A 72,089-nucleotide genomic window follows, 5' to 3' on the forward strand; every position below is an offset into this window, starting at 1 on the left:
CTCAAAACAAACAAGCAAACAATAAACAAATATATCATGCATTAAAAACACACATATACATATAGACATACATTAAGCCTACACATTATGCATTTAGGTTAAGGATGCAAGCTTAATTTTCGTTTTTTTTTTTTTTCTTTTCTTTTTCCTTCTTATTGGTACCAGGGATTGAACTCATGACTGCCTGCTTGCAAGGCAGGCACTTATACTGCTGAGCTAAATCCCCAGCCCCTAATTCTCCAGTTTTTTAAACCACTTTTTTGAGTGGACTGAAGGAAAATGGTGTCCTTAACCAAAGGAGGCACTCCCAAAATACCAACCTCCCATCCTAGTTCACATTATTAAGAATTATGAATTTTAATTCCCACCTTTTATGAATTAAGGTGGGAAAATACATTAGGCAGAATCCTAAAATGCTCAGAGACTTCCTATAATGATGGAGTTAGTCAGGACTGTTGAAATAGGATAAAGGCTGTTAAGACAAAATATCCTATTTTGGCTTTTCAAGTTGAGAAGAACATGTAGAAAGGACCTGAGAATGGCTTCCATAAAGAGAGAGTGCCCCTTGTCCAAGGTCAACAAACTGAAAAGTGACTCTAGGCGATGGAATCAGAAGTAAAAAGAATGTGAATGAAAAATTCTGAACCAGATTCTTCCTTAGCATTTTGATATTGGAGGTTCACGCAGTGCCTTCCTTGATTTGGATCTTTGAGAGACTAAGGAACCCCACCTAGCCAGACTCTGACCTACACCTTTGTGAAATAATGAGTGGATACTAATTAAACTTGCTAAATGTATGATGATTTGTTACAGAGAAACAGAAACACAATATGGGAATCTTCCTACATGCAGTGATTCTCAGATTTTCACATTTGTCAAAATCAACTATGCAGCTTTTAAAATACAGATAATTGAGCCCTATATTTCAAGCTTATGATTCAAAAGTTTGAGAGAGGACCTGAGCAATTGTCTTTATAATAATTTTCAAGTGACGTTGATTCTACTGGCTTGCTCTAAAGTGATACCCTGGCTTCTGTTCTCTTCCTAAGAGAAAATAATTAGCTTATTTGACTGGTGACGTGGGTTGAAGGAATAAAACTTTCTCAGTTTCTTGGAATTTCATGGTTGTGGCCAGCCTATAAGCAGAATTTTTGTTTTCTGTTTAACTTCAATTAAACTGTTTGTCTTTAAGAGATGTCCAGTGTTTAGCCAGGTCTGATAGTTTTTCAATGAGAAAGTCTATCTAATCCTAAGAGGTATTCAGAAATTTATTTTTGGTTCTTTGTCTTAATTACTCATTTGCTTCAATCTTGCTTTCCTGTGTAATAACATTGTTATTTTGACATATAGTTGATTATAATATCTATCAGTTGATTTGGGCTTTGGTAAGGAAATGTTTTACTTGTTGATTCTATGATATTTTAACATCTGATGAAAGACAGAAGAATTAGATTTCATTTTAGAAGTGTATCTGTCTCAAACTGGGAAGAATTATTCTTTCTCTAATCAGAAGAGAGATAACATTTCTGTCAGTAATCTGTTCATAATTGCTTTATCAAAGGATCTTAAAAGAAATGTATGGATATAGTTTTTGTGAATCTGACTGGGTAAATGTGTGGATTTTATCAAATGTCTTTAAATAACCCAAAATAATTCATAGTCTTGTGACATCCTAAAAATCAGTCCTACTAAGACGAAATCCAAACAAATCCTATATTCATAACATAAATATTTAAAGACATAAAGTTCTTCACTTATGAATCTGATGATCATCCAAAGACAAACTCATACACAGAATATAAATGTGAATATAAATTGTATTTCTTTTTTCTCAGTGTTTTCTACGTCTTATTCTCAAAGAGATAGAAACAAAAGGAAATCAATGTTTTGAATATCCACAATGTATAAGATTCCATGTTTATCTTATTTAATCTTCTAATAATAAAACATTTATTTTTAATTCTTTCAGTTTTATATACATCACCTCTTCTGAAGGAAATGACATAAGATTCAAATCTATGGTTGGTATGACACCAGAGAGAATATAATTTCTACCACGACATATGACAAAGGATGCCCAGTTAAACAATAGAAGTTAAGATAGATTAAAAGGGGTTCCCTAGCAATACTTTCTAAGCTATAACAAAAAGTTCCAAAAAAAGATTAATTTTATTTAACAAGAAAAGCATATATTTTTGTAAAAATACTTCAAATATAATAATACTGTGTATTTGTTAAAGATTTTATATGTTTTATGCAACAGTTATTCACAATTACAATGTTATATGTAGGAGACAGACATTATTCAAATGTAAGAGGGTGTGTTTTAAACAATGAATGCTTATTTATGGAAAACAAATTTCTTATAAGGTGCTGTATCTAAATCCTCACTGTTTTGTCTGGCATAATAAATGTTTGTGAGTAGTACACAAAACCAATGGAGTATTTTATATATGAAAAATGGATTGCAGATGTTTAAATTTTATTGTTTTTGAAAGGTGAGTTGGATGGCAGACTGAGTGGCTCCTGGGAATCCATCCCAGTTTGAGTCCCCTTGCCTAAGAATCACCTTTTTCTTCCTCTGAGACTGTTTACTTGTCACTGCTAATCTGCATGCAACAGTGACCTTTCTCACTCCATGCAGGCGAGCTACCATCTGGGGTTTCTGTTTCCATTCCTTAGCAAGCTTGTGACACAAAACCCATCCTGCTGTCTCAGAACAGGGATACCAATTTTGATGCTCCTTAGACCATACGGCTTGAGGCAAAACTGATATTTTTGTCCTCTGGGACCCACCCTGCACTCTTCTGTGACCCCAGTGAGGAGAATGGGTGTTGGGACTTTCTGTGTCACATTTTCAAAATAAGTGATGATTTCTTTTGTTAAGTGTGATCCAGGACAGCTTCCAGTTCCTTGAGAGAGAGCTAGAGCTCTTATGTCCTGAGTCGAAGTTGTTCCCTTAGCTCACTTATAATTTGGTCATGGGGGCCACTTCTTGTCCCCCAAAAAACACATCTCTGTGGTGCCTGGTCCATAACCTTGGTGCTCTTGGCCTTTACAAGGCTACAAAAAGCAAAAAGCTGACCTTTAATTTATGCTTTTGTCACAATGGTGGCAAGTTGCCAGAAACCCTTCTTCCTTAGGCCCTTTTCACTTTAAGAATGTATCTTTCTCTCCCTCTGTCTTCTATGATGGCCCAAATGCTCCTGGCTCACTCTGCGCCTCCAGGATCTCTCCCTCCCTCAGCCAGAGGGTTTTTTTTGCCCCCTGCACCATTCTCTCCCCATTTCTTACTCACAGCGGCCTTCCCCTAGTATCTCTCGCCAGTCTCCAACTTCTCAATTCCTCCCACCTGAGCCATCTGTTCTGTCTGAGGGTTCTTTGTCCCCTTCCACTGCATTGCCATTTTCTCTGCTTGTCTTGTGCGTTCCAGCCTTCTGGCAGGCCACATGGTTGTCAGCAACCATGTAGCTGCAGCTCACGTGGAGGACAGCTGCCATCTTGCCGCCCTCTGCCATATGGCAGGAAACTGCCATCTTGCGAAGGGTGTCAGGGTCAATGGCCGCCCCCTTGTGGCCTCTAATGGGATCAGCAGCAGCTATCTGACTGGGTCACATGGTGACCAGTCGCCATCTTGCACCACCTCACTGTGTTCTGGCTGCTGTGGGTCACCTGGTGACCTGCCAACATCCTGTGTTTCCTTTTTGCATGGTGATGAGTGGCCATTTTATAGCCAGTCATCCCATAATTGCCCACACATGCCTATCAGACAGTTGGCCGCCTGGTGGTCACAGCCTTCTCAGCCTCAGTCTCTGCTCCTGCTTCGGGAAAAGGCTGGCCCTGTTCCCATGACATTAACTAATATTTACATTCCTTTTTTTCCTTTCTGTGCTATCTCAGATTAGCCATAAATTAGTTTCCTGGTACTCTTATTTCAAGAGATCTCTATTAATTGGTCTACAAAAAGATTAACACTAGTCTATTTATTATAGTTCAAATTGGCCAAATATACTTGAGTGTACTCTGATTTTATGATTGTCAATCTATATATCTATATATCTGTTGTCTGTTTGTCCAGTCTGTTTATACTGTACAGATCATGTGTCTATGTTTGTCCATTTGCCTGTTCTGTAAACAGCTGTTTCTTTTTATTTGAGCTCAACAATTTTTCCTCCTCTTTTACATTTTCAGATCATTTAATCAAGGTTTATTTGGGTTATAGATTTTTTTTCCTCTCTTTATTACGACAAAATTTACATATTTTGGGTTTTATTGCTCCCATAGATCTTATTACTTTTTTTGTAAGAGAATAAAATCAAACATGATAAAACAAAGCTGTCAGTCAAAACCAACGATAGACATAGCACATGATGTAAAAACAGAGTACAAGGTTATCAACAATGGTTACCATAATGCCTCTTGCTTTCTTAAGAATTGTCTATTTCATTAGGTATTATAAAGTTGAACAAAACAGTAGAGAACAAGTCTAATAAAACCTAAACATTGTAAACCTTACAGAACTTCAAAAGAGGATAATAGTCAAACCAGAATGGGCATCAAAGTGAATCTTATTGCCTTCAAAGTAGTTGCCTATACTCTGACACTTAATACTATCATACAGAGTCTAATCAGTCAAAACAAGATAGTAGGAGTATTACAGGACTTCAAATCAAGTTAATAGGAAATCAAAAATGTTACTATAATATATCCTGTTAGTTTTTTTCCCATTATTTTAAAAAAGAAATAAAAAATTAAATAATTTATTAATGTATAAGGGAGAGGTTGAGATAAAAGAGGGCATAACAACATAACAATACAGGTCAAGCATGACAGTTTCAGCAACCTATTGCTTCACCACCAAATAACCCGACTTAATAGAAGTTACCATAGTGTCTTTTTCCTTGAAATATTTGAATATAACTTCATATGCTATAGCATCAAATATATCAAGACAGTGTAACACTATTCAAGTGGATGAAAGCATTGTAGAGTATTTAGAACCAGCTAACAGAAAAATGAACAATGGTTTCTATATTCTCTTTGCCTATAACAATTTTTGTTTATACTACCACATATGATAAAATCCAGCAAAATACAACATGATAAATCCAATGGAGACAGAAGAGCCATAGTTTGGTTGGGCTTTAAAACAAGATGGTATTAAATCAGCACTAGCTATTATGATGTCTTGTTTTCTTCAAAATAGCTGTTCATTGCATCACAGGCCATAATACCAAACAGCCCAGAATAAAGTCATTCCAATTAATGAGTGAAAGCTTTATAAGGCTTCAAGGCCACATAATGGGGAATCATGGTTACCACATACTTTTATATATTTGAGTCATTTCCTACACTAGGGAAACTATTCGGTGTTCACAGATGCAAATTTGATTTATTTCACTTATGAGTATGGTTTCAAGCTGTGCCCATTTATTGATAAATATCTCAATGTGATCCTTCTTCATAGCTGAGTAGTACTCCATTGTATAGAAATACAACAGCTTTTTTGTCCATTCCTCAATTGATGGACACTTGGGTTGTTTCCAAGATCTGGTGATTACACATTGTGCTGCTATAAAGATAGGTGTGCATATATCACTGTGGTATGATGCTTTCAGTTCTTCTGGGAATATGCCTAGAAGTGGAATAGCTGGAACAAATGGGACTTCCAATCCCAGTTTTTTGAGAAATCTCCAGACTGACCTCCACAAAGGCTGTACCAATCTACACTCCCACCAACAGTGTAGGAGAGTTCCTTTTTCCCCACAGCCTCTTCAGCACTTGTTGTTGTTGGTTTTCTTGATCCTAGCCATTCTTTCAGGAGTTATTTGGGTTATAGATTTAAAAAGCACGCTTCCACCGAGGTTGCCAGCTGATCAAAATGATGCTAAAATTGTTTAAACAAAATCCCTTGGGGTGAGGAGACATTGGACAGGACTCCAATTGATAAACAGGAAAGTGGCCAGGTGGTAACTTTAACCAGCTCTTGTTCATTAATTGGAGGCCCCAATAACCTCCATAGCCTTATGATGGGAGACACCTCAACTAAAATTCATATGACTAAGATAATTCATTGTTGCTGATCTGATGGTATATTCATGCCTTCAAATGTAACACTGAGATTGTTTATGATGACAAGTGTTTTCTTTGAGATCCAGGCATCTTGCTTTTTCTTGTGCTCCAGCCAGGAGATTCATGTCAGAGCAACATGAGGTCACCAGTCAAATGATAATTTTTAAACAAAAATTTATATAATGTGTATGTTATACTTACAGATGCTTAAGTAGTGAGCAGTCCAAACAATGTCACAAATTTCTTCAGTGCTCAAGTGTTAAAATACCCATGGTTAATAGAAAATAATAGTTCCATTTAATGTTCTATATTAAGCTTACTGCTTCTACTGCACTGTACTGTTATCAATCTTCTGGATGTTCAACAACTAAAATTAAGAGACAATTATAAATTCCTTTTGGATTCCTTTTGCTGAGATCTATCAGAACTTTTCCAAAAAAATATTATATGATGCATATTAGGGCTATAATTAACTCAACACTGTAGCTTATCTCTCTCCTAAATAAAAAGGTAAAATTAATAAAACAGACTATCCTCCAAAAATCAGATGGCATTATACATTCTAACAGTATAAGAGGTACTTATACAATTATAAAACTTAAATGTGCATATGACAAATGAATGACATGTCAGTTTGTAAAATTGCCTAGACCTTATCCTTATCTTCCTTATAGAAAGCCATTGCTAATTTATAATCATAAATACTCTGTTGATTCTATTATTTGACTCTTGCATATTTAATTGATTCTTTGCCTTTGTCTCCTTTAGACTTAAAGCTGTACACCTGCCCAAGATAAAAACCAGATGTCTTGTGACTGGAGGAGACAGATATCTTCCACTGTGACCAGATTCCAAGACAAAAGGCTAACCTTCACCCTCAAACTCCACAGGGAGACTCCTTTAATGGCTTTTCATGTTTTCAACAACAGAGATAAAAATCAAAAGGAAAAATAAAAATCTGATCTTTTAGCAGTGACATGTGGAGCTCTGATACAGCTAAACTGACACAAGGTGGAGCTGCCTGAGCCTCTCCCAGACCATGTTTCAAATACAACAAAGAAGGACATTGGGCAAGAGATTTCCCTAATCCCGACATTCTTCTGGGTCCTTGCCTCTATTGCAATCTCAAGGGCCTTGAAAGAGTGACTGTCCTAGCCACCAGAAGGTGGGTAAACCATCCTCTAACTCCTTGCCCTGATAGGAGATCTCATCACCACTGGATTCATCACTGACTGATCTACTCGGACTTGCTGCTGAAGACTGATCAGGTTTGGGGTCCACAGCCCTCCACTAATGTGTCCTTCTCAGAGCCCCAAGTCCTGCTGGAGGTCTCAGGTAAGACATTCTCTATACTTGTGAACATAGAGGTCATATATAGTGTTCTTCCTGAGTTTTTATGCCACTATATTAGCCCTCAGTCTTTATAGTGGGTGTCCATGGCCAACCTATGCAGCCTTTGCAGATAGGACATATTACATGCAGGTTTCAGACTGCCTTCTTCTCTGATCTGTTTGGGATACCTCTGATCCCACCTGCCCTATCCATGACATGATTATTTTAATTCATCTCAGGGATCCTTCAATTTTTCCTTGTGTTCCCCAATATCCCATTGCTCCCAAACATTTACAGGGACTTAAACCTAATAATTAAGCACCTTTTAGACAATGGTTTTCTTAAACCTACCCATTCACCCTATAATACTCCCATTCTCCCAGTATTCAAGCCTGATGGGTCTTATCACCTAGTGCAGGACCTTAAGGTAATCAATGGTGCTGTTACCCCAATCCATCCACTGGTGCCAAACTGTTATAGCTCTCTCATATCCCTCCCTCCACCAGTCACTTTACAATGGTAGATCTTAAAGATGCCTTTTTTTACCATCTCCCTACACCCTGATTGTCAGGATTTCTTTGTGTTTACATGGAGTGATCCAGACACTCTCAGGTCTCAATAACTTACTTGGACAGTGCTCCTCCAAGGATTCAGGGACAGTCCTGACTTATTTAGCCAAGCTCTTGCTGCTTACCTTGAGAACTTGATCTCAAACCTAGCACACTCCTTCAATACATAGATGACCTTCTCTTATGTTCTCCATTCCATACATTAGCCATACAGCATTCAGCTAGTCTCCTTAATTTTCTTGCCAGTTGTGGGTTCAGGGTCTTTCCTGCTAAAAGACCAAATAGCTTTCACAAAAGTAATATATCTAGGTTTACATCATCACTGATGTACATAACTGTTTCCCTATAGGATCACAGGCTCTATACAGACTCTTAGCCCCAGTAGTTACACATCATTCTCTAAAGGCTATTATTCTTCAGATTACTTACACCTGTCATTTCTGTGCTAGAACCTCTCCTCAGGGACATATAGCACCCCCTTCCTTTTCTACTCATCAATTTTGCAGACACATCCCTGGTCAGAACTGGCAGATATACTTTACACACTTGCCCCACCACAAAACTCTCAAATATCTTCTCACCTTTGTTTGTACTTTTTCAGAATGGATAAAAGCTTTTCCCACAACCAGGGAGGCCACTGATATAGTTACTAAAGTCCTGTTACAGGAAATCATCCCAAGATTTGCTCTAACTCAGAATATTTAGTCAAATAATGGTCCAGCCTTTATTTCTCAGATCACTTAACAGTACTACAATCAAGGTAGAACAGCCCCTACCTAGTCTTCTTTGCAACCCCAATGGGAGTCAAAGTTGCTGGACTGCCATCCTGGTTTCACATCACTCAAGCTAAGCAGTGCCCTCCCAAGCCAGAGTCTAACCATCCTGAGTGTTCATCTCATCTTCCATTGCTCAACTGCCTCTGTTTCACCAAGGCCTCACAGCTGCAACTCTCAGGCTAAATCATGTTTTGCTATCCAATTTGGTTCTTAATTCCTTCTACTCTATTAATTAATTATTTTTTATGGCAAGACTCTTGACGGTCTTTCCTAAAGTCTTCCACATCATGCATGAAATCGTCTTCATGTTGTTCTATGTGACGACTGTCTTAGTTCTCTCTACCCTCAGCTATTTAATCAAACATGAGGTTCCTAGTGAGCCTAAACTCTTATCTTCCTTATAGTGACACAGCCATGGCCCTCCCACCCCTGTTATTTTTTCTAGCTCAACTCCTGGACCAGAGACAAGCCCTACCTACCCACACTTTTAACTGTTACCCTCTCAGATAAAAAAATAATCACTTCTCATAACTTGACTCTCCTAACCCCACACTTACTTTTAAAAATTCTACCTCACCATGGTCCTGATGGAATGGCATATTTAAATCAAAGGCACATCCTTTTGCCTCACCTGTGTCCTTAAATATAATAGTAGCCTGCCTCCTCATAGCACCTTGTCTCTGTTTTACCAGTCCAAGTTGCCGGCATTCACCAAGGATAAAGTTGTTCTGGCTGAAACACCTGATACCAGCTTCTACATGGGCATCAACCATCATCCTGTCTACCTTCCAGAACCCCAATATGGCACTCCATTTCAGCAGCAAGTAGTAAGAGAGAGACTTTGCCCTTTTCTTAACAATAAAAAGATGGGAATGGAACGTTCTTGCCCTAGAAAAAATTATTGTATGGTTATGGCGGTGGTCTATCATGGCAGAAGGCCAAAGCAGGACTGCCTACCACTTCCTGCTTCTTCCTCAGCCTTAATTGCAACTCCCCATCCTGTTTGTGCACAAAGAAAACTGCAATCAGCTCCTTGAGCCTCAAAACTGCCTGCCTTAAGTGCACCCCCAGTGAGATGTTATGTGTAGATCCCATATCCCACATTCAGGCAGAGAAAGCCAGGCAGCCCGAGGTCAATGGAGTTCTCTCCACATTCTTGGAGTAAAGGATATTTTTAATTTATACTCTTTCTCTTTTGTTGTCAAAGACTATTTCCATTTTTATGTGGCTCTTTTTTGAAAACATTTATTTATGAGAAAATTGCAAATTTAAAAAAGCAATGATGAAAGTATGTTTTAAAAAAATTAGACTAATGAATATAAAGTGTCTTAAATGGCTTAAGTCCCTAATGAATGTCCCAATAATCCACTAAAACCCCAACTTCTCAGACCGTTTCCATCTGTTCCATAAACAATACAGAAAAGTCAAAGTGAAAGAGTGAGACAAGCATAAAAATTTAAAAAAAAGAAAGCAAACATGATATAAATAACTTTAGAAAACCCTAAAACCAATAGTGACAGATTCTGATTAACATTTTTTTTAAAAAATGGAAGCTGATGCTAACAAATTGAGACGTGTTACTAATGTAGTAATCAGCAAAACAGAATAACACAAGGGTTCAAAGGCAGTGAATTTTTACTTCCCACTTCTGGTCTAAAAATGGAATAGTAGGTCCATTTTTCAAATATGTGATGCTTGATAATTCTGTATATGGCTGTAAAAAAGTTCAGTTGTGACATTTATCAAGCATAAAATCAGAATATATCTTGAGAAAAGTCTTGAAAACTAAGTAAAGCGTTATGCATTCTTTTGAATAGTATGCATTCCTCCACACATGTTTATATATCAGACATATAGTGGCTTCTTTATGTTATGCAAACTTACAGATCCCTAAAACAATCCCCAGTCATGTGCCTTTTACAACTATAGTAAAGTATTCTTGATAGATTGAAAAGCAAAATTAAAGGATTATAATGTAAGAAAATGTATAGTGATTACAGAAATGCAAGTCACTTATAATGGCTAGGATACAGTATATGTGGGCAAGCCAAACCAAAAATAAATAAAGAAAGAAAGAAAAGAAAAAAAAATAAATAGCATTCATCTCACATAACCAGTCTATTCAGATTGTAAAATTATCCTTAAAAATACTAAATTATTGGGGATAATTAACTAAACAGTAGATATTAACCACATGTAGTTTATACATTGCATATCTTGTACATTAAATTAATTAAGTACTTAAAACTTTCCCATGGATATGAAAATTCAGAAAACCACTGATACCTATGCTGTGGCTTTCTAAATTACATCTTGGTAGTCTTTCATTTCTGAAATCAGTCAATGACAAACTGATTTTATTCAGTGCACAATGATTACATAATTGTCATGTGAGGTTTAGGGATTGAGTAACTTAATTTTTTTTTCTCTTGGTAATTTGCTCTATCGAAAATAATTAATAGTATTTAATGGCAATTTTCATGTGTTCAGCACTGTTAGGGACTTTATATACATGAATATGAATACTTACAGTTATATTTCAAATCATATACTATGAATGCTATTTTAGAAAGAAAAAAGCTGTCTTAAAGAAGATAAATAACAATCCTGGCATCAAAAAAACAGTAATACTGAGATATAAACTTTTTTGCATTAGTTTCAATTTCATACACGCATAAAATCCACACAGACACAGATAACATATACTCATCCATTCATATGCATACACATGCATGGCCTTGCATTTCTTTTATTCTACCAATCTAAATTTCACAGTAACTTAGAGAACTTATTTTACTTGAAATTTAGAGACTTTATAACATCTATTTTTCTCAAAATTCCCTTAACAGTTGAATATTTTTGGCTTTTCCAAACTATGCGTGAGATGATAAACCTTATAACTTCATCAGTAGCACCATAAGAAAAGGTAAATATTTTATTTCTCTCTGAGATTCTAGTTTAAGTATCAAACTGTATCTATAAAGAAGAAAATGTACATTTGTGCTTATTCTTACAGTTCTTAAGTAACTAGGTAATTCATTTGGAATGAACTTTAAAGTTATACAAAAATGTGCCTAGTTTGCAAATTGATTGTGCTTCAGAGCTCTTCTTTAACATACAATATATGGCTGATTTATTATTCAAAATGTTTGATGTCTTAAAATCACATTTAGAGTTTAGGATTTTACTGAATATTAGTTTTAGTCTCAAAGATAAAAAATTGATATAAAAGTAATATGATCACAATATACTCTTTGTTAACTCCTTTGTTCTTTCATGTCCTGTACGTGTCTTTCAAAACCAGATCAACCACTGTGCACATCAAAGCCATTCTCTTCCATGGCTGCTCCATATATATGTATGTAATCTTTGAAATATGCAAGTCTCTATATCACATCACGGCACATACAATATTCTTCATGGATGTAGTCCATATAAAAGGCTATTTTCTATAGATTTCATTTCACTCACTTTTTGTAATCTATATATCTGCCAGCCATCTAGGATATTTTTCTTTCCTTTTTTTTAGTATCAGGGATTGAACTCACAACCTTGTGCTTACCAGGCAAGTGCTTGAGCTGCTGAGCTAAGCCTTCTAGAATTATTGACAAATAGGCATCAATAAACCTTATGTAGTTTTCTCTTTTTCTTTATAATGTTTGTGCTCATGAAGATACTGGTTGCATTTTATCTTTGATAATCTCTTTGATTTTGTACGTGGCTATGTACAAGACGAAATGCTTATGGTAAATTTTTTATATTTTTCTGGGCTCTTGAAAATGAGAGAATTACATTCAAAATTAATTAAAAATATTTATATTTTGTGATGTAAACCTATGATAAGTTATATATTCTAGATACAAGAAGATACGTGCCTTTGAAGAGATTATACTTTGTAGGATCATTATACTCAGCTCCCAAGTGTATGTAAGGTTTATTTAATATATTATAAAACACTATGATATGAAACATATATTCCCTGCTTTTATATGACATAAAATATTACTTATAGAGAAATGATCAGATGCCCTCATATTTACATTGATACAGATTTAACTAATTTCCTATAGGGAAGTTAAATATAAACCTATTAAGGCAACTCAATTGTGTTAGTTATATATATTTAAAGTCAGCGAAGTGAAAAGAATGAGAAGATGAAGATGAAGTTGGAATAAACAATATCATCATTTAAGCCTGTTTTGAAATTTAGGAAGGACGCCACACTTACTATTCTAATCCTGTAGTTGACAGAAACTTATTAAGTTTCTAACTGTTACTTGAAATTAAAGACACTCTTAAAATCTTGCTCTCTAGAAATGCATCAATCATTTAAAAAAATACATAAACATTATAATAAATGGTAACCAGAGACACAAACATAATTATTAATGCTCTTTATATTTTATAAGTAATCAGGCTTTAAAGAAGACAATTCCTGAATCATTGCCACAGAGGAAAGAATATTGAATTAGGAGGGTAAACACCCCATTGCTTATTTGCTATAAATCTATAAATTTGTTTCACTTTATATTTAAAATTGATTCATTAACATGTATGATTTCGATACACATAGTATTTTTAAGATTAAATTCCTGCATATGAAAGCAATTTGAACATAAGAAGAACTGAAACCAAGCCTGAGCTGCCTTTATTACCATCATAGTGAAAATGCAGCCATCTCCATGGAAGAAGGTTGATGCATTACTTTATAAGAAACAATAAGTCTGATTTAAGAATAGTTAAATCTTTGTCTTACAAAGAATTGTTGAGTAGATGCCATAACTGAAGAAGTACACAGCTGGCCTTTACTATTACAAACAATTGGTTCACCTCACTATTTAACTGGTGGCTTTAACTAAGGACCAGTAAACCATGCCTGCTTACAGATTAGATAGACTTTATAACCAGTTTTTGTACATAAAGTTATTTTTAAACTTTAGTATCTTAGTACGTTTGTGTAGTAAATAATGTTCACATATTTCCTATGTTGATACATGTACATTGCATATTTTCATAGCTTCATTATCCTCTTTCCCTTCCTTCTCCACCAATCTCTTGATTTTCTTCCTTACTGTTTCTGGACATGTTTTCAGTGTATAATGTTTATACACATTGCTTATGATCCTTGTGTGGCAGTGGTACATGTATGTAATAAATTCCAGTTCTCTTATCTCTACCTTTCCTCCCTTCTCCTTTTGAGGATGATCTATTTCCTTACTTCCTATTATCTGTCTTTTACTTTATTTTTATTTTTACTCTGAGTTACTTATATAAGAGAAACTACGTGATATTTAAGCTTTCTGTCTAATTTATTTCACTTAACATTATGGCCTCGATGTCCATCCATTTCTCTATGAATGGCTCAAGCTTATCTTTCTTTATAAAGTTATTTTGAGTGCAGCCATATTTACTTATTCATGTATTGCCAGCAAAGCTTTTCTACACTTAAGTTGATGCCACACAGTCTACAGTTCAAAAACCCAAAATATTCATTATATAGGTCTTCATCAAACAGAGTAAGAAGTACAATTGGAAGACAATGGATGGGAATTTTTTTTGGTGTTTGTATGACATTTTGTGAAAATTAAACTAAGGTGCTCACTTTGGCAGTACATATACTAAAATTGGAATGACACAGAGAAGATTAGCATGGCCCATGCACGAGGATGACATGTAAATTTGTAAAGCGTTCCATAGTTAAAGTAAATAAATAAATTTAATTTAACTTAGTAAACAACACATTCACTGTGGACTGCATTGTGAAACCCTGCAATGATCAGGCTTCATTAAACTGCAGACATTAGACATTGACGTGTTGTTGGAGCATCATTTATACCCCGATCTTTACAGACCCTATGAATCCAGCTGGAGGAATGGGCCATGCTCATCTCCCAGTAGTGCTGGCCTGAGGTGAAAGCTGCAGTGCCCCATAGAAGAAAACTTCCTGTTCTTTGGGGAGCCACAGTCACACTGCTTGATGGTCAACTCCAAATATCATCCTCCTGTGTTACTCAAAATGGCTCCCACAGAGACTGTCACTAGCCCATTCTTAAGAAACACTGTTATTTGGGAGGTGTTAAGTGTGGCTTGCAGTCCAGTAATGCTCCATGAAACAAGGTGTGGTTTCTGATAGGATTATTTCCAAAAGATGAAAAATATTTCCAAAAGATGACAGGTATAAAACAAAAAGCAGCCTTTGTTTTGAGAACAGGGAGAGAGAGGGCCGGCACTCCCCACCACTGGCGTCCGGCGATCTCTCCGGCGGACACGTGGTGTGGGGGTATGTAAGTAGCCTCAGTTTGGGGTGGAACCTAAGGAGGGCATTAGGGATGCACAGGGGGCCCATTGGTCCTAGGTTTGGCGTCATAGGTAAATTTCCAGGGGCAGGAAGATGGCGTCACAGGTAAATTCCTAGGGGCGGGGGAGATACGGGCTTCCTGCTTCTGGTTGAGGCTTTCCTGGCTACAGTGTCCTGTCTGGGCCAAAGCCCTTTCATATCCCATCTTATGGTTATTAACATGAAAAGGGGCAAAGATTTCTCTCTTTAACTACTTCCTGCTGGCAGAGGGTACTGTACTGGAGCCTAGGGGAGTTGACGGGATGAAGGTTGATGCCCAGGTAGATGCTGGTGCCAGGTGTTTTAGCCAGGACAACTTCACTGGTGAATGTACATATGTTAGACTGGAAAAACAAAGAGACAAGATGTTATGAGGAGACATGGCACTGTCATATTTAAGGACACAGGGACACAGGTGAGGTAGAAGGGAAGGTGCCTTTGATTTAGACATGTCATTCTATCAGGATCATGTTGAGGTAGAAGCATTTCCATGGTAAGGCAGAATTCTGAAAATTAAATGTGGGATTAGGAGGAGTGAAGTTATGAGAGATGCTTACTCCCCCATCTGAAAGCATAAAAGTTAAAAGGTAGGTTGGTAAGGCTTGTCTCCGGTATGCATGACGTTGGAGTCTGTAGGCAATACTGTTGAAGAGTCCTGCTGTAAAAATGATCATTAATAGAATGTAAGGAATTAGGAACCAAAGTGGATAACAAAACATGACTTAGCCTATTAACTGTGGCTGTGAGTCCTTGGTAAGGCAGAGATGAGTAGGAAAAGGATGGTCAGATCTAGGGCTTGAGTGGCGTGAAACCAGAATGCCAGTCTAGCAACTTTGATTTGGGCATGAGTTGCTGTAACCTGGTTGTAGTCCTTGGAAAGATTTGCTGAAAAAGAACTTTAGCAAGTATATCAGCAGTTTCCCTGGTTGTGAGAAAGGCTTTTATGTATCCTTAAAAAGTATAAACAAAGTGAGAAGACAAAAATGTATCTGTCAGTCTTGACTAGGGTTACCTGAGAAATTGATGAATAAGAAAGGAAAGGGGTGGTCTTATATCATTAGGAGAGGTCCACCAGCAACAACAGGTGGAAGCTGCTGAGGCCTCAGTGAGTCTAAGTGAGCCTGCATAAACACAAGGGGTGAAAGCATTTTAAAATTTAGGACTGGGACCTGCACGAAATAGGCCCTGTTTGTAAATGGCATAGGTTGACCATCAGTACCCCATCATAGAGATTGAGGACTTAATCTAGCAGCCTGAAAACTCAGGAAGAGCTCTGTATATATGGCCTCTATGTCCATAAATATAGACAATTGTCTTATCTGAGACTTTAGTTGACTTGGACTCTGAGATGGACACCATAAAAGGGGGCTGTTGTTGCCCTGAACCCCCTCAGTCTTTCAGCAGCAATTTTTGTTGGCGATGAATCTGGCAGTGTCAATATTTCCTGTGAGGGCTAGAAGTTAGGATGGCTTACCCACTCTCTGGTGGCTAGGACAGTCTGGTAGCCCTGGAGTAAGGTCTCAAAGAATGCCAGGATGGGGCACTCTCTTGCCCAATGTCTTCTGCTGTATTTGAGTGTGGTCCATGGGTGGGGGGACAGGCAGCTTCACTTGTGTAGGTTTACCTGTCTCAGAACTCCAAGTGTCAAAAGTTAAAAATATGAAGAACCATATTAAGATCTCTCTAAGGTTTGAGGGACAAGTTTTGCCTTTTTATTTGGGATTTGGACTACAGTAGAATTAAGTAAATATGCAGGAATTTAATATTGGCATTTTAGATCAGAGAGCAGGCTTTATCTGGATGGCATATCGCTTTTAGGGTGTTGCATGGAATTAACAAAAAAAGGCTTTAGTCTGCCCAAAAAAGGCTTCAGCCTTCCCTCTCTCTTTTGGAGTATAATCTCATTTTAATGGAAACATTTAGCAGTAAAGGTTTACCAATCTTAAGAATACTTTTACCAAAACTGATCTAATATTGTCCAATTCTGAACACATTTAGACAATATTAAAACTTTTAACAAAACCCTTGTCTTGGAACAGAGCTAGTGGCTTCCAGCAAAAAGGAATTTATAACCTTAGTTGTTAAACAGGAGAATGGTGAAGGCTTTGACTGCTAAACAAGGCTGGTAAAATTATTAGGTGGCCAATAACCTAGATTAAATGGTTTGAGAATTGTAATAAAAAAATAGCATCTTTTGAGAGGAACCAAACTATCAAAATAGCATGCCTGAGCGGAGCCACTCAGTTGCTGTTTTGCAGCATGCCAGCAGAGCACGCCCAGGGTGGGGGTGGGGCAAGCATCAGGATGTAGTGCCTGGGGCGGGCTGGGACTGCCCCCAGAGATGTGTAAGGGGGCAGTGAGGATGACGGCGCATGGGGGAGGGAGGGGCTGGGAGGCGGCTCCATGCATCACTCGAAGCTGGAACTGCTCTCAAGGCGCAAGGATTAGAAAGCCAATTTAGGAACACAGCTGGGTTTTTATTAGCCTCCTGGACCTGTTTTAAAAGTTTGTTATAGTTAATATGTTTGTCCTGCTCTGGCACAGCTATAGGCCCAGGGTCATTATCAGCGGTGTTTACCTTATGTCTGTGATCAGCTTTTTTTTTGAGCTGCTTGCCACAGCTGATTTCGCTCTTGTTTTTTTTTTTTTTTTGTCTTGTCTTTTTCATTTTTATCAGTACCAGGGATCGAACTCACGACTGCCTGCTTGCAAGGCAGGTGCTTATGCCGCTGAGCTAAATCCCCAGCCCACTGATTTCGCTCTTGTGAGCTGAGAGTGGTAGTTAGAATCACATAAAGATCTTTAAAATGTAAATCATAAATATTAGTAATAAATTTAAATTGCCTGACATAATTCTGTGGGTCAACAGAGAAGATACCTAATTTATGGATAATCTGAGATAGATAAGAAAGGGGAAAAGGCACATGTATGTTAACAAGTCCCTTGGGGCCAGCTTGCTCCTGAAGTGGTAGCAGAGCCTGAGGAGAAGATTCCAGAGCAGAGGGCCATTGGGCAGCCATCCGTCCAGTAGACATGTGTGAGCAATCATCTGTAGAGAGGCTACAGAGCTGCTGCCGGTCAACCTGGGAAACACAGGCCGATGGTGTCTCACTGTGTGCTTTGCAGCGAGAAAATTGCTGTCGGCAGCACAATGAAGCGTCATGTGCACTGCAACAGGGCGGCTGTTGCAGTTCACAAGAGGAGCCATCAGGGGGCGCCTGTTGACAGTGAGGCCCATGTGAACATGGCAGCACCCGGCCATGTGGTGGCGAGTTGTAACATGGTGACCGTTCCCGGCACAAGCTGGAACAATCACATGGCCTGCTGAAAGGACATAGTGACCGAGACCTAGTATGGTGGGCGGGTGGTGTGAATGCTGTAGGGGATAGAGAATTCTCAGGAGAACAAGAAGTCAGAGACTTTGAGGAAGTGCTAACAGAGTGATTAGAGTTGCTGGGAGAGTTATGGGTCCTGGAAGGCAGAGAGTGAGATGATCGCACAGCGGGAGGTAACTGCGACGCATTGGGACTAGGACTGCTGAGAAAATCAGGCATAGGGGGAGGGGAGAGTGGTCTGGCAGGAGGTAACAGCAGGGAACGAGTTTGGGGGTAGGCAGGCAGTGGCCAGGAAAACACCGGAGGGCAGGACAGAAAAGTTTGTGATGCAGTAGAGTTAGCTAAAAGTATCTGAGCGGGAGCACAAGACTTAATGAGAGATGGGCATGTTCTTAGAATAAGGAAGGCCTGAATATAAGGGAGTTTTAATAACTTGTCACTGGCCTGACAGAAATCATATAAGTTTCTGAGAATGCTGGGGTCAAGTGTTTTTTCTTTGGGTCAACACTTGCGGGTATTTTGGTCAGACCTCCTGGCAGTAAAAAGTTAATTGTTTAGTTTTTATGGTACTTTTAATTTTTAGAGTACATAAATTGGAAATTAGGCATTGTAAAGGCATCTTTTGGGAGTTAGAAAATACATTTCCCATGACTGATTCAGGCAAGAAATAAGCCATGGTCCAGAACAAGCCCTCACTCGTTTGTGGCACCACATGGCAGCTAAGGTTCCAAAAACTCGTATATTCCAGTCATCACTGAGAGATTTATGAGTGGAGCCCACGTGTGGTCAGTAACGGTTTTGCCCATGAAAGCGCGAGGCTTTAAGGGAAGTGAGGGCCTTTCAGTGTGGGTGGTCCAAAAATCTCTGCTTTGGGCTATCTGAACCCAAAGAATGTGAGAGATTTTAGACTGTGGACACAGGTTTGCCCTGTCCTGGGCTGTCCTAAGGATGTGAAAATGCACAGACCCATATGAATGTGGAGAGCTGCCCAGTGCCAAGTGTTCCCCGGACAGTGCTCACCTGAAATCAATCTGGCTGATGGTGAGTGTAGGTAGCTGGCGACAAGGATGTCTCGGGAGAGGAAAAAGCTCAGAATTAATCCAGGATGTTATCTGGTTTGTGAATCGGCTGGGGACTCAACTGGGTGTGTCCCAGGAATCAATCGCCTGCTGATCCGAGTCATGGCACCAAATGATAGGATTAGTTCCAAAAGATGAAAAATATTTCCAAAAGATGAGAAGTATAAAACAAAAAGCGGCCTTTATTCTGAGAACATGGAGAGAGATGACTGGCACCCCCCCACCGCTGGCGTCCGGTGATCTCTCTGGCGGACACGTGGCACGGGGGTATATAAGTAGCCTCGGTTTTGGGTGGAACCTAAGGAGGGCATTAGGGATGCACAGGGGGCCCATTGGTCCTAGGTTTGGCATCATAGGTAAATTTTCAGGGGCAGGAAGATGGCGTCACAGGTAAATTCCTAGGGGCCAGGGAGATACGGGCTTCCAGCTTCTGGTTTAGGCTTTTCTGGCTACAGTGTCCTGTCTGGGCCAAAACCCTTTCAGTTTCATCAGCTGGGACTTCAGCATTTGTTCAGTTCAGTTCTTTAACATACATCTCCTACGTCCCAAGAGGCAGAGAATGTGAAGACCTTTTCTAAATTCTGAAAGATATCTGAATCATGTTTCTGGCATCAAAGACTGACATTATTGGAGATGCACTGAAAAATAAGGTAAACTTATTCCAAACTGATACTGAGGTAGTGTGCCCTTCAGCCAATGTAAGAAGCTTTCCTTGACAGGATGTGGTGGAATACATCTGTAATCCCAGCACTGGGGAGGTAGAGGCAGGAAAATCACTTTGAGTTTGAGGCCAATTTTAACTAAGGAATGAGTTTAAGGACAGCCTGAATTACATAGCAAGTTTCTGTCTCTTAAAAAAAATTCCTAAACTGGGTGTGGTAGCATAGAAGGGTAATGACTTCATTTTGGGAAAATGATCACAAATTCAAACCCAGACTGGGTAATTTATCAATTTAACAAGATTGTGTCAAAGTGAAAATAAATAAATAAATAAATAAGTTCCAGAGATTTGTAGCTCATGATGAAGACCTCAAATTTACTCTCTAGTAAAGGAAAAACAGATAAAAGGAAAAACCAGTTTTCCTAAACTGCTAATACTTCTGCAGGAAATATGCAGACATTAAAAGTACAAAGTTGTGAAAGTCATATGAATTTTTCGTGTTTACACTCCATAGTTGTTTTGTTTCTATTAATGGTGTTTTTAAACAAAATTAAGGTTGGTTGTGATGGTACAAGTGTGTAATCCCAGTGCCCGAGAGCCCAAAACAGGAGAATCCCTTTGATTTCAAGGCCAATCTGAACTACATAGTGAGTTCAAGATCAGCTTGAACTATTTATCAAGACCCTGACTCAAAAGAAAAAATAAAAGAATAAAGTAATTAGAGTAATGTAGTGTTTCAAATATTTACCAACCACCCATGGATTATAGATAACTGAATCAACTAAAACAAGACAATTTCCAATTGACAGAGAATAAAACAGTCAAGTGATTTAAAGAATAATCTGTTTTTTTATTTTAAAGATAATAAAACCAAGAAAAATAGAACAGAATAAAGCTAATCCAAACAAATCAGTCTGACACAGGACTTCAAAGCTATAAGAAATCAACAATGATTATCAGAATGCCTCTTGTTTTCAAAATAGCTGCTCATACCTTCAGACATAGCAAATATCAGATAAAACAGAATAGAATAGAACCAATAAAAAACACAACAATGAATGCAATAAAGGACTTTAAAACAAGACAGTAGTAAATCCAAAATGGCTACCATAATATATCTTGTTATTTTTGAAATAGCTATCCATGGCATCAGATATAACAAACAAAACAAAATCAAACAAAATAAAACAGAAGAAAAACCAACCCAACAAAACAATGAAAATGATACAGGACTTCAATACAAGATAATAGGGAATTAATAATGGTTACCACCTTCAGAAGGAGATGCCCCTAGATGCCACACTGCATACTGCTATCCTCTGAAAGGATGATTAGACCAACGGCCCCCAGACCTGCAAAGTCAGTGAAACACCAAACACCACCAGGATCAAATTTTTTTTCACAATAACTATCATCACAAACTGTGTTTCTTAAAAATAAGTACATAAATAAATAAATAAATACATAAATCTAAGCTGTTGCTTATGGGGGCAGGATGTGTGATGTGGTGTGTAGTGTTGGCTCTTATTTCCCATTCTGTATGACTTAAGGGGTTGGGGTCTGGGGTCTGGAGTTTGGCTGTCGTGCATTGGCAGTGACCTGTACACGGTGCTGATTCACAAAAGGGAAGAATGTTTTTCCAAAATTGGAATGAAGCAACCCTTACAGTGATTTCCTTCATAGAGCATAACCACATTTCTCTCCCAGTTTTTTTCCCTAATTTTAACTTATTTTTTTAAAAGGACATTCTCATGATTTTTTTTTTTTAGTTAAGAAAATTATTACCTGCCTTCCTAACTTAAATTAAACATGCTTTGTAGACTTCTGAGTTATCCAACTAAAAAAAAAAAGTGGAGGTCTCAAATATCAATGTTTTAGACACATGTCCCTTCAGCTGCCTTCCTTTTTTTCCTTTCTCCTCTTCCTCTTCCTTCATCCTCTTCCTATTTCTTATCTCAGTCTATTTTTCTTCCTTTTGTTTAACACAGGGTCTCACTCTATAGCTCAGACTGGGCAGCTCATAATCCTCTGGCTTCAGCCAGGACTTTAGACATGTGACATCCTGTCTAACTAAAGCAAAAAGGAAAATGACAATGGCAAATCTGAAAAATCACATCTTACATTTATTTATTTACTATCTTTAAGAAATAGTATTTAAAAAGATATAATTCATATTCCCATTCATCCAAAACTTGATGATTAAATCAAGGCACTTCCTTGGAACTGATATAGGGCCAATATGGGACCTCCAGAAAACCCACATAACATAAAGGAGATATAACTGTCAGTCTGCTAGGTATCTGATACACCAAGTTTGTGTTCCTTAAAATCAAAAAATGAATTCTAGGAACAATGGTAGTTAAAGGTAGGGAATATTTATTGAGAGATCAAAAGCTTTTATCTAAGAGCCACAGAAAGGGATCTCAGAGGGATGGTCCCTGAGTAGAATTTTTTATCTGTATGCATTACTCATTTATTGCTGTGAAAATACATTAAAACAAACATCAGTTTTAAACAGTACACATGTATATTCATACATTTTCTGTTGGCTACAAGTGTAGGTGCCACAGAGCCTAAGGGTTTTATAAAGCATCAGTACACATGTTGATTGGCAGCTGTCACATCTAATGTAAGACAGGGGAAGGATATACTTCCAGAATCATAGGATTGTCTGCAGAATCCTGTTTTTTGATGTTCTGAAACTGTGGGTCTATTTTATATTTCCTAGCAGGTGGCAAGAGTCCGCTAGCTGGAGTCTTTCCTCTGTTTCTTGGTCTCCCTAAAATGATTCTCGGCTTTAGCTGAGTCAACATATTAGACAGAGGAAGAGGATCAATAGGTTTAATGAAGTATGATTATGGGAATGGTTATCACATTGGCTTTAGTCTATTGGTTCAGAACAAGCTATATATGCTGTGAACAGGCTAGGATAGAAGATTAAAGCTGGAGAAAAATGCAGAGGTGAGTGAGTATTTAGTAACTAACTGCCTTCAAGTATATATGCTGTACTGATTCCTTTTCCTCTGAGATTTGATACCCTTAAATAACAGTTATCTGGACTGTATTATGGTTTATTTTCTGCATCCTCTGTTTTGTAAAAATGCTGCGATGTTATAATAAGATAATAAAATTTAAACTCCATTATTGAGCACTAAAATTATATTACATATGTGTTAAAAATTAAAAAGAAAACTGTGTAATCATCTTTATTCCTTGAACATGGCTTCTGCCTTACTCTGATCTGAAAATATTCTCATGGACAGTTATTGTGAATATGGAACTAACCTTCCTTTTATGGGTTTTTTTTTTTGTTATTTTTAGTAATGGATTTCTCAACCCTTAACTTTATATGGAACACTCAAATATCTTCAAGTTTTCTAATAGTTTTTCACTTTCATATTTACATTTAATTATATAGTTACTTTGATATAAGCTGTGGTGATTTCTTCCTTATATATATAATTATTCATTTTTGTTGCATAAATTACTAAAAGCCTTCTTCTTGTTGAACTTATAAAAGCAGAGATTTAATCTATATTATTATTCACTTCCTTATAATTTTCTAGCCTTGATTGGGAAAATGGTGGTAAAGGAAGACGGTAGACTGATAACAGGAAAATTCAAGTCAAAATAAATTTCCTTGGAACTTCAATATTACAAGGAAATGTTAGAATTCCACATTTTGTAAGTAATACAGCCAAAATGCACACTCTATTATTTGATCCACAAGCTATATCACATGTATCAAATCACATTAATTAATGAGGTGTTAATTGCTTTTTACATGGTCCCAGTTTTTAAAATGTACATATCATTTTTTGGCCTTTTTTAAAATCTCGGTTAAAAATGAAAACAATACACAGAAAAAAATCTTGATAACTATCCAAGTTCATGTAATATAATATAGTAACTTCTAAACACTGAAGGCTGGATGAGAAGATGAATATTGATTCAAATATAGTTTTTCATCTTTTGAGGTATAAACTTTTATCAATTTTTATGACATATACCAGCATGAAGCCTCAAAATGTTTGCAATCAGTTTTATGTATGCTACATTTTATATTGCTGTTATTGAATTAAAAAATCACAAAATCTGATTTAGTATCTGGACATATATATTTGTAAGGTCAGATCCAAGATACATGTTCTTCCAGAACTTAATCACATATTGTCAAGAAAGTGGATTACCAGACATAAATTGCATTCTTCACACCATAGTTTTTATTTAAGTGAGATAGTATGATTAAATCTTATCAAAAAAGATGATTTATATTGCCATTTTTGGGTCAATGTGGTTAAGGAATACATAATTTTTTCTTCTTTTTCATTTTAGCTACATTTTCTATTGTGGTAATTTTAAATAAATGAGGACTGTGGTTTTGGAAAGGATTTATTGAAGGTGTCAAAAATAGAAGGAGCCCTTGCTAATATCTCTGTTCATACAGAAGGTATTAAACAGACAGGATAATGATTTTAGACTCTATTGGACAAAAATAAATGTCTCTAATTGGACTCATTATGCACTTTTGAGCTTCTTTAGTATACAATGTGCTATTATCTTAATGAATATGTAATAAAAGACATTTCATTTTTATATAAATTGCACAATTGCATGCTTATAGCTTACTACTGTGAACATTCATTTTACTAAATGAATCAAATGCTGATCTACTTTTAGAAAAGTGAAATTCAGTTCTGTATTTTTATAGCCTAGAATAGCAAATTCCAAAATATTCTGCATGAAAATGGCCAGAGATTGTCCTCTTATTAGCAATTGTTTTAAAGAAACTAATTACTTAAAAACTTAGTTATCCAAGACCTAGTCAAGATCCCCAACCTCCCAAATGAGTGTATGGGTAAGGCTTAAATAAATGAGACAAGCAGTACGGTTTTAGGGCTCTAGAAGGGTCAAAACCTTTTAGCAGAGTTGGAGACTCTGGGGGCTGAGATAAAGAATGTCTCTGGCAGAACATATTTACTTAGTTTTTCAAACCAGGAAGGAGTTAGAGTGGAAAACAGGAAATTGAACAGGATCTTGGGAGTGGTTCAAGGACTTCCCCAAGTAACAGGTTATGAATTTAGGAGAACTATTTTATGTTAATTAAGGAGAAATCTTTTAGGGGAAAGTCACCAGACTGATTGTCACTGCAGAAGTGAAATACCTGCAGCTATAATCTCTACCTTGTTACTTGGGTTGGAGCCAGGTGTCCTCAGCTGTGGTCTCATCTTGCCCTTTGAGATGTCTCTTTGTTCTCAGGTCTGCCATGCCCCAGCCATGCTGCAGCTCTGCACGAGTGTTCAATTTCCAGCTTCAATAGCTCCCAACACTTACTAACTTAAAACAGTTATTAGTTAATAGTTTAGAGTGTCTGTAGATTTGGCATCTGGATTTGAATTATCCAGGTACCTATCATTCAGTCACTTTTATAGAATATAATATGATTTTCTACGAGGGCTACAAGTCTTTGAAAGTTTATACGGGAAATAATTTGTATGCAAGTTTGTTCAGGTGGCTGTTAACAGATTTCAAACTCTTTGAGTTTTGGCTGAAAAAAATCAGTTCCATGACATGTGTATGTTAAATAAATTCACTCCAAATCATCTTTCTGCATTGGCCCAAGTCTCTGCACTTTCTCACAGGAGTCTAGGACCATTAGTTAAAGGCACAGACGGCAAACTCAAATTCATTACATGCATAATTCTGTACAGATAACTGAAATAAATGTATTTTAGCTATTGAGAGCCTTTTTACCCCCAAACCATGAAATTTTTCTCAGCATGTGTTAGCCATAAATGAGATTATATAAGTTCCAAAACCATGGCTATCCTTTGGAGCTTCCTGACTCAGTCTTCCCTTTTTGCCACTGATCAACAACACTATTTATTTAATTCACCTCTTTTATGCTGTTCTTCTCCTGATATTTCTTTGCCTTTATGGATGGAGAATCTCAACCCTGACTTTGAAAGGCCTGCTGAGGTGAGGGACATCCTCTCCAAAGTTCCTGATGTAGCACTGACTAATAAAATTTACTGCACACCACTGAGATCTTATGGACTTGCTTTTTCTTAATCAGTATCCAAGTATTTTAATTTTATGTGTCTCGCTATAGTGGATCATAGCTGAAGCACCAACAAGTCAGAGTGGAGAGTATCCATGTCAGAAACCATGTGTCCATAGTCTCTCTCTGGGGAGCCGATGAGCATATATTCTCTATCTGTACTGTTGTAGTCGGGGGTTGAGCAGAGAACAATTAGAATCAGGACATGGAGTTTGTAATATTATTTTTATCATGGTCACTGGGAGTTAACATAAGAAAATGAAGGAAATCTATCCACAACACCAAAGACATACAATATTTAGCCAAGGGCCTGAATCTCACAGCAATGTCCCATATGAGTCCAGATGAAGACCCAGAGTTCATGAGAATGCCTCCCATGAGTCCAACTGGATGGAGGTCTAGAGCCAACAAGAAGGATTCATACCAGTCTCTTTTACGGATCTGTGCTGGAAAGGCCCAAAGTGAAAGAGTTTTGGCCCAGACAGGACACTGTAGCCGGTAAAGCCTCAGGTGGAACGAAGGAACTCCTATCTTCCCCACCCCTAGGAATTTATCTATGGTGCCAAAAGAATACCAATGGGCTACCTGTGCATCTCTAATGCCCCCTCAGGCTCCACCCCAAACCTAAGCTACATATATGCCTCCACTCCACATGTTCCATGGAGAGATCGCTGACCCCAGGGGGAGATGCCACATCCCGGGGTGTCTCTCCCCGCATTCTCAAAATAAAGATCATTTATATTTCATACTTCTTATCTTTTCAGCTGCCCTCCCCACGATTCTATCATATGGTTCCCTGACTGGGAACAGCAGGGACTCTCCCAGTTTGAGTCCCCTGCTGTTCAGGACCAGGACCAGACTACATCCTGCATTAATTCCTCACTTCCATACTTGAGAGCTGTAAACTTGTCACTGCTGGTTCACAAACAACACTGGCCCAATTTATCACAGGTGAGCAAACTCCGGAGAATTCTTTGGCACTGGGCTAGGCCCCAGGCAGGTTTTCTCCCCCTTTCCGTGGGTTTGTGTGACACTCTCATGTCCTTAGACAGCCCAAGGCAGAGTGTTTCTGGACCACCCTGGGTTCACACTGAAAGGCTTTCACATCCTTCAGAGCTTTAAGCTCTCACAGGCAGAGCTGTTACTAAAACTCACATGAAATCCACTTGTGGATCTCAGTGACGACTGAGAAATATGAGATTTGGAACCCTAACTGCCATTTGTCCCAAAAACAGGTGACGACCCACAGCCCGTATCTCATCTGAGATTTAGCCATAAAAAATATCTTTTCTACTTCTCAAAAGACCACACCTTTGCAATGCTTGATTTCCAATCTGAGTACTCTTAAATTTAAAATTAACCATACCTATTTATGGCTTATCACACTGATGACAAGTTTACAAAACTCTCTGTCTTTAAGCCCACAGTGCCTCAATACCTCAACACAATAGCTTCGCCTTTTCCACATCTCTATTTATGCTTGCAACTTTCCTCGGGTAGAACATCTACACTCAGTAGCATGGTGATTTAATTCTGCTGGTGTTAAGCTGATACCAGTTTTTAATCCATAAAACCTACCTAATACTTTTATGCCTCTTATTAATGCATTCTACAATTTTTCTGTAGTGTAAGTTGGTGATGCTACAAATTACTCCATGGATGGAGTGAATTGAGACCTCTATTTTCTCCTTGCTAGAGCTTCTGTGGAGCTTGTTAGGTAAAAAGGGTAGAGAAAGGATCATGCATTTTAAATACCTTGTTATTTTCTCATAATCTTATTAGTTCTACATTTCTGAAAGCTTGTGTTCTTCAAAGAAGAAAATCATGAAGAAAATATTTTTTATTATCACCTTTAGTGGTCATCAAAACAAACTGAAACTTGTTATAATGCTTTGATTTTTGAAAAACGTGTTATACACACAAAAACTCATTTGACCTTCACAGAATTTTTAGAAGTCACAATATTTTTCATTTTTCTCCATGTACTTTTGATTTAGAATCAAGTCAACCAAGAGTTAACTCACAAGTGAGAACTTTTCCATCTGAAAGGGCTCATTTTCTTCAGCACATAATATGACAAAATTGCCTTTTGCAAAATAACTTTGGACACTGTTAGAAATATACGTGGCACCATGCTGTGAATAATGATTTCTTCATGCTACTGAAGAATTTGACATTGTTGTATAAAGTCAAAACTATTTGCACATTACAATGTGGCTAAGTTATTGTTATTTAGCCTTAGTTAAATTTTTAAAGCAATACAGAATTGTATTTTCTTCAATATGTATGAGGCATAGTAGTCCCAAATAGAATATTTGCACCCAACTCAAAATTAAAATATATATAACTATATTATATATTAATAAATTAAATATATATTTATATAAAATCAATATGTTTAAATTATATAATATATATAAATTAAATATATTAAATGTATATTTTATAATAAATATGTAATATTATATATATATATAGTTACGTATTTTCTCCTTTTGATGAATAGAACATACATCTAAGAATAGTTAATAATCTTGATACTACTATCTTTCTTTTTTTCAGATATTGGGAGACATTCCCAATTAATATTCTTAGCTATATAGTTTAAAGTGATAGTTCTATAAAAATGCTGCCTTTTTTAAATCTTCAAAATATAAACTGTATGATTCAGGAGTTTTAGGAATTAGTGAAGTCTATTCTCTCATGTCTTCTACCATCACATTTCTATAAGCAAAAGAAAGCAAAGAAGCAAAAGAAAAAAATTATAGTTCATATTTTGATTAAATTTAGTTAAATACAATGTGGTTTGTTTGTTTTTCTTTTCTTTCTTTCTTTCTTTTTTTTTTTTTTTTGTTTTTTGTTTTTTGTTTTTTGTATGGGAGAGATACAGTATTTATTTCCTAACTTAGAAAATTTTAATATTTTGGTCTTTTTTAAACAGGATCTCACTCTGCAGTCCAGGCTAGCCTTGAGTTCATTTTGTAGTCAAGTCAGGTCTTGAACTTACAAAGATTCTCCTGCTTCAGCCTCCTGAAGTCTGGGATTACAGGAGTGTACCACCAGGCCCAGTTTATAAATTAGAAAATTTTAAAAGAAAGACATGTTTCATAATATGTTGGAGACCACTGTGAAGCGGCTCTGAGCAGGATTTAAAATTAACTAATTGGCTTTCTATGGTTATTTGTGAGTGTGTCCTAGGCCTTGGTCCCTTGCCTGGTGACTGGAGCTGATTCATAGTAAGTGAAGCTCTATGAATCACTAGTGCTGGCTGAGGCCTGTGGTGGCCTGTGGTGGCCTGTGAGGCCAGAGATACCTCAAAGGCAAGATAGGGCCACAGCCTAAGATACCTTGGTTCCAACACTAATTAAGTAAATAGAGATTGCAGCTAAAGGAATTACACTTCTGTAGTCGCAATCCTACCATAAATGTTATCCTGGAGATAAAATAGTTCTCTTAAATTGGCATCATTTACTACTTTGAGAAGTCTTTGAAATGACTCCCAAGGTCTGGCTCATTTCCTGTGCTTTCCTCAGTTTCTCTGTCTTTTTTTTTTTGTTGGCCCTAATGAAAGTGGGCTGGTCCAGACAAATCTTTGTCTTAGCCTTCAGAGTCTCGAGCTGAAGTAAAGGGTTTTGACTCTCCTGGAGCCTTAAAGTCATATCACTTGTCTCATTTTGTTTACACCTCTGTTGTACACTCATTTGGAAGATCAGGGATCTAGGTCAGGATGCAATAATGATAGAGCAAATAAAATAAAATGTCGAGCCATTAATTCTGTTTGTGTTTTTAAATTCAATTACTAAAATTTGCTGCTTTCTCTCATCCTTTTCTTTGTCTTCTTCCTTCTCTCCTCTTCCTCTTCTGCCTTTTTCTCCTTCTCCCTTCCACTCCATCTGCTTTTTATTATGGATATGAGAATTGAGCCCAGGGTCTTCTCTCTGAACTACATTGCCGACATTTTAACTTTTTCTTTTAATTTTGAGGCAGGATCCTACAAAAATGCTAATTACTTAAAATGAGCTTGGATTTGGGATCCATCAGCCCCAGACTTCCTAAGGGCAGGATAATAAGCATGGGTCCTATTAAGGCTTTTAAATCTTATGTGTTCATAAGTTTACTTACACTGTAGTTAAAAGTTTAACTTTGGAATAGTGATGTAAGTGGATACTTATGTGCTATAGCTAAATATTCATCACTTCACTTTGTTTAATTTACAATCATGATGTAACAGCTTATTCTAGGGCTAAACTGAAAAGCATGGGTTAAAATGAAAAGTAGAAATAAGAAGTAGAAAGAAGGGGATGTATTCATTTCTATTTATCTTAATATTATGACCAAATCTATTTAAACTTGAATTTCAATTTCTTTTAATTTCTTTAACCTTATTTTAAATCCAAAAGTACTAAATATATATTTTTACTAAAGTAACTCAATATAGGAGACTTTTAATTTTTAGTTCAAGTGTTTTAATAAAGTTCATAGAAGTTCCTGCAATTTACAATTGACTTGTGATCAAATTAGTTATTTAAGAAGAAAAATCCAACTTAATATCCTTTTTAAATATTGTCTTACTTAATTTTCCCTTTGATGAGACACAATACCAAACACACAAAGGTGACGGAGGAAAAGTTTATTTTGGCACACACTTTGTAGATGTTTCAGTCCAAAATTGGCTCCAAGGAAGCATGGAAGAGAGGCACCACAGAGGGGAAACAAGCCATGGCATGCAGGGCAGGCAGGAGGCAAAACCAGCAAAGTAGTGCAGCAGGAAGTTATGAAGCATATGCTTCTCTCCCACCTGCAACCAACCACCTCTGAAAAGCCCCATTCATGAGTGCATGAGGCTTTGGGTGGGCATCAAGACACAAGGCATAACAGCTATTGTTTCTTGTTACTAGTTTGGTTGAAATCCATTGAGAAGATTTTTTTACCTTAAATATCCAATAAACCACTTAAGAAATCAAGCTACCTTTTCCATTAAGAGATTTTCTATAAAAAATCACTTCTATTTTAAAAAGCAGTCTTAGGAATTAAGTAGTTCTCTTGTCTATTGTTTTTCTAAAACATCTTTCTATTTGCCATGACTACCAAATAAATAATTACCAGTTGTGGAAATGTATTTAAATCATTTAGTGAATGAATTTCCATTATTGAACTATGTTAAATTAAAAGGATATCTTCTTTGATAATTTAGGGCATGATTTTGATCTGGTTGCCTTGAAACATTTCTTTTTTTCATCTATGCATGTCATTTCTAATTTTATGTAATGATCTAGTTAAATTTATTTTGTATATTTCTTTCTGTATGAGAAATTTTCATGGTGTACAGATAAAAAGTAAATAAGTTATGAATAACTGTCACGTAAAATCTTCCATAGAATTAACATTTGAGGTTTGGATGCAGAAATTTAACCAAATCGAAAGCTCTTATTTTCTAGGTCTATTCTGTTAACTTTTAGATGTCATTGTAAATTAGCATAGTTTCTCCAAAAATAAAAAACTGCAGAGAATATTTGAGAAAGTTGTGCTTTGTTGAACAAAAGCCACACTACTTTGTCTTGGTGATAGCATCCAATGGAGCAGGTTTCCTAATTTCCAATTCTAAGGCAGGGCTTTCACTGTATGTTACATAGGAAAGACCATTACTATTCCAACCTTAGGAGTAGGAATTTCTGTCTTTCTGTTCACTTCATTTTGGGATATGGTTTTATCAGTTCTTAAGTCTGTTGAAAAGGAACACACTCATATACAAGCTTTATGAAACAAGCTTTTTACTTACAGATAGGCAGCAAGAAACAAAACAAGTCTTGGATCCACTTTTACCCATTTCCCAACATTTGAGAAAGCTATGTAGGAAAGAGAGAATCTCAGATTTATGTGCTTTGCTTTTGCACAGCTGGGGGGTATACGGAAAGGTTGCTCAACCTTGCACATATATCACAGGAACAACATGACTCACTGGGCAAAGCTTCTAAGGAGATCTAAATTCTAGAGGAGGTAAAGAAAGGCTGGCAGTTAGGAGATGTCTCCTTAGCTCCAAGATGCTCCATTCCCTAAGCTTGAGCCATTTCATGCAATTAATTTTTATCTCAAAGTATTATACTTCCAACACATTTCAATCTATTCTTAAAAACTGTAAGTAAGAAAGAGAAAACCTAGATTGATCCACAGACATCTGGAGACCTTTCCGATAGTTCATCTTCTAATTCAGATATCCCAGCCAGCAAAGCTGTTCCATTATACAGAATCCTAGAATCTCAGGCAGTTTTGTGTCATCAGAGTGACATCTTACCTTGACCAATATGATATTGATGTAACATCACAGAATCATAGCCAGAATATATTTTACCAGGCCCAGGAAACCTTCTACCACATGTTGGTCTGCTTGGAGCAGTGACCTAATATACAATCAAAGAAATCCATCTAAGAAGTTGCTAAGGAAGCCAAAGAAAAAGTCATTCAGATGGTCCATGTGTAAGCATGAGGGGGCCGGCTTCCAGTTCTCCTTCAAATGTGCCTGTATAATTCCCACGGTGGTGTTTAATCAGCTGTAGAGAAAGTGTTGTCAGTGTCAAATGTTTTTCTTAATTGGTGTGAAAGCAAGTGTAGAGTAGTTCTGTCCTCTAAAGTAATGGCAATTGAGAGATGTCTGCTGGGCTACCACAGCAGCAGTGATAGAAGATGCTCGAATGAACAATATTTGATTGTTTCAGTGCCACATGGCCTGTGTGCAGTGTATGCTGCAGTCAAGGAAGGTTTTATAATTTTATTTTATTGATAAGTTCTTATTTCTAAATATAGAATTACAGGCCTTATATAGGACATAAGGCTAGAGTCAATTATTACTCTGGAGTTTTTGAGCTTGTATATATAGCTTTAGCCTTTAGGCCTTTTGTACCTGTGACTTGCTGGATCAGTTTAAACAGATGAGGTAACACTGCATTGTGAGCCAGTCTGCCCGTGCTGCACTATTCCTTCCAGAAGAAGAAAACATCCTGCTTTTATCCCCCCTCCCTGTCCTGTTCCATCATCCACAATCGAACATAGCCAAGATACAATGCTTTCTTCTGGTTTTGTCGTGCACGATACCAGTCCAGGATCATAAATTTCTGTGTCTTGGAAGGAACTTACAGTATATTTCTTGAGTGCCACATGGTTGGGTGCTCCTGTAAAACGATAGGCCCCCTACACATGTTGGTTCCCTTGCACATGCATTAGACGCCTGCTAAGTACCTGTCTCCCCTAATATTCTAGTGCCTCAGGATCTCTCTCCAAGTGTCTATTTCCCAACTCTCTGCCAAGTAATGACTGATTGCAATGTGCCTGTTAGAAACCAGGAATTCATAATGAGTTTCATTTGCCTATTTTCACATTCCGTTTTCTTCCATGGTCATGGTAGTCAGCTCATCCTTGTCTCCTTGAGGGAGCAAATCATAGAGTCCTCTTATCCTTTTTTCTTTGCTATCACCCAGAAAACCTGGCCAGCTCTTGAATGTTCCACTCTTCCCACTTCACCAAACTATGGTTCCCCAGAGCCAAACCTAGTCATGGTACAGATCGATGCTACCTTATTTCACTGATGACATTTTCCCTTTCATCTTGCTACCAGAGACTACATGGGGTAATCAAATGTAGGTTAATAAACTGTTCTTTATAATTATAGTTTTTAAAAATATTACCAACATTCTCAACAAAAGTAAAGAATATGAGGAAAGCTAACCATCCTTAAACAGGTCTTTGGCAGTTAAATAGGTCCTTAAATAGTTCTTTCATTTGTAATCTAAATTGAAGCTAAAAACTGTTTGTCAAACTCTAAGTGAACTGAATAAAAAACAGAATTCTTGGATTCTGTGAATGAATGTATTAAGACCAGATCTCAATGGTAGTTACCAAGACTTTAACCAGAGAAAAATGACTTGATTAGAAGTAGTTCAAGTTTAAACACAATATATAGTAAGATTTCAGATAAGGTCCTTGTTTGGAACTTGTAGGTTTTAATGCAAAAATAAGTTTAAATAACTTATGTTAGGGTTTCAGATTTAATGCTGAATTGTGTGTATCCTGAGATTACATGTTGTGTCAGATATGATAAAAATAGACTTTATAGTTTCTAAAATATTTAAGAAATTTGAAAATGTATAAGAGACACTTAAGGAAAATACAGGTTGAACATCGGAAATAATCCAAAAGTCTGAAATCGTCCATCTTCCATCATCAAAAATCTTCTAAGAAAGAGTACAAAACCACATGTAGAAAATTCTACATATAACCTCATTTGATAAGTTACAGTTAAAATGCAGCCACAGAGAAATATTTTATAAAATTACTTTCAGGTTATGTGTAAAGGATATATTAGACACATAATTTAAGTTTGTACTTACACTTGAATACCTCAGTATATCTCCATATTTCACATAAAAATATTAAAACTGAATAAAAGTCCCAAACTGAAAACAGTTTTAGTACCAAGAATATTCAGTCTACACCAATATTCTGTAATACTCATACAAAACCAGTATCACATTTTGACTGTTTGTTCAAATTAAAGATTATTACCTATCCATATATTTTTTTCATTTTATTTCATTCATGTGTTATTCTGCTTTTCAAGAGTTTCTGTTGTCCTCTCAATGAGAAAGGTATTGTCACATTCTATAAGCAGCTGCTTATTCTGCAAAAGCTGAACATGCATTTCAGAACATTGCTGTAAATTTAATTACTGTTTACGCCAGTTTATTTTTCTTCAGTTTGCAGCAGACTGAAATGATGTGCTTCATACTCATTTACTGCTTTCATATATATCATAAAAATTATTTTTCTACACTAGATTTTAAATATCTATATCTATAATAAGGCAAAATATAATTTGAGATAATACTTTCAGAAGTAATGAAATTAACCACTGTCTTTTAAAGCTGTGTTTTTATACAGAATGCAACTTAGAGCAAACTAATTGAAGAAAGGTACAAATTTTTAGATGCCATTGATAACAGAATATACAATGAAGAATGATTTATTTGGGTTGTATTATTTTATCACTTTAGGATATTATATTTATAGGCTACATTTTTATGAAACTAATGGTATATTTTCCAAAACCTTTAGGAATCTTAAGTTATCCACACTCTAATACTCTCTTATATTATAAAGATTCAATGGAGAATGATGGATTATTGTATGTTAACAACTGTCAAGATATTAGATGTACTCTGCTGAGTGAGGCAAAAAACATCCCTGCCTTCATGGAACTCATTTCTTATAGTCAGTCAATTCAACTATTGGAGCAATATTTAAATGAAGCCACTGAATAAAATATAGTGATTTATTCAGAAATTTTAAAAGCTAATATATTTTTGTAAATAACTAAAAAACTAAAAAATGACACATATGCACATTACTTTGAGAGTGACATAAGATCACTTCCTCTTGGCAACAACATTTTATCAGGAATATTCCTAGTTAATTCTCTATTTCAATTTTTCTGATATTGGTCAATGTATCTTACTCTAGTAAACATTTACAGTGACAAAAACTAGACGACAGACATCCTTGGAAATATATAGTGCAAAATGCTTTGTTTCTCAGTAATTTTCTTCAGTCTCTTCCAAATAATGATGTAGTAAAATCATAGGCACACTATGCCTTAATCATATCTGTGATCTCTTTAACCATAACTCTTTAGTAAAGGCATGATATTGCCTTAATAATAACATATTTTTGTATTCCCAGTGATCCACCAATAGCATAAAAGAAAAACACTAAATTTACAACCTGAAGTTATAAACTCACCATCAATAATCAAAACCAGTCTTATCTTGAAGGAAAATGTCAATTAAAGTCACTGTATAAATTTTCTTTATATCTTTTCCTAATAAAATTGCAGATAATTAAGCACTAGCACATTTATAGAAATTTATTTTTAAACTACTTAATTCTAATATTTATTATTGCTTTCAGTACACTAATTGGTAATAGTTTTGGGAACTGAACACTGAGTTTCATTTTTAGCTTTGTAAATGAAATTGTTTTTATAGACTTTTTGGGAACATTAACATAAGGGAAAACCTTAGTAACATGACAGACATATATCGATGACTGTAAAAAAAATAGAAAATAGCAAAGGATTGTTTTTTTCCTCTGGGGGCCAATAGTGTAGTAAGGTAAGAAATAAATTATGTTGTCAATGATGTAATTTTAACAAATTTAAAAATAAAGCACACAGTAATTTTAGAAATATGGGATATGTCTTAACTTTGTGACATGACTATACTTCAGAATAATACCTTATAATTATGTAGCTGTAAGAATAAAGAATAAAACCATTTTCCCTGTAGCGGGAGTCATAAATACAATTACTGGCCCAAAGTTTTCTTTGGCCCTTGATGAAATATCTTAGTGCTTTGTTCCTAGTGAATATATAATGACATGAAAAAGATAAAGGTTGTGGAGTTCAATGTTGGTTTTGCCTATTTGACATATTCTTTAGTAGTTACCCTTTAGTGCAGACATTTTTAAAATATGAATTTCCCTAGTCTTTTATTAGTGAGTTCTTTTCCTTTGCATAGCTAAGTATTGGAAAAAGTGGTATTTTGTCATATAACAAACAAAGATTTCTTTCCTATTTCTAAGACAGTTATTTTCAAGAACCTACTAATTTACAAGTATACCAATGATTGACTTTTAGCATGTGATCTTCATATGTTTTTTGTTTGTGTGTGTGTGTGCATGTGTGTATGCATGTGCCCACGTGTGTGTATGTGTCTGTATGTCTGTATAGTAACAAAATAAGATCTTAACTGGAAAAAGTAGGAAGCATCTAGAGTTGGGGACTATAGCACTTTGTAAAATGCTTGCTTACCATGTGTGAGCTACTGGATATGATCTTCACACAAATCCTGGCATGAGGTTTGCTACTCTGTGAATTAAGAAACTTTTTTCTTATCAGAAAGTCAACGAAATTCCCTATAGATATTTATAGATAGCTGCAAAATATGAAAATGATATATTCTATATCAAATGTTTGTTTAGTAAAAGACCCATTAAATCTGTTGCTCCTTGGTCTAAAACAAGTTATTTTGTGAATTTTTAAAGTGATTATTTTGTCACATTACAGATAATCTTGTGCATGTCATATTAGTCTATCAATATCAGTATTTTTTCTTTATATATAGTAATTAACACAGAATCTTTCTTATAGCAGTTTCATTGCTTTAAATGTAACAAAAATCTCAAGTTTAAATTCTACGAATAGAATTGAAGTAACATTCTATCTTGGCAGATGGAATTCCTTGTTTGTATCTTCAATTTGTACAAACTATTCATAAGATAATTTTATTTCACACTAATTTCATTCAAAAACTCGGACAAGCTTATTTGAATCTATTAGTATTTTTTATTTTTACCACTTTTTGTGACTATACTACTTTTTAATACTTGGAGCAATGGAGCCAAGTAGTATGTAAAAATGTTTAACAGAAATGTTTTCTCTGAATTTTTATATATTCATTGTTTCCTGATTTACAAAACCAGTAGTAGCTATTGCCTGAGGGAAAGAAACCACAACATAGTACAAAAAAGTGACAGATAATCTTTGAATTCAAATTAGGCTTTTTATTAGTTCATAGTAAAAAGCCCTTGAGAGGTAGTATTTTATGCAAAAGTCTGACTATTTTGGGATATCATAATAGTTGTTAGGCTCAAAGTTGAAAGGGAGAAGAACTTGGACTATAAAACATCAAATGGACCTCAAGGTTATTTTCAAACCACTTGACCTAAGTGGATTGTACATGACTGGGGAAAGATTTACCATCATTCTGTAGGGATTGTTCTCTATTTACTACTATATGCTCCAAAATATCAATTTTCTCTTAATCTCATGAAATAACAGTCACCCAGAGAGAATAATAGTCTTCCATAGAAAAATGAAAGATTTATTCCAGAACTTCACAGCACCAGAGCTTGTATTAAAATTGTGAATGGGACTCTGGAGAAACAAGTAGCAGGAGAGTGCAGGAATCAGCCTACAGGTTTGTTTCCTGAGGAAGGAACGAACAAAGATGACATAAAAGAGACCCGAAATTAGGTTAAAATGTGGGAGGCAGGGTTCTCTTTTCTCCCTTAGAGAGCCCCAAGCATCTTGTTTACCTTGGCTTTATTCACTTAGACACAGGATAAGCAATTAAAGTAACACAAGTTTGAACTACGTCCTGGCACATCCAATTACATCTCTAGGTAAATAACTGGATTTCAACAGTGTTGACTTAGCACGGGAACCTGCAATGTGCCAGCATACCTGCACATCACCTTTCTCTTCTGTACTCACAGAGGAGGTAGTTGGATCTTGAGATTCACTATCTAGTCTCCCATATCTCCCATTTTTGTTTTTATAATTGCAGCAATGGAATATCAATCACTGCTGCCCATCCTTAGGGGAAATATGTAGGTGTAGTTATTCTGTCTTTTTCTTGAGGTCTAGCCTTTAATGACTATGCCTTCACCCAAAGTTGTAATGCATCCATATTGGCTCTTTCTGAGAGGCTTACTTTATCTGTCTATACCATGCCTAACTTAACTGTCCCCACTCTGGAGAAGCACCTCTAGCTGTCATGAAGGGGTAACAGGTCAGGACCATTCTTGCTGTTTTTGCCTGAAGAGGGGTATATCTGTGATCAGCACTCCCCAGAGGATTAAAGACCTTAAATACCAGGTATTCTCCTCTCATATAAGTCCTGATGGTGGACAAGACTTTCTGCCTTCAGGGTAGATTTCTTCAGTTGTCATCTGGAAGAAGGTTCTCACTGGTTAGGAGCAGAGTCAAGTTTCTCCACAGATGCATCATACAGAAGACTTCTTCATGGTTGCATGCTCCCAGTGCAAACCCACACCACATGTCAATTTCTTGTAATGGTACAAGCAAATCCCTGCCCCTTGCCAGTAGAATAGTCAGTCCCTACCATTTTCCCATCTCTGGGGACTGTCACAACACTTGTGCATTTTTTTTAATGCTTTTGTACCTTTGACCAATGCAATCCCCCAGAGTGATATTTATATCACTCCCAGGATTCAAAAAATTAAGTACAATGTTGCAAGGTGAGCTTATGGCTTATTATGGCTTATTACCCCTTTTTTATTTTGCAATTGCCATTTTAATGTCAAATAAATTCTCAACAATAGCTTGTCATTGTGGATTACAAGAAATTCTAATAGAGTGACTAAAATCCTATTGTTTCAAAATTCTCTGAAAGCTCCCACTTGCATATGCAGGGACATTAATTAATTTTATTTCCTTGGGAACTCCCATCTGTGCAAATGCAAAAGACAATGTTCCTGCTTCTACCCTGCAGTCTTTCTTCAATGGCAAGTGGCATGCATAAAATGAGTTAGATCTATACTAACATGCATATACTGAACTCTGTCAAATTGAGGTATATGTGTTACATCAGTTTGCCATAGCTCACTTGCCTGGAGGCAACAACAATTACAGTTTCTAATCGAATTACTGCAGGTAAGGTTTGGCATGCTGACAAAGATTGTGTGATTTTGCATAGTCCAAAGCAGCATAACCACAAGAAGACTGATTCAAAAAATACGTTGAGGCATTCATAGGAGGAGTTGTCTGAGTACTTACAAGTAAGATAAATGAATAATGACAACATAGCTGTACAAATTTATCAAATGAATAATAATTATCAACTAATCTGTTATAATCTGCAAAGGCTATCTTCCAAACTGAAGAAATTTGTAATAAATGAGCATGCTGTAGAAGATTAATAGGAATACAATATGATCAAGATCAAATCCTAAAAGCTGTGTTCTTGTTTCAGTGGTACACTTGCTGAATTAACTTAGCTTTTTGATCTGTATACATCTGAAGACTTATTGCAAACTGGTTAGGGAGATAAATCAATTCAATAGGTTGACATTTATTGTTCACGACTTGACTAAAACGTCCTGTAGGTGAGTGAAGAGGGGGCAATATGATCAGCATAGGAGGTACAGTCAGATTAATTTGAAACATTTGTCAGTTTGCCAAAACAGTTTTTATAATCTGGAGTCTTTTAAGAGCCTCAAACATGAGTGTGTGAGAATTCAAATCTGGATCTCTTTGTGGTGTTTTATATAGATTGCTTAACTGGTATGTAGTTATAGGTGAATCCATTTAATATCTCCCAAAAATCTTTGGAAATCATTTAATGTTCATAATGAAACTTTTCTTAATGTTAATTTCTTGACTCGAAGAGCGTTTTCTGTTACCAGAGTTGCCAAGTAACTATAGGAGGAGATAGTTTGAATTTTCTCTGGGGCTATACATAACTGATACTGCATCAAAGCCCATTTAATTTCTGCAAGAAGAATAAGTTTTTGCTAAGAATTGACAGCAAGCAATATGTTATACATATAATGCATCACATCAATTTGAGGTAATTTTTTTCTAAAGGGATCTAAAGCCTGACCAACAAAATACTGACACAGGGTGGGACTGTTAACCTGTCCTGTAGCAAAATTTTTCCTTGACATCAGCACATAGGCTTGACAAAATAGGTGTATGTAGTATAACTCTTATACTCTTTATTATCTCATATTCATATTCTTACATAGTGCCATAATCAGAGCTGTGTGTTTTCCTGTGATAAATTATGGTTTAATGGTATCCCATTGTGAACCTGCACTAGACAAGTGTGATTACATCCTCAGGTGTCCTTAGACATCCCTGAGCTTTGGAGTAGTCTGAGTGTTTTCCACAGCATGTCTATATCATTTATCATTTAACGAAAAAAAATTACAAATGACATTAGAAATGTTTAGATTTTGACATATACAATGTACCATTACTATGCAACAGCACACCTGAACTTATTACTCCTGTCTAACTGCATTTTGGTATCCATTAGCCACTACTTTATAAGTTGATTATTAAATATAATTGGAGCTGCATGATAATTTTTCATCAAGTGAAGGGGTGCAAGTATTTCTGCATTTTTGTATTATGCAATATGGCAATTTTGGAGGAAAAGGTTTGTACTGTTTTTTGAATAAGGTTACAAAATACAAAATACACATTATGTTATACAAATATAGAGAGGAGATAGAACAATTATACATAAATAAATTGAAAGTAGTCCAGCTGGTCATGGAGGTGCACACCTGTAATCTCAGCACTTCGGAGGCTGAGGCAGGAGGACTGCCTCAAGTTTGATGCCAGCCTGGGATACAAAATGAATTCACAGTCAGACAAAACTGCAGTGAGACCCTGTTTCAAAAAGCCAAAAAGAAAAGAAAAAGTAATTCATAAGAAAAATCCTAATTTCTTTCAACACTATACTTAGTAGAATAATTTCATTAATTTTAAAGACTTGTTTATTTGTATAAGTCATTTTTAAGTAAAACAGAAGTGAACATTGAACATTTTTCCACTAAATATGTATTAAACATTCTAATTGAAACTGAAATATACTTTGGGGTGAAATGCTCACTTAAATCATTTTATTCTATTAATAAAATTTCTTCAGCTTTTGTGCAGTGTTCAGGGTGATTTTACAATGAATGACAACATTATAAATTATAAGCAATTGTGTTACTTTCTGGATAAGCGATTATTTATTCCATATATTACAACTGCTGAAATACACTGACCCTGTAGTATAAGTTGGTGCAATTCTATGCTTTGTATACACAGTACTATAGTGAAAAAAATCTTTGATCTCATAGATTTTAAGTCTAATTTTTGGTGGGAAGAAAAGTAAGAGAAAAAAAGCAAAAAGCAAAAAGATTAAATGATATTAGGTAGTGAAGAGTATCCTAAAGACAGATAAGAGTGAAGGGATGTGTAACATGGAGATTGTTGTGCTTTCATAAAAGCAAATAAGAGCCCCTTTTATAAGGTGATATATTTAAATATACACTTGAAAAAGGTCATGTGGAAATGCCAGGGAAATGGGGTAGAGTTGTGTTCTGTGTAGTCCAAGCACTGCAAGAAGGCATCTCTTGTGGACATCCTGGAATTACAGTGTAGGATGGGAGTGCTAAGCATTAGCATAAGCCTGAGAATGCCTAAAACTGGCTTTTAGTTCAGTTTTTATTTTGTGTGAAATGGAAACTCATAGAGAAATCTTAAGCTAGGAGGGTTTTCTACATTTAGCAAATAAAAACACAGTTTATTCCAAATATTACACGAGACATACTATGGTAAAACATAAGTCATCATTTGAAATTCAAATAAACAATTTTCCAGTATTTGAAAGAAATTCTTTCCCAATGCTGTTGTAAACTTTATGGTAGAAGAGAAGTAGAAAATGACTGAATGTGTCTGAATAGATTTAATAAAAATTAATTCTTCTAGATTGCACATTATATTACAAGCATACACATTTACATCTACAAACACTGATTGAACTACAAATACTGTTTGCTTCTACAAACACTGATTGAAATCAGACCTTTACACAAATACCAAAAACTTTCAGAAATGAAATCAGAGTCTGTTTTCTGGAATATAATAAAACTATACTTCAATATTCTGTATCAGTGCCAAGGTATAAATAAATTATTCCTAGCTGCTTATATATTATGAGATACGGTAGTGTATTAGGAAATGTTTTAATACATAATGAAATAATGCGCATCAAATTGTGTCTGAACTAGCTTAAATAGCATTTAGAGTTAATTTATAACTTAAAACCCATACTTAGAATGATGCAAAATAGAAAGCAATGTGAGCTCATTATGTAGCTAGGAGAAAACTATATATTTAAGATAACAATACTTAAATGTAAATGTCAAATACAGCAAAGAATTTAACAAAGTCAGGAATGGTTTTTTTCAAAAATAATAACTGACCAAAAATAATGTATTGCTAAAGTGAAAAAAGAAGAGAGATGGCAAAAATACATCAATATTTATAAATGATAAAAATGAATGTCTATAGGCTAAGTTGACATTAAACAGTAAAAATAAGTAAGAGCAAGCAATTTAATAGCAATAATTTTGGAAAAAGGTATTATATAGGTGATTTTCTCAAAATAGGCTATAGAAAAAAGTTAAATGAATAGTCTGTATTTTGAAGAATTGAATGTATCATTATGAAAGTAAAACTCAGTTGTCATGTCTTAACTATTGTCTTACCAAACAAAATGAAAATAGTTTAAATCTTAGAGAATGTCTTATAGAAAAATAGAAAAAAGCTCAATTCCTTTTATGAGGCTATGAAGGCTTGGAAACTAAAACTTTCTCAAGAACAGTACGAAAAAGAAAAATCACAAATCCATTTAATTAAAAACTACAAAGCATATCTACAAGTAGATCTTATGTAAATATGATTTATCTCAAGAATATGTTTATTTTAATATTGTTTCAATAGATATAAGTCAATAACTCAGTGAACAGAAGTGTGAAACAGTATGATTATCTGAGAAGCAGAGGTAATATTTGCCAAAATTAAATATTCATTCATCCTAAAAAGAATCATAGTTATGACTTTTCAGTAATTTAGGTACAGGAAAGATATTTTTCTCTGGGTTGTCTAATAATAAAATAGTACAACAAAAACAGCAAAATTCTAGAGTCAATCAGTTTGCATTCTTTTTTTAAATGGAAACAATCTAAAAATTTCCACAGATTTTTGAAACTTCTTTAACATACCTGCCAACTGTTTCATATTACAGTCATTTTATTCTTTTTTTCTGTAGAGAAGTTATGGTCTGATTTCATAAACATGCTCCTACCAATTTTTGTCTACAAGCATATGACTTGAGAATTATCTTTGCTATTTTATCAAAAACTTTTTACTAGATCATGCTCATCAGCATAAACATTGTATCCCATACAAAAAGAAAAACATACAATTTAATTCATCTTTTAATAGAAGCAGTCCAATAGGGTGAATTACATAACCACTAATTGGAATTATTATTTAGTACCTCTGTTATTCTTTGTCATTATACGTCTTTCCTTATTTTTTATATTTGTTTAATTAAAGAGCTTTGTAAAAGAGTAGTATCACAAATCATGTGCTTATTGTGTTGTGCTCTACTGTTTATTGCTTTGTCTCTCATTCTTTCTTCTTCTTGAAGAGTTTTATTTACTATGAGTCTAAGAATATATGAATCATAAAATATGTAATTCTGAACTATATAACTACTTTTATTATCATCAAAATGGCTTGTTAAAATATATTTTGTAGTTCTGCCATGTCTCACTCATCTTTCTCTTATGTTTATAAATCAGGTAATAATTGCTATGTCTCCAAGCACTGCTGCATCTAACTTAGAACACATTACTTACATTTTGGGCAATCTATCTATCTATCTGAAAGATAGATATAGATATATCCATATATTTTTATAATCAAAAATCATAGGAACAATAAAAAAAATTAAAAGGAAGCTTTAAATATATTAACATTTTTTGTACATGTTTACTGAAACTTGACAGGTAAAATGTAGCTAGTTATAGCACATGTGATAGAGTGGCACTCTACTCATTACTACAAATTGAGGCCTAGGTGTATTTAAATTTCCTGTGAACATTAGTCTTAAGAAAGCCATAATATATAAGCCATATATCACTTTTCCAAATTTTGTTAAAATATTTTTATTATCTGGCATTTGTACCAAATCATAGCTTTGAGTTGTTACGTCAGACAACCACAGGATAAGATATTTTTAAGGAAAAGGAAATTATTTTTCACCATTTTGGAAGCTGAGAAGTGCAAAGTCAAGGGGTCTGCACCTGGCCAGGGCTTTATTGCTGCATCAAAGCCCCATAGAAAGCAGAAGACAAGAGAATACACAGGGAAGAAAGATAGAAGACTGAAAGCGGAATTCATCCTTTTATCAGGATCCTACAACCTTGAAAACTCACCAGTACCCTAATAGCATTGGTATGTTCATTAGCTCTGATCATCTTGTAAAGATTCCACTTCTCTATGCTCTTATATTGGGAATTAAGTTTCCATCACATGAACTTTGGAGGACACATTCAAACCATAGCATATCCTGATCCCACATCTTTCTAGTATTGACATTTTCCTACTGTGAGCCAGCTAAATACTATGAATGCAGTAGTTAAGGTGGAGTATCAACTCTGTTGGGTTTCAGAAAACCCCTGGGATTTGTGGAGTACACATCTGTGTATGTCAAGGTGGGTCATGGAAGCTTGGTCTTGGGGTCTGTGTCTTGTTCTTCCTCCCTTTCTCTCTGACATTGTTTCCCTGCTGTGCTCCAGGTCACCATGGACTGAGTAGTTTTGCTCGTCCTTTGCCTTTTTCACTATGATTTGCCTGCCTTAGCACTAGCTGTACTTGATCTAAATCTCCTCTTTAAGGTTCGGATGTCAGGTATTGTGTCTCAGCAGAGGAAAAGTTAACGAATGCAATGAAGTTTGTTTACTAGGCTGTCTTATGAGCTGATTTTAGATTGATTCAGCTACTGCATATGGTTAAACTGAACTGCTTGGAAATAAATTTGCAAGTGAGTGGTCTTTGAGATTAATAAGAAATTCTCTCAATATTCTTTGCAGGGAAACACAGGGGGTAATATTGACAAAAAGAATACATGACTTGCAGGGCAACTGAGTCTGAAGCTAGAGCTCTGATGGTTCTTCAGAACTGTTCCGATCTGAGGCATGGGCTCCATCTTTGTAACATACTTTCACCAATATTTGATTGTATGTCTTTCATTGGTGAGGCATTTTCTTGAAGCCATAGCCATTATTCAGAGATGCCTATATTCATGAATCTTCAGTAGTTCATTATTCCTATCAAGAGGGTGAGTGTTGAAGTATTTTTGAGACTTGAAATAAATAGATCAGCCTAGAATCCACTTGACAATAGATGGTAAAAGAAAAGAGAAATCTAGTTTCTGCTCTCAGAGGTCTCCAGACTTACACCGTTTTCCAGTGCATCTGGTTGTTGGCTTCTTTTTCTTGGCTCTGCCTGTTGCTAGGCTACTTGACATTTTCAGACTTAGTGAAGATAATGGGTTATGTTGTTGCTATTCTCTGTGGACATCAGTGGTTTTGTTCATTTTATTATTGTTTCCTTACATTCTGTAAATGTTACTACAATTGAAATTGAGACACCTGAGTTCAATTCTTTTTTCCTGCTAATATGTTCATTAATACTGTGGCAGAACCTTCAGTCTGGCATTACTCTGATTTGTGGAGTGTGAGATGAATTACATTCCTTTATCAAAGAAATCATCTCAGCCAAGGAAGTTATATTAATTACAAGTTATACTTGACATTCAACTGACTGTTAAACCATTTGAGGGTACACATTAAATGTAGTAAGATGAATTAGAAAAATCAATTATTCTTTTCTGCATATGCTGGAGGCAAAGAAAGTGCCCTTAACTTGATTTTAACAAACAAGAGCTCTCTATTCTGATATAGTAATTCGAGAGGATTTTCAGATAACTAAGAATAGAAGCCAAAGTCTGTGTTGAGTGATGATCTATCAACCTGTGTATAAACTGATCCTTTTTATATGCTCGAACTCACATACTCATTTCTTCTCATGCTTTTATTTTCCAAGCTAGTCACACCTTTCTGAAACAACCATCTAAAATACTTCTCCCAAATCTTTTATTTTAGAATTTCTAATTTTCACTAAGCTGATGACTTTTTTTCCTCATAGGGTTCTTTCCTATTGAAATATATGTCTACTTATGTGATAATTGTTCATTCTCTTAATGGAATGTAAGCTCCTTCCCTTCTCTTTCTGTGGGCTTGGGATTGAGCCCAGGGCAGTGGAAGAACTCTACTTCTGAGCCACATCCATAGCACAGAATATAAGCTCTTTGAAGTAAGTTCTTTGTGCACTGCTATGCCTTGTCCAGTAGTACTGTATCAATGATACTGCATTGTACTTGCTGACTACCCAGTAAATATTTGTTAATTAACTGATCAGGTAAATGGATGACTCTTTAGGAATTATGTCAAGATAATTCCAACAGAAATTAAAGCATCTCTTGAAAACTTTTAGAAAAGTTCGTATTTTATAGCTGCAGTTTTAGAAAAGTTCGTATTTTATTCCCTGTTTAAAGGACCCACTTAGTTTTACAAATCCTCATAGAAAAAGACATGTTGAAAACACTAACACACTATTTATTTTATGTACATGTTTGAGGGAAGATGAATAATAAGAATCAATACAAGGAAGAATTAATTTGAAAGAGGTTTCTCCTCAGAGGAGAAATCAAGATATTATTTTTTATCATTAAATGTAGGGTCCCTTAACTGTTCTCCTTAGCATCTCTGGCACAGTGTACTAATTGTTTCTGCCAATCATTTTCAAAATTATAGTCTGCTTTAAAACACTGATTCAGAGGAGAGATGTGAAATGTTCCTGAGTGGCCACCATAGCAACAGTTCTGAAGACTATATACTTCATAAAGATACAGATTTCTAAGCCACATTTCAAAGATTTATACTCTGAGAGTTGGTGTCTTAAATGATTATGTACATTTTTAAATGAAATATTGTGTGGGTCAGAGAACATCAAATACAGATTCACTTTGAGCGTAATATAGATGATCATTTCCCTCATTGTTAACTGAAATCATTAGCTGTTTGTGATGCCAAAGAGCAAAATCAAATAAAATTATGACAGAATATGAAAAATATTACACATTACATATATGTATATATAATATATACATACATATACTTTAATGTGATAGAGTTTTTCTTATATTAACCATCCTTGTACATAAATTCTTACCATGGATAACACAATGTTGAAGATTTAAGTAGGCTTTTTAATGATATTTTTATAAATGTAGAAGTAAAACAAATATAGGAGTTTAGAAAAAGACAAGGATCAAGTATACTTTATAATAACATTAACTTAGAGTGATATATAAGGTATAATTAATTCTCATGGCAACATGAACCTTTTTTAACCTCTAAATTCTCAGACTTTTCTCACTAGATTTTTATGTATTTAGGGTAAACAACATAAGATAGTGCAAAGATAATTTTCCATCTACATGTTATACCCTGGCTTATCTAATATAATATTACATTATTTGGCAGTATATACCAATACCTCATCTAATCACGCTTCTGTGCTTACCACAGATTAAATTCCATGGTAGGGAGATTATTTTTTGCTGAGAAAAGGTAACTGGCAAGAATTTTTTTTATGCATTCTTTTCCCAAATGTTTATCGAACACATGTAATAAGACTAATTTCTGAGGCTACAAGAAAACTAGAAAGTTCTTGGCTTCAACAATTCACCATTTATATAATATTCTTTCAAAAATGGATCTCAGAGAAGGTGACTAGAAAATACGGCAATATTTTATAATAAGTCATTTTGAAATATCAGTTCCAATTTAACATTTTTGTAAACAGCTGGTATATTTCTAGATGCTTTCAGGTATTCATTGGTTTTCATGAATCATCAGCATATTATAACCATGGACACAATTTTTATTATAGTTGGTCTTCATTGTACCTGCTTTAACAAATTCATATACTAGGTGTAGCAGTCTTAATTAATGTCACACATGTAATTGAGGAAATCCTTTGAAGTCTTTAAATGTCTCATATCTAAGTTTTCCCTATTTAGAAAGAGAGAAAAAGATATAAACACATACAGATTCATCTAAAAATATTAATGTGATTCGTTTGCTATTGCATGATTTATGATAGTAGATTTATGCTTAAAGTGCTATGTCTTAGTATTTAAAATAAAATATCTTGGCATTTATAGATGCATTTTGTAAACATCACTTATATAATTAAACAAATGATTGTGTTAGCAAGAATGATGTTTGCTCTTCTGAGAAATTCTTTTAACATCAATTGGAAAATATTACCCTAGAAGTATATGGAGTTGCATGTATAAAACAATCTGGGAATGAAAATAAAAAACCTAAATAACTGTTTTCATCTCTAGTGTGCACATTCTATTTTTGTAAATTATATCTGAAATGGATTTGATTCATCAAAATATGTCCATTTATCTTAAATATATGTTAATAATATTGACAGATAACAGAATTGTATTAGATTGATTTCATTGTACCATACCTAGTTAAAATCATTTTCTTCAGCCTTTAAATATATGGTATAGATCTACAGTCTATATGTATGACATTTGTATTAACATCTGTTTATAAACCTCTCTGTCCAGAACTCTTAATGGACTGAGATACTATATTTATACTGATGGGTGGTATCAGTCACCAGAATGCAAGTCTTGTCATTCTTTTTGATCAAGATGGAGAACTTCTTCATACATTGATCCTTTCTAATTATATTTCAGAAAAATGACTTGGGCCTCTAATGACAAAATTATTTTTATATTATTACCCATATTCAACTAAACATTTTTTTCAGCAGAATTTCTTGACTTAGATCACTAGTGCCATAAGAGGACCACTAATAACATATAAAGCCTTTCCAATCAGAATCTCACGTAGAAATTTGAACCTGTGCTCCTCTTACACTCAGAAGCTTGGTATAATAGTTTTGCTTTCAGGATCCTGTAATTTAATTTTGACTGTCAAACTGATTGGATTAAGACATGCCTATGGAAATGACTAGATCCTGAAGGTGCTAACCACATAACCAGAGGAACCCAGGATAAAGTCATAATTGAATGATATATTAGAAGGTGGGGCCTATTTGAATTAATTAGGTCACTGCAGGTGCCCCTGGAGGAGTTTTTGCTTCCTAGTTGCCATAAGATGTGCTGCTTTTCCCCACTGTGTTACTCCACCACAACATTCTCTGGCATATCAGGCTCACAGCAGTGGACCCGCTGACCATGGACTGAAACCTCTGACACTGTAAATCCAACTAAACCTTTTGCCCTTTAAAGTGCTTTCCTCAGGTATTTGGTTGCACAGAGAAAAAGTTGACTAACAGAGACCCATATTGATCTGTTTTGGCTGCTGTATCAAAATACTATACACTGGGTAGTGTCAGTAACAGAAATTTATTATCTCATAATTCTAGTCATTTAAGTCCAAGATCAAGGTGCTAATAGACTTGCTTTGTTTTCGGGTCTATCTTTGCACTGCACAGGCAACTGCCTTCTTACTGTGTCCTCACCTCTTTTATTCTCTAATTATCAGGCTCACTTCTCTTCTAGTTTCATCAGAAATAGCAATGTGTGTGTGTATTCTGATAAACTATGTTCATCTTCAAGCTCTTACCACGGAGTTTCAGAGGCATATGTAAAATGAGGTATATGTTTGAGCAGCTGTTTAATCATTCCTGAGAATTATTTTCAGAAAGCACTCTTTCTTGTCCAGAAGTAACAGAGAACATCTAAGGCTATGATTTCCAATCCTATATACTTGCTTTATCTCTCGAAAGTTATATGTAGCTAATCTTGGACATGTGAACAAATTACTCTTTCATCATTCTAATAGTATTTTCATAAAAGTTCTAATTGTCCTTTCTTCCTTCCATCCTTTCTCCTCTTTCCCTCTCCCACAATACTTCTGAGGACTTGCTGTGTGCCAGATATTGTTCTAGGTGGGAAGCCATAGTATTGCACAAAATACTGAACAAAATTCCTCATATAGCATGTATGTCATGAGAAAAAGACAAGTTATGAAAGAAAGAAGTAAATGTATAGGATGTTAAATGGTGACAAGAACTGTAGACAAAGACAGCACAAAGAGAAAATTGATAAAATGTCATTTCTCCTGACAATTACGTTGGAAATATAAAAATTATAACAACCTATAATAAAGTAAATTATAGTAGATTAAGTGACTTTCAAGAGTAATTCTTATGATATGATATGATAATAGTCAATGATCAGAGGATCAAGTGAATAGAAGGAAATAACTAATTTTTTAAATGAAGTTTTAGAGGAAAATACTAGAAGGATTTATACTACTATAAGTGTGGTAGAAGAGTGACTTGTCTCTTCAAAATAAGTGTTTTTTGTGACATAATTAAAATTCATTGTGTGTAGTTTTTAAAAAGGCATTACATGCATTTTAAACAAATCATTTTTCTTCTGCAAGATTCAACATGCTGAACACACCAATAAGTAAAATTCATACACTTTGTAAACTGTAAGGCATTAATACCCAACTATATTACTTCATACTTGCAAGTGTTGAGTTTACATTATGCCAAAAAAGTATTTTCTCATAGTTAATTGTTTTACTGACGAATGAAAAACAAAATCTTGTGATTTTTCTCAGTTTTGAAGAAGAGTAAGTATAAAAGAATTTTTAAATCCCTTATAATTATGGTATTGATTTATCTCATTGCAGAATAAATGCCTTATTTTAAATTTTAATGAAACAGTTTTTATCTTACTAATTCTTACCAGGTTTTGTATTGTGTTTGCTTTTATTTTTTCAAAGTTTTAATATGGTATAAGGATTTTTTTTAAAGTTAATGTTCACTATTGCTTAACATACTAAAGTTTGCGAAATACTATATCCAATATAAATTGTAGATCTATATAATTTATTTTTATATTTGCTTCTATACATCATTATTTCATATTTTGATCAATGTAATTATTAGAGTTTTCTGGTTTCCTACAAAATTGAAAGATAAACCATAGTAACAGCTGTCAATAAAACTCATTCAAATAGTGACCACTGATGAACTGAATGCTCAGTTCAAAACTAGAGTTCAGGCTATGTTTGTGAGTCACTGCACATAGATAAAAAAAAAAGAGCAATAATTAGGAGACGGTGGGAGATTCATCCTTCAGAATAATCCTTGAAAAGTGGTCTAAAAGTGTGTGAGGTGGGGGGAATGGGAGAGGGAAAGTAGAGACAGAGAAAATAATAATCAATTTGGAGGTTGGAAAAGCAGGAGCTAATCTTCCTGAGATGTTCCTATGTTGGAAATCTTTCAGATCCTTTGCACATTGCATATTTTAGTATTATTTCTTTTCCCTATTTTTTTCCTGAGTAAATATGTTCTCTAAAATTGAATAAATGATACTGTACCTTTAATACCTTTTCATTTCCTGTACTTATGAATATTAAATCGTAGCACACCAAAAATAATACATCTCTTGCTTTTTTTCCCATGGAGGTTGAACTGATTTCAGCATTTTTGAAAGTCTTTTTAGCGAGACCTCTAATTCAATGTAAAGATATGAAAACATTTTGATGCTATGATAAATTGACTTGAAAAGGCAACACAATTTCAAGAGAGAAGTCTCCTTTGAGAGTCTGAAGTCTCACAGTGAAGAAATCTGTCGAAATTAGTTTAACCTGGTGTTTCCCAAATATACACGATCATGAAAGTGTATAGGGGGACATAGATAGGGTAGCCGTGGCAGACTGAGTTACCTTCTCAAAAATCATTCATTGCAAAATTCTCTATTGACAGAGCTTTGTCTTTCACACTACACTCTTTGAAGAAACAATCTCTTCCCCAGAATTCTAAATAACCTGGCCAGTTCTAACATTGAAGAAATGACTTGCCATTTAAAAATAGTGAAGCCATTCTTTGGATACTCCACTCCTGCTTTTGGATATTGCTGTGTGAGTTTTAAGCATAGACTTCCACCTTGTAATCATTAAGAAAGAACTGCTATTATCTTGGAAAGGCAGAGGAAGTGCAAAGGAGCAGCTATTGCTTCCATCTCATCACTGAACAACTGAAAAACTACCGCTACTTCTTTACAAATGATGTATCAGGGTTTTGGCTTAAACACTTTCAGTTCTACAATGACAACCTAAAATAACTTCTAATTCTGAAATAACACTAATCTACCTCATAGATGATTTCATAGTTTAATATAATAGCAAGGTACATTAGTTAATATTTGAAAGCAAAAGTTACTGTCATATTTAGAAATCATAAACCTTTCAATATGAACAGTTTTATTTTACTTTCATTGAACCATTTTATTAGCTGGTATAACTTATGCAATTATACAAATAGTAAAACAAATTAAACAGTTTCTTAAATTTAAAAATAAATTCCAAATATTATACTTAACTTAAACTCCAAACTTTTTTAGGTATGCAGTTTCAAAACTTTATGCATTAGTCACTGTTACTAGTCAACATCAGTAAATATAGCCTCTTCTACTTCACACTTTTGTGGTAATAGTAAATTTTAAATCTTTTTGCCTGAATAGTAGTTCAAAATGGCACATATGCATATGTTCTTTTAGGCAATATTTTAAACTTCCAAAACCAATTGCTTCTTTCCTATCAGTTGCAGAATTGCTGACAGTCTTACCTAATTTTAATGATTTCTATATAGTTACTAAATGTACATTTATTGAAATCAGTAAAGTGTTTTAAAGATCTGAAAAATGCATTTTGTACCACAGCTATAAAATGCTGCTGTTTTGAAACAAATGCAACTTTTTATTTTTGTTACTGTTGTTCCCAAACACTAATGAAGTTTCTTTGTTAATATTTCTCTATGTATATCAAACTCTATTCAATGGTAATGAGTGGTTGCAAAAATTTTATAATTATTTCCACATACATGTGTATCATTCTTTTTGGTTTTTGATGGGACAGACTTTTCATTTCAATATAAATTGGATTATAATGAATTACAGGTTTTTTTTTTGCTTCTGCTCAATAATCTCTGCAGAATACATTATTTCTTGAATAAAGTCTGCTTATGTTTCAGAGAGCTCTATGTACACTGACAAGAAAAATAAAACCTTTTCTTTGTATAGATTTTCATTTAGATTTCTGCTTGTTTATATATTGCTGTTTTAAATATTAAATATAAAGTCATTAGTGTTATGAAAGCTTGACAATCAAAACTAGAGATCTAGCACCATATTAAGCAGATTATGAACTATATTGAGGGGGAAAAAGAGCATAGGAATTTGCTGCCCCATTTTGTCATTGCACAGGCTGCTCAAAATCTACCTTTTATAATAAATATATTTTGGTGACATTATTATTATTCTAGTTTAGGCTGGAATTTTTCTCATCTAAATTATTTCTGAATTTTGAATTAGTTTGCCTGCTTTTCAGTTTTTTACTCCTTTAATTCACCCTACATATATTGTTTCTAATCTCTTTAGCTTATCTGAAAAGTTTTTCACAATAATGTTGCAGATCAATTGTTTGGTCTTTTTCTATTTTTACCAGGATACTAAGTAAATTTTAAACACTAGAATTTCTCTTTTTCCTAAAATCCTTTTCATTTCTTCAGACCTTTGAAGATATTCTTCCCCTACCTGACTCGCTTTCTTTAAAGCAATAAAGAAATTAAATTGGTTGAGACGCTGTTATAATGATAATGCTATCTAAATTCGTAAGTGCTTTCTCTCTCTTTTACTCTCTCTCTCCATATGTGTGTATATACAAAAATATCATTAGAAATATTATTACAGTTTTACAGTATATATATATATATTGAGTTACCTAAATGGCTATTTTTACTCTGGAAAATTAACACAAGTGTTCATTTCACGTACTAAGTCATACTCAAAACAATGAAATAAATGACATTTCCTAGATTTAATCAAAGATTATGGTCATTTTTAATATTCACTGCACATCAGTACCATCAACAAAACTATTACCAAAAAGTAAAAAAAAACTATTACCAAAAGAATTAATAATTCTTCAATTTTTTTTACTTAGGAAAGGCTAGAATGCTTAACTATCTTGACATGAGAAAGGTCTCTTTATGCCCCTCACTAAAGTATTTCCAAGATGTTTCCATTATATCTTTCAGTTTGATACTCAAATTAAATTCTCTCTAAACAGGTCTTTCATAAAATATTCAGTACCAGTATTATGTAACTTTTTATTCATCTTTTTCTCAAGTATGTAATAAACTGAGCGTGTCCTTTTTCTCTTCTTTGTCCTTCCATTGACCTTTATATTATCTCTAGTGCTCATGAAAATATTGCATTTATATGATTTAGCAGACTCTCATTCATGATTTTCTTGCACTTAGTTAGTGATGTTTATCCCTTCCAATATCATGGATCATTTGCAAGTTAATTGCATTTATGTATAAAACAATAAAGAACTCTGAATACATTTTTGCAGATTTTTAATGAAATACCACAAAGTTAACAGTGTAAATCAAGAGAAATATATTCTTTTACACTTCTGGAGGCCAGGGGTCCAAAATCCTAACCAATTTTTTCAAAATCAAGATGCCAGAAAGGCAGTCTTCCTTATGTTTTCTTTCCTCTTCCAGCTCCTGGTGCTCCTTGAAGCCACGACACACTCACTGCTGTCTCCAGGGACACCATCATCTGCTCTTTTTCTGTCTTCTCTTCAGTCTCTGTAAACTCTCCCTTTGTATTGTTCTCTTGAAGATAATGTTATTGCATTTAGAGTTCAAATGCATTACCCTAGACACTACCTTCATTTCAAAATCTTTAAGTTAATGACATGTTTTTGAAATACTCAGAGATAATACTTAGAGGGTCTGAGGTTTAGGTCCTGGACTGTTTGGGGAGCATTTTTAGGCTGCCATAAGCATAGTTCATATTTAAATCATTCTTACATTGTACATGCCTAATGTTACTATCATGTACTTGGCACACATACCCTTGTTGAAAATGAATTGACAGATATTGAATTGTTTTTCAGCTCTGGATATCACTTGATCAGCATAGATTTGTCCCTAAAACTAAATACTTCAACATAGGCAATGGCAGAGTTCAAAGGGGGGGGGATTAATATAAGATTGGATATCATAAGCTTTATGTTTCTAACTTATTCCCCTCCATAGCTTTTGTAAATAAATATAATTATCTTTATATAATACATGTGTAATGAGTTAAAGCAAGTGAAGTGATTTTCCTAGGATATCTGTCAGAAGGGCATTGCAAACTTAGGTTGTTCTGAGTCACAAACCTGTCATTCTTTAGTGAAATCACTGCATCTCAAAAACTAATCTCAGAAGGATAAGATACTCCACAGAATGACTTAGATTTTAGCATAAGTTGCAGTGTAAAGTGCCCTTGATCATTAAAATATCACACTTGATTTAAGATGAGAAAACTAAGTCTTTTTTCCTTGAATTTGTTGATAAATGTGAACTTTAAGCAGTGACTATTGATCAATAAATTGTTACAGGCTTTACGGTTTGTTTTGTCAGTGCTCTGTATAAATGAGTAGTTAGGAGAAGGGTTTTGTTTACCCCTTTATTTATTACAGTCTAACTGTTGCAAAACATTATTTGCTGCACAAACCTTGTGCCAACAGATAATGAATAATTAGCTAGTACTGGGGTTCTAAATAAGACACATACCAACAAACAGATGTTAGCAGGATTTTGACTCCTTATTTTTGCCTGCAGGAAGTCATTAAAAGATAAGTGGAGAATCAAGTCTGTCCCCTTGGTAGCAGAATTTCTACCCTTTGGAAGCTTACAGGGAGGTTTATTTTCGGACAACAGCCCTGGATCTCACATTAGATGGTAATCACTCTTGTATTTATAGGCTTCTTATAAATAAGTCCCAGACAGGCAAAGAAATTTTCTTCTCTATATTTACTCTTAGGATATTTAAGAAAGGTAGCTCTGAACAAACTAAATTTTCATTTATCTTACCCTTCATTTAATTTCTAGTTCAGTCTCACAAAATCATATTGTCATCTATTTGTGTACTCCTAATGACTTTCCCCTATCTGGATAGTAGCATTATATTCCAGCTGCACACTCTGAAATTTATATTCCAATCATGTGATGCTTAGCAAGAAAGTCATGATTGAAAGCAGGTGCAGATCATTTGCTTAATATTCAGTGCTTTTCTTTCTTACATCTTAGCATCTTAATGATTCTTCAAGTTACTTTTTCCAACTCATAAGTTTGAAGTGACCTAAATAAAAATATTTTCATTTAGTAATGAGTCTTTTTGTAAATTTAAAAAAAGAGTTAAACTGTAAATGCTTTGAAAGGGAATAATTTTTTTTACAGTAATGACAACAAACACAATAGAATAGTTAAGGAGAATAGACCAATGAAAATTAAGTGCTTCTGAATCAAGGGAAATATATTTTGCTTTAGATAAATCAAGAGCTATATAAAAACTCAGTGTGTGAAAATTAACAGGATATCAAGGATTTCAAAATTTATATTGCTATTAATATCTTAAAGTGATGCAATTATGTTTTCACAATATTCTGTTCATATGTAATGAGAAAATTATTTCCTTAAAATTGTAAAGTCAAGCCTACCTAATATTCTTTTGAATTATTGGAAAATTTAAAATAAAAGTATAGTACAATGCTTCATTTTTATATTCTTTTAAAAATTTTGCAAATGCATTTCTGAATGTGATATCCAGCCCCTAACTGACAGAAAGAAGATCCCTCAGTCTTATGACCAATGGAAATTAATTTTGACAATAACCTGAGTAAGCATGGAAGTAAATCTTTCCTAGTCAAACCTGCAACACAGCCTGACTACTGTTCAGCCGTAGCTTTCAGAGGCTTTGATCAAAAGATCTAGCTAAACAATCCCTGGAATCTGGAAACGGAAATTATAAACGCATATTGTTTTCATTTACTCAATTTGGTTCACTTTTAATACAATAAATTTAATACAATATTTAATACAATAACCAATAAAACCTTTAAATCACTGTAGATAGAAATAACAACTCCTGTTTAAGATTCTAGTTCTTTAGGTTGGCAAATGACTTTGACATGTCTGGGTAGATCTGATCTAATTTACTCAAATGGTTGTACTCAAATTCTCTCCAACAATGTAGAAGAGTTCCTTTACCCCCACATCCTTGCTACCATTTGCTCTTGCTGGATTTTTTTGATGAAAGACATTCTTTCTGGGGTAAGATGGAATCTCAGTGTAGTTTTAATTGACATTTCTCTAATAGACAGCAATGTCGAACACCTTTACACATATTTATTATCCATTTGTACTTCTTCTGAGAACTGTCTACTCATTTCAATTGACTTTTTTTGATTGGGTCTTTTATTTTAAGGAGTCTAATTATTCTGATTTATTTATATGTTCTGGATGGTAGTCTTCTCCCTGAGGAATAGTTGGCAAATTTTTCCCATTGTAGAAAGTTGACTCTTCACATGGTTTGTTGTTTTTCTTGATATGCCAGGGTTTTTAAGTGTATGATGTCATTTTCTGGTTCTTGTATTATTTCTTGTATTATTGAGAATCTGTTTAGAAAATCCTTCCCTATGCCTATGACTTGAAGAGCTTTATATATTTTATCTTCCTGCAGATTAGTGTTTCTGTTTTAATGTTTAGATCTTTAATCTACTTTGATTTTAATATTGTACATGATGAGGTAAATAGGTTTAACCTTAAACTTCTTTATGTAGATATTCAATTTTCCCAGTACCAATTATTATTTTTTAAATTTTTATTTAAAGAAAGACCAAACAAAACAGAAAATGGGTAGAAATAATACATAATTTCAAAGAAAAAATAAACAGTGAGAAATCATTAGTTGATGATTACAGATTGTCTTCTTACAAATAGTTATTCAAGATACTAAAGTGGAGCATATAAAGTGGGGATTCAAATCGTGAGATTGCAACCAGTTCTGTTCAACTATCCAATAAAAACTTAGGAATATGGTTATCAATCCTATACACTTAAACATATATGCAGTTATCCATATCTTCAATTATGTTGAGATTGAACAAACCCAAGCAGGCTAATATCACTCTGAACAAAGAATAATACTATTGCTGGGTTTCACATTATGACACTCCAGGATCAGCACTGGGAATTTTAGTGTCTCTTTTTCTTCAAAGTATGTTCATTTCATCATGTGTCATAAGATCAGTTCTCATAAACTGTTTACATGCATGAGTCTACACATGCATGAGTCTAACATGTATTTCTATCTTTTCTATATTAGAGGGAGAAACAAAACAAAGCAAAACAAAACAAAACATATTTCTATAAACACATGAAATGAATAAAATATATAAGACCATTGTACAAGGAGTTCAAGGAGTAGTTCATGTTGTCTCTTATCTTCAATAGAATTGGCTATATCATCAGACATAGTATAATTGAATATATCAGTACATAACAGTATTAACAAAAACACAACTTTGTATATAGTATAGAATTTCAAAAACAGGCAGTTATCAAACCAAAATGTGTATCCTAGAGACTTGTCATCTTCAGTGTAGTTGCCTATAGTCTCAGACTTGATGCTATCAATCATATCAGTTTTGAATAAAATCTGTTAATAACAAACAGCAAACAAACAAACAAACAAACCAGATTTAACTAAGATCAGTCAGGATAAAACAGTATAAGTCATACAGGGCTCCAGATTAAGATAATATGAAATTAAAGGTGATTACTGTGCTATATCCTGATGTTTTTGGGATAGCTGTCTGTGCCCTCAATCTAGTGCAAGTAGACAAACTGGGACAGAATAAAATCTATCAGAAAAAAATAGAATAAAATCTAAGCAGGGAGTAATGTGGATTTTTAATCCTGATACACTATTAACAATATCTTCTGTCATCTTTTTTAAGACTTTCTCTCCCCTTTCACTTCCCCAGGGTACACCATGAATTTTTGTGTCTGACCAAGACCTTGGTTTTAAATTGGGTGGGGGGGGGCAACCTGCTATTTACCTAAGTGTTTCTGAAACTTCTCTCTCCTGGACTTGATCTCTAACTGTATTCCTTTACCTATTAAAGCCTGTCTTTCTAACCTACTCACAAACACTGGTCTAGTTGCCCCTATTACTCTCTGGTTCTCTGTCACATAGAGCATTGTTTTCTCACATTTGATTTTCAGTCCATGTACTCTTTTTCATGTTAATTATATTTCCTATAAATAGCATCTCAGTGGACCCTGCCTCCTCATCTACTCCATGTATGGTTCTTCTTTTTTTAATTTAGTGTATCAAAGACATCTATATTAGAATTATAACCAACCTTCTCTGCCTTATTTCTGTTATGTTCTTTTTTTGTCATCAGTTGTCTTCTTATCTTCTTCATTCTGTTTTCTGCTCCATTCATTGAGACTTCTCTGCTACTGTTCCTGGAATCCTAGTACTTTTCTCTCTCTCTAGAATGCCCTGCAGTATTCTCTGTAGAGCTGGATTGGTGGTTGTGAATTTCCCAAGTTCCTTTTTGTCTTGGAAGTATCGTGTTTCTCCATTAATTTCTAGAGACAGTTTATCAGGGTATATCAATCTGGGATGGAGGTTATTTTCTTTCAGGGCTTGGGATATTTCTCTCCAGCTCTTCTTGACTTGATGGTTTGTGTCGAGAAGTCTGCCATGATTCTGATGGGCCTTCCTTTATAGGTTATCCGTTTCTTTTTTTCTAATAGCTTTTAATATTCTGTTCTTATATTGAATTTCTGAGATCTTGATTATTATATGCCTCGGTGTGGCTCTGTTTTGTTGTAGGTAGCGGGGGTTCTGTATGCCTCATATCGGTGAATATCATTTTGTTTTCCTATGTTTGGGAAGTTTTCCTTAATTATTTCTGTGAATAGCCTTTGTAGTTCCTTTGTTTGTACCCCTGATTCTTCATTCACGTTCTTTATTCTCAAGTTATAGATCCTCTTGTCATCTTCCAGCCTTTGTATTGTTACTGCTTATTTCCTTGCTATTTTAAAAAAGTTTTCCCTTTCATAATCCCACATTGCAAAAATTGTCCTCCAGTTTGGATAATCTATCCTTAGTTTCTTTCAAGCTGATTTGCCATCTTTACATAGAGTTTTTAATTTCCTGATAATCTCTTTGAATTTGCTTCAGGTATTCTATATTTCTTTTATATTCTTCATCAAATGGTTCACTCCTTTGATCTCCTCCCTTCTTCCATCTCTGTCTGCTTGAGGGGTACTTAATATCTCTTTTATTAATCTTCTTATATAATGCTTTTCTTGGCTAAATATTTCACTTTTGAACTCAGCTATGAAGTCCTGAAGATATCTCTTTATGTCCACTGGTGCAATGTCTGATAATGCATGTTTGCTGTTCTCATTCTCCTGTGTATTTACCTGTCCTGGGTCAATGTTTTCAGGGTTGGGAACTGCAGACTTTTTGTTGTGCTTCCTCTTCCCATCTTCTTTGCTTCTTCCTGGAGGCCCCAGTTTCTTTCTTTCAGAAGAATTGAAGCATGCTGGCTAGATGGCCCTTCCCACTGCTGTGTGCTAGTGAGTTGCAGACAGGGACAGTGTTTGCTGGCCCCTCCCCTCTGGATCAGTCAAGCTGTTGTGGCGTGCACTGTCCTACTTTGTGCTGACTCCCCTGGGTCAGTCAAACTTCTGAGGCTTCACTGGGTTAATGTGCGCCACCGCCATAGGGACTTGATTTCAGATAAACTATAGGGTCTCAGGCAGGTAACGTGACCCAGGCCTAGCTCAGTCCACCAATCCCATTCAGAAAGGGAACAACTGGCTGAAGTCTTTGCTGCCCCTTTTATTTGCCAGTCATGCTGGGTCCCAGAATATTTACCACCAGAGCCCCCCTTTCTGTGGAATGGCTCCACTCTCGTCACTCACCACAGGTCGATGCAGCCACCCCGCCAACTCAGCTCTCCATTCCGCTTGCTGACCCCCAATTTCAGTGTAGTTGTGCCTCCAGTGAGTCAAAACAGTGGGACCTTGAATGGCTCCACTGGGGAGGGAACACTGAACCTTTAGCTGTTCCAATAATAGCACCAGAATTGTATGTTTGGTTGGTTCTTCTCACCTTAATTTCTTCTTGGGATGAGAGAATTCATCTCCCTCTGTTCGGGCCTCCCCACTCTGTATTATGTTGAATTCTAAGTTGACTATTTCAGGGAGCCTCTGTGGCCAGTTGTTATGTATCTGCCATCTTTGCTCCTCTTCCCAGTACCAATTATTAAAGAGACTACTTTTTCTCCAGTGTATGTTTTTAGACCTTCTGTCAAAGATAACATAGTTATATCTGTCTAGGTTTGCTTGTTTTTTCTACTCTATTGCACTGATCTACATTTTTGTTTTTGTGATAGTACCATGCTGTTTTAATCATTGAAGCTTATAATTTCAAGTCTGGGATTCTGATGCCATCTACATTGCCTTTGGTACCCAGAATGGTTTTGGAGCATCTTAGTTTCTTCTAGCTCTGCATAAATTTTAGGACTATGCCCTCTAGATATGTGGGAAACTCTGTTAATGTTTTAATTGGGGTTGTATTAAATTGGTATCAGTTTGGCCATTTTTATTTCATTGGTTTAGCTTATTCTGGAACATAGGATAAATTTACATTTTCTAGTGTCCTCCTTGATTTCTTTTTCAGAGTGATAAAATTTTCATTGTAGAGATCTTTCACTTCCTTGCTTCTTTTTGATGCTATTGTGAATGGTATTTGCCTAACTTCTTTTGCAGTGAATTCATTTTTAACATGTAGGATTGCTACATTGCTGATTTTGTTTGTTTGTTTGTTTGTTTTTTTTTGAGACAGTATATTGCTATGTGACTCATGTAGCCCTGGGCTCACTTTGTAGCCCAGACTGGTTTTGAACTTGCAATAATCATCCTGCTTCAGCCTTCCCAGTACTGGGATACTAAAGTGTGCCAATATGCCTGGTTGCATTGCTGAATTTGATTATTAATCTGGAAATCTTTGCTGCTGTATTAGGGTTGTTAGAAAACTAATTTCTGCTGAATGTAGGCAACAGTGCTAGAACTCAAGCATACCACTGAACTAAACCCCATCTCCTTCAGATCTACTGTACCCAAAGATTACACCCAGAAAACCTGGACTCCTGCCACAGAATACTGCATGTGATCTTCTAGGACTGAGCCACACCTCCTAGCCACACCTCCACACCTCCACTACATCTCTGTTGTAGTGTGTTGGAGACCACTATGAAGCAGCTCTGAGCAGTATTTAAATTTTACTAATTGGCTTTCTGTGTTTATCTGTGAGTATGTTCTAAGCCTAGGCTCCTTGCCTGACTATGGGAGCTGATTCATAGTAAGTGAACCTCTATGAATCACTGGTCTTGGATGAGGCCTATAGTGTCCTGTGAGGCCAGAGATACATCAAAGGGCAAGATGAGACCACACAGCTGCAGACAATTGGGTCCAACCCCAATTAACAAGATAAGAGACTGTAGCTGTAGAAATTACTCCTACCGTCTCAATTCTCCCATGTCTTCATGGTAAGACCATACTACTGAATTGACTTAATTCATGACTTGGAGACATCCTTGAAGTGACTCCCAAGGCCCTATTCATTGCCTGTGCTTTTCTCAGTTTCCTGGCTCCTTGTTGTTGAACTTCATAACTAAAAAGAGTGGTCTAGAGAAGTCTTTGTCTTAGCCCTTGGAGCCATGAGCTTAATTAAAAGGTTTTGACCCTCCTGGAGCCCTAAAAAAATCATACAATTTGTCTTTTTTTATTTAACCTCTGCCATACATCTTTCAGAGATCAGGGATCAAGGTCAGGACCCACTAGTATGGAAACACTTCAGTCCTTTGTGGTATTGGTTTCAACCTCAACCAGGCCAGTCTTTGTGTTGTTACCTGTTTTGACCTACACTATGGAGAACCCAGCAGAAGAACTGGCTAGGATTTGGTAGTTTGGCCATTTTCTTCCTCTTCTGTGTGGGTCATAAGAGACCTCAGCCAGAAGCTGTGGTGAGGCATATGGCTGTGTGGAACCTCTCTCCCCCTATCTCACCTACAAGTGGCTTGAGGCCTGGACCAGTGCTGGTGGTGGCAGAAGGATGCTTGGGGCCTATCTTAGTTGTCACACATGAGGAATGGACTACCACAGAGAAGAGGCTGGATATATGGGGCCTTTCTCCTTTCTGATAACTGTGTCATGCCTAAAATCTGATATGCAGAATGTTTTCATTTCTTTTATTTTTCACCTACCAATTTAGCCTTTTACATTACAACTTAAATATTACTGGTTAGTCTCTCCAAATGTATATATCTAATCTGTACTACTGATGCTTTTCATTTGGGTTGGCACAATATCTCTTTAATATTTCCTCATACTTTCAATCTTCCTCCCACATCCTGCCATCATTGAATGGAATACAGAGGATTCTGTATTTATTAAATGAATAATATTATCTAACTGTAACTAATTCATGATGTCAATAACAATTATATGTTAAATTTTTCATAATGGAACAAAAGAGTTTTGACAAACACTGACAGGAATTGGAAAAGCTAATGATCAATGGCTATGCAGATTTTAATGAGTCTAATATTTTTATACTTTTGAAGGGCCTATGTTGACTGGTGTCTGTTGAAGACATCACAGGATTTATAATCTATATGTTTGGATTTTAGGGTTTTGGGTTTACATAAGGACACTTTTTTCTACTCCCCTTGGGAATAATCATTACCAAAGCACTAGGTTGAGTATAATGATGGTACTATTACATAGCTTTAAGACAATATATCCCATTATTGTCAAAGATAGTAAAAGAAAATATGAAAGTAAAAAGCATAACTTAGTTAAAATAAATGCCACATTCAAATTTTGCTAAGAGTGACAGCATGATATTTATACATATATATATAAAAATTCTGGTTTAAGCCTATTGTATTTAACAAATCCTTATGATGACATTAGGCATCTCGAAAGCTACAGAGTGTATAAAGAAGATGAAAAATTCTTCAGTATCATAGAATTTGTGTTCACTTGTATATTTTCTTGTTTACATTATCTATTCTTAGAAATAGAAATTTGGACTGCTTATAGGATTTCACTGAATTTGGAAAAAAGGTCTGACTGAATGTGGCCTACATTTGATTGTGCCTGAAATTTGTTTTTTCTATGTTAAAAATAATTACCCAACTCAAGGAAATAATATATTGAAGAAACAAAAGAATTTTATTTATGTGGGACTAAGGTTTTATCACAGAATATAGGAGAAGCACTGAAAACTCTAGACCACACACTGACACAGCTTTAATTTATAACATCAGTTGATAGTAGAGCACAGTCATAATATCAATAGATCCATGCTGTCATCTTTTTATATTTTTATCACCATAAGTTCAGGATACAATTAAAAGTTGGTATGACAAATTGAGGCAAAGTATATATAATGAAGTAAGATATGGAGTTCGTATAGGATATAAATGGTTGTCTATGTTACAAGAGTGTATTATGAATGAAAATTTTATAACTAGAAGGCAGCAAGAGTATCAATGATTCAGTTGAGTTCTCTTTATGGAAGTGGTTGACTTGAAGTGTGGGTAGGAATTATATACACAACTAATTTTTGGAATGACTTAAGATCTTATATTCAATGGATCATATGAATCAAAAAGAAATTTGTAAAAAAAAGGGTAATTAGAAACCAAGTTATTGCTGGTAACTACGTGACTATGGCATTCAAACTATGAAAATATAATTGGACAATTTCCATCTGCCTCAGGAAGGTTTGGGTAAGGGGTGCATTCATAGGGTATGCCTTATTTGATAGAGAGTGTGCTAAACTAGAAATTATATTTTATATTGTTTAAATAGTAAAAAAGAAAAAAAAAGTCCAATTTAAAAATAGACAAGAGACCTAAATAGACTTTTATGTAAACTGGATACACAAATTAACAGGTGTGTGAAAATTGCTCATCACTCATAGTCAAGAAATTCCAAATCAAAACTACAATGAAGTATCACTTTAAATAATGACAAAAATCAAACACATGGATAGATAAGGAGAAAACAGGAAACCTTAAAACAGCTGGTGGGAATGAGAATTAGTATGGCCTTTATGGAAAACAGTATGAAATTTTTTCAAAAAATTTAAAAAGTACAGCTATCACATAATTGAGCAATCCTCCTATAGGGTATTTATATTAACAGGAAATAAAAATCAGTAGGTCATAGATACAGCTGCCTTCCAATGTTCATTGCATCACTATTTACAGTAGCTAGATATGGAATCAAGCTAAGGGACCAAAAATACATGAATAGATAACAAAAATATAGTATGTGCATAAAACATAATGCTACTCAATCTTCAAAAAGAATAAAACCCTGTAATTTGGAGCAGCATGGATGAACGGGGAAAATATTGTCTGAAATGAAATAAACAAGTCACAGAAATACAAATGCTAAATATATGGGAGCCTAATAAGTTGGTTTAAAGAAGTAAAAAGTAGAATAGTGAATACCAGAAGCTGGAGAAGGGCTATAAAGTTATAGTTAGGTAGCAAGAAAACATTCTGGCGTCCTATTGCACCTTAAGTATCTATCAATACTGACTTTAATAATAATTAAAAATAGCTAGGAAAGAGGATTCTAAATATTCTCATCAGAAGCAATTGTAAATATATAAAGCACATGCTAAATACATTGATTTGCCTATATTTTATATATAAAACAACAGCTTATAAATATATGTAATTATTATGTGCCAGTTAAAAACCAAATTAAGAAGAGCCAAGGTTCAAGTTTCATGAATAGTGCTTCTTACAAATTTACAACACACACAGATTGATTTGGCTGTGTATATTTGCTGTCCAGCCATTGAAAATGTTGAGGCAGAATGATTTCAAAACTCCTTCAATAGAAACAAATATTGACAAAGGAAATCTCAAGACAACAAACAGTAGCACAATGAACCAAAGCCATTGTATCAGTTGCGATTCTAAGCAATTTTGTTTGACACTGTTTCTTTAAGCATAATTTATAGAGAAAAGATGAATGGATATGTCCATTCAGAACATGTCAGAAGTCGGTGATGGAAGATCCTGGGAGACCACACTGATGATTTTTCAAAAGTTGTCATTCCTTAAGCCTCAGACTTTATAGAATGAGACATAATTTACTATGTAACATATGTGAAATGACATGAAACAAGCAAAACAAAATGACAATGAGTACAACAAAATTATTATAAAATCTAATAAGATGGATGCTTATTTAAACAAGAGATGAAAGTGCTCCAACATTATACAGTTTTTTTTCTTTCTTGAAATAAAAATAGGGGTCAGAAGCTATATTTTACAGATTGTATCAGGACTAAAGGTTTATTTTATAAGGTCACGTGCTAAGAAAAGTTTTCAGACTTTCAATTGGTGAAAAAAAGTCAAATGGAAAATATTTCATTAGGTACATAAAATGTAAAATAAAAATTTTGTCTTCAAATTAAATTTTATTGAGAAATATCTATATTTGCTTAAGTATTGGTATGTACTTTCTAAGGCAGAGATAAATAATGTCAGCAAACTGTCTTTAGATTTGTTCATCTTTTGTACTACTATGAAGATTATCTTCAATTGTTTTACAGATAAGTCCTTTATAAACATGAAAATAACACTGATTTTTTGTGTTGGTTTCATATCTTGTAATTTCACTGAATTTATTAGCTCCTACTTTCTTCTGGATTGTGCTTTTTATATTAAAGATCACATCATCTGGATATAGATACAATTTATGTCTCCCCTTCCAATTTGTATGCCTTTTATATCTTTTTCTTGACACGGCAGTATTTACCAGTACTTCCCACACTATTCTGAGTACAGACAATGAAGGTTGGATTTTTTTTTTTTTTTTTTTTTTTTCTGATAGAAAGGGTTGAACTCATGACCTCACACTTGCCAGGCAGGTGCTTGTGCTGCTTAGCTAAACCCCTAGCAGAATAGACACAATGAATATGAATATGGATGTCTTGATCCAGACATGTAGGATTACAGGTGCGTGCCTGTAATCCTAGCATTTGTAATGCAGAGGTCGAATTGATGATAATTGAAGGCCATTCTGGGATACATAGTGAGTTCATGACCAGGCTGAACTGGGTAGTTAAACTGTCTCAAAAAAATAGACCAAAACAACAGCAACAACAAAAAGTAGCCATCTCTACCTTGAACTAGATCTTCATGGAAAGGTTTTCAATCCTCCCCGCCACATTTGTTATGTTAACTGTGAGCTTTTACTAACGGTCTTTGATATGCTGAGGAACTTAACTGTTTTTGGTACAAGGAATCAAACTCACAACCTCATCTTGCCAGGGGATATACTGCTGAACTATACCCCCGGCCTAAGGAACTTACTTTTATATTTAAAATATGACAAATATTTTTTTCAGGAAAGAAGATTTAACTTTGTTGAATGTTTTCCACCTCCATTTAGAAGATCATGTGTTGTGTATCTTTGATTGTGTTAACACATTTCCCATTCATTTGGTCTATAGAAGATTTTTAGTATGATGTACTTCCCATTAAGACAGGTAAAGTGGTAATGCATTCCCTCAGCTTCTGCTTAAGTGTGTTTGCTTAAAATAAGAAGTGGTTAAATATACAAAATGTAAAACAGAGTAAACTCCACTTATTTATTCTAAGATATGCCTTGTTTAGTTGGAGTACTACTCACATATTTCTAAATGTTGAAGTACAGTGATTAACAAAGTAAAGATTCTGCTGTTTGGGCACTTGGATTATGGAGAGACTGAATATTCAAATCAAATAGGTCCAAAAATATCATGTTATGATAAATGATATGTAGAAAATAAGATTTCTCTAAAAGGTAAGATGGCAAGAAAATTTGAAAATATGAATTATATGTGACATAATGGATTTTTAAAAAACTAGATTGATCAGCATTTTGTGCAGAGAGAAAAGGCTATGTCCAATATTTAAAATACAATGGCTACAACAGAAAGACAACTTTGCACCTGAAATATAGTAATTATAACAATTGTAAAAAGGGTAAGCAGGGCACAATCTTTTGGAGACTTGTAAGTCTGAGTAAAATGTTTTGAGAACTTATTTTGATATGGTAGTAGGGCTTTAGAGAATTTTGACATTAGATATCAAAGGAAATCATGTAGAATATTAGCACCATTTCTAAAGGAAAGCAAGAAAGAAAACAATAGTTGTCTCTGAAAATGACTTCTGTCTGAAATACTTCAGTTAGCATTAAGAATCGATATAAAAACAGTAAATGATATTTACTGACTTTTCCTTTTTTGTAAACTCTTTTAATCTAGAATTTAAATACAGAAATTAAATTTGTTTTAGAAGATCAACACTATTTCTAATTCACACTGTTTCTGTTTGCAAATCATTTTATATTTGAGAACATCTTCCATCACATTTCTTTGTAGAATTAATGTGGCTGCTCAAATTACCTAAAACTGTACATGGAAACAAGCAATGCAATTTCAGTTTGACATTTGGGAATGTGAATATAAATGCTTTTATTTCTTTTTTTCCAATTGAACTTTGATTCACTTTTAAATTCCATTTTTAAGTGCATAAAACCAGAAATATATTTTAATTTAGTTTTATTTCACAAAATTGATTTTTATGTTAAATACTAAAGTAGATGTACTACAACATATGAAATGATAATACATGCTGGATATTTATAAGTTGCTTAATGATTAATGCTCACTATTTTTATTACCAATAAAATGATTGTGGAATCCAATATAATTAACATGATTATATTTCATTATATATATGTGCTCTGTTGATACTAAAGGCTGTAATAAATAAACTGTTTAAATGACTTAGCACAATGATTTTATTTATCTGTCTTATAACAATTCTATGGGCTGTTTCTGGATTGTCCTAGTGATTAAAAAAACCATGTTTCCTTTCTTATCACTGGGTCTCAGACTTCGGATTTCAGCTAATGGAAGACAGACCGAAAAGCACATCCATTTGAAATTTCATTCAAGAAAAAGCATGCATTATTTTCATATATATTCCATGATTAAAAATGGTTACATGATCATACTTGCATTCAGGAACATTAGGAAATACAAATATCAGTCAAAAGCCCAAATTCCAGGAATAATTCACCTGTTTTGTATAATTAAACAACATTAAGGTAAAGCACAAATTTTGAACGTGCATGATATTATCTATTTTAGCACATATATGACATGCACTCATATACCCAGTCATATAATCCATACATTTGCCAGTATTTGATAACATATTCAGTCCCTATAGTTTTAATTTATTCAGTATAAATTAACATCATGCTGTGACTAATTTGCATTTTCTTTGATAATGGTTTTTAGCATATTTTCATTTGTTTATTATCCATAGTGTGATGATTAATCATGATGATCATCTTGATAGATTAGGGCAGCTCCTATGAGATTAGGAAGTCACACCTCTGGTTATGTCTGAATGGGACACAAGGACATGACCTTGAAGGAATAAATCTGGTCTCTGAGCTTTACCTCTTGTTCCTTTCTTGCTGTCTTTTTTTAGGATGTCATCAGTTGAACAACTGGTGAATAACTGTTTTCTACAGTGCCATTCTGTCATGATATTTCTATTTTGGAGCCAGTCAACCATGTAATAAAGTTTGTAAACTGTAAGACCAAGTAACCTTTTTCTTTTTAAGATGTGTGTGTTTAGTATTTTGTCCCAGCAACAAAAAGTGACATACAGAAAATTGTCACTGAGAGTTGATATTGATGTGGCTCAGAAGCTTTTGGGACTGGTCTGTTTATTGGAGGAATTTGAAAATTGGGAGATGCAGACTAACATGCCAGTTATAAGTGGGAAAACAGTTTATGACCCCCACTGATTCTAATGACCTAAGGCAATCACGTTTAAAGATCCTGAAACTAAAATAGTTATGTCCAAGGACTAGGAAAAGGTAGAAATAAGGATTTAAGGTTCAGAAAGTGTATAGTGCAGGAGATGGATGGTGGCTATGGTTTCATACACAGTGATTATTATTCTTTTTAAAATTTTATTTAAAAGGAAAAAAGAAAAAAAAAACACAACAGTGTAAGGGTACAAGTAATACAGAACTACAAAAAAAAAAAAATAGTAAGAAATCACCAGTTAATAGAGTACACATTGTCATCTTAGAAATAGTTGCTCAAGTCACAGGATCAAAGCATACAAAATGGACATTCAAACAGTGAGACTGCAAACAGTTGTGTTCAATGATCCAACAAAAACTCAGTAATATGGTCATCTATCCTAACACACCTAAACATGCTTGCAGTTGTATCCTTTAGAGCACTTTTTTTCCTCTCTTTTTTACAACAAAATTTACACATTTTGGGTTTTATTACTCCCATAGTTCTTATTACTTTTTTTTGGAAGAGAATAAAACCAAATATGAAAAAACAAAGCTGTCAGTCAAAACCAAAGATAGACATAGCACATGATGTAAAAACAGAGTACAAGCTTATCAACAATGGTTACCATAATGCCTCTTGATTCCTTAAAAAGAATTGCCTATATCATTATGAATAATAAAGTTGAACAAAACAGTACAGAACAAGACCGATAAAACCTAAACATTGGAAACATTGCAAGACTTCAAAAGAAGATAATAGTCAAACCAGAATGGGCATCATAGTGACTCTTATTGCCTTCAAAGTAGTTGCCTATACCCTCAAACTTGATACTATCAAACAGAACAGAAGAGCCTAATCAGTCAAAACAAGATAATGGGAGTAATACAGGACTTCAAATCAAGTTAATAGGAAATCCAAAAGTTACTAAAATGTATCCTACTAATTTTTTATTTTTCCCCTTTATTAAAAAATAAAAAATAAAAAAAATAATTTTTTAATGAAGAAGGGGGAGATTGAGATAAAAGAGGACATAACAACATAACAATACAGGTCAAAGCATGACAATTTCAAGCAACCTAGTACTTCACCACCAAATAACCTGACTTAATAGTAGTTACCATAGTGTCTTTTTTCTTGAAATATTTGAATGTAACTTTGTGTACTATAGCATCAAACATACCAAGACAGTGTGAAACCATTCAAGTGGATTAAAGTATTACAGGGAATTTAGAACCAGGTAACCGAAAACAAACAATGGTTTCCATATTATCACTTTGCCTATAAAATTTTTTGTTTATACTATCACATATAATAAAATCCAGTAAGATACAACATTATAAAACCAATGGAGACAGAAGAGCAATAGTTTATGGGGCTTCAAAACAAGATGATATTAAATCAGCACTAGCTATTATGATGTCGTGTTTTTTTAAAATAGCTTTTCATTTCACCACAGGCAGCCCAGAAT

At 34.8% G+C, this 72,089-nt stretch overlaps 1 non-coding gene across 1 annotated transcript; it reads left to right on the plus strand.

Annotated features, from left to right (window-relative positions):
* Positions 1 to 14,343: 14,343 nt before the first annotated feature.
* On the plus strand, positions 14,344 to 14,450 carry LOC111758341 (U6 spliceosomal RNA). Its single transcript, XR_002792531.1, has one exon. It is a non-coding gene; the product is annotated as a U6 spliceosomal RNA (small nuclear RNA).
* Positions 14,451 to 72,089: the final 57,639 nt, after the last annotated feature.

Source organism: Cavia porcellus, unplaced genomic scaffold, assembly GCF_034190915.1.
Source record: "Cavia porcellus strain 051 isolate PalLab524CR breed Dunkin Hartley unplaced genomic scaffold, mCavPor4.1 scaffold_29, whole genome shotgun sequence".
Classification (NCBI taxonomy): domain Eukaryota; kingdom Metazoa; phylum Chordata; class Mammalia; order Rodentia; family Caviidae; genus Cavia; species Cavia porcellus.